This window comes from Phyllostomus discolor, chromosome 14 (assembly GCF_004126475.2).
Source record: "Phyllostomus discolor isolate MPI-MPIP mPhyDis1 chromosome 14, mPhyDis1.pri.v3, whole genome shotgun sequence".
Taxonomy (NCBI): domain Eukaryota; kingdom Metazoa; phylum Chordata; class Mammalia; order Chiroptera; family Phyllostomidae; genus Phyllostomus; species Phyllostomus discolor.
In genome coordinates this window covers 26,887,198-26,956,245 of record NC_040916.2, presented here as the reverse complement: position 1 = coordinate 26,956,245, position 69,048 = coordinate 26,887,198, and the positions used below count along the sequence as shown (strand labels likewise).

General features: G+C 55.3%; 3 protein-coding genes and 2 pseudogenes across 3 annotated transcripts in view; all 5 read right to left on the bottom strand.

Annotated features, from left to right (window-relative positions):
• LOC114489486 (butyrophilin subfamily 3 member A3-like) overlaps positions 1-3,635 on the bottom strand; it is an 8,303-nt gene extending 4,668 nt beyond the window's left edge. Inside the window, exons 1-3 of the mRNA XM_028503452.2 lie at positions 3,452-3,635; positions 2,906-3,247; positions 1,543-1,824 (exon numbers count right to left, since the gene is read on the bottom strand). Of these exons, the coding sequence (XP_028359253.2) occupies positions 1,543-1,824; positions 2,906-3,247; positions 3,452-3,530 (703 nt within the window). The 5' untranslated portion in view covers positions 3,531-3,635. The remainder of the gene's footprint in view (positions 1-1,542; positions 1,825-2,905; positions 3,248-3,451) is intronic.
• Positions 3,636-12,244: 8,609 nt separating this feature from the next.
• On the bottom strand, positions 12,245-20,999 carry LOC114489485 (butyrophilin subfamily 3 member A3-like). Its single transcript, XM_028503451.2, has 9 exons — positions 20,904-20,999; positions 20,344-20,685; positions 18,391-18,675; positions 16,661-16,861; positions 16,530-16,550; positions 16,423-16,449; positions 15,189-15,215; positions 14,752-14,778; positions 12,245-12,978 (listed from the first exon to the last, which is right to left on the bottom strand). The coding sequence occupies exons 1-9, from the start codon at positions 20,980-20,982 to the stop codon at positions 12,245-12,247; spliced, it is 1,743 nt and encodes a 580-aa protein (XP_028359252.2). The 5' UTR covers positions 20,983-20,999.
• Positions 21,000-25,834: 4,835 nt separating this feature from the next.
• Positions 25,835-35,312, bottom strand: LOC114489484 (annotated as a pseudogene).
• Positions 35,313-36,652: 1,340 nt separating this feature from the next.
• Positions 36,653-44,204, bottom strand: LOC114489483 (annotated as a pseudogene).
• Positions 44,205-53,290: 9,086 nt separating this feature from the next.
• LOC114489482 (butyrophilin subfamily 3 member A3-like) lies at positions 53,291-60,403 on the bottom strand. Its single transcript, XM_036015783.1, has 7 exons — positions 60,325-60,403; positions 59,769-60,110; positions 56,444-56,602; positions 56,033-56,332; positions 54,985-55,008; positions 54,549-54,575; positions 53,291-54,066 (listed from the first exon to the last, which is right to left on the bottom strand). The coding sequence occupies exons 1-7, from the start codon at positions 60,401-60,403 to the stop codon at positions 53,351-53,353; spliced, it is 1,647 nt and encodes a 548-aa protein (XP_035871676.1). The 3' UTR covers positions 53,291-53,350.
• Positions 60,404-69,048: the final 8,645 nt, after the last annotated feature.

Below are 69,048 nucleotides of genomic sequence, written 5' to 3'. Positions count from 1 at the left end.
GTCATCTTGGATGTAGGTCCTTGCCTGTCGTGACTTTGAATTCTTCTTTCCAGCCCCTTCCTGCCTGTGAGCTTTCTTTTGAGAAATCATTTGGTAGTCTTATGGGAACTCCTTGGTAGGTAACTGTCTCCTTCTCTCTTGCTGCTTTTAAGATCCTCTCTTTATCTTTAATCTTGGGTAACTTAATGATGATGTGTCTTGGTGTGTTCCTCTTTGGGTTCAACTTCTTTGTGACTCTCTGGGCTGCCTGGAAGTCTATTTCCTTTGCCAGATTGGGGAAGTTCTCCTTCATTATTTGTTCAAATAAGTTTCCAACTTCTTATTTTTGTTCTTCTCCTTCTGGCACCCCTGTGATTCTGATGTTAGAGTGTTTAAAGTTGTCCCAGAGTTTCCTAAGCCTCTCCTCATTTTTTTTGAATTCTTGTTTCTTCATTCTGTTCTGGTTGGATGTTTATTTCTTCCTTTTGTTCCAAATCATTGATTTGAGTTCTGGTTTCCTTCCCATCACTGTTGGTTTCCTAAATTTTCTGCTTCATTTCATTTTGGGTAGCCTTCATGTGTTCCTTCATTTTTCAACTGAGCTCAATCAGTTCTGTGAGCAGCCTGATTACCAGTGTTTTGAACTCTGCATCAGATAGGTTGGCTATCTCCTGGTCACTTAGCTCTTTTTCTGGAGCTTTGATCTGTTCTTTCATTTGGGACATATTTCTTTGTGTCGGTGCACCATTATGTTGTCAGGGGTGGGGCCTTAGGTATTCACCTGGGCAGGGCAACCCTCTTTGTTGTGCGGTGGTGGTGCTGTCTGTGGGGCAGGGATCAGAGAGTGGCAATGTGGCTTGCCTGATCTGCTGCAGCCCCACTTTCCAACGAACTCTCTCCTGTGAAACTGGGATTTTCTCCCCAGTGGCACCTCCCCAGCGCAGTTTACAGCTAGCTTTGCGTCTTTAATTTCCCGATCAGGCAGCCCCACCTTGCCTGCGGAGCCCCAACCTTGCTGCAGGTCCTCTCTGCTTGGCTGTCCATCTCCGCCCTCCCACCCATCTGGGTGAATGTTCTTTAACTCCTTGGGTGTCGGATTTCTGTGCAGCTTGATTTTCTAGCACCTCTGGTTGTTTATGGTTTTTAGATTGTTTTTTTATCCTTCTTTTGGTTGTGCTAGGAAGCGAAGACTTTTACCTACGACTCCATATTGGACAGAACTATGATAATTCTTGTTTTTGCATATTTTCTAATGGGTTGTTTTATACATTAAAATTTGATATATTTTTACATATTTTAAAATATTTACATACTACATGTTTTCTCCCCTTTTACCATGTCCTTGCTGATCTTGACCATTTGTCCCTATTTCCCATTGTCCGTCACAGCTAGTGGCACACAAGAAGTGCTCAGGTGTCTGTGACACAAACAGCTTCATGAGGAAGGAGCAGCAGGACCCTGCTCTGTCCCTTCTGTTCCCTGCACAGACCCAGGTCAGCAGCAGACAACCACACCTTCCCCCAGGGGCACCCAGGAGCCCAGGGCAGTGGGCAGGGCACTCACCTTGGATGGAAAGCCTGGCTGACCTCTCCTGGCCCAGCAGGGGGTTTCTGATGACACAGGAGACCCCTTCCCCAGAGCCACCTTCCAGGATCACAGAGGCTGAGGCTGCATAAAGGCCCTGGGGGTCTGCGGCCTCTGTGGCCACCTCAGCAGACAAGCTGTGTCCCCTGGCATCTCTCCACTGGATCTGGGGCTGCGGGTACCAGCCGGCAGACGTGCACTCCACACGGATCCCTCCAGCCTCGTAGCCCTTCATTTCAACGTGGGGGTCAGAGCCCAGTGCTGGGGAGGAACAGTGAGTCTGAATCCTGGGGAGCCCTCTGCACTGGTGGGGGTCTCCACAGCAGGGAGGGGCACACCCACCATGGATGAGCCCAGCAGGGATTCCCCAGGAGTGAGGGTTGGACAGGGAAGACTTTCTTCAAAGGACCTGTGATCTCCAGGGAGGGACAGTGTCTGGCTCAGGAGGCCCTGCAGGGACAAGGCCAGGAACCCCATAGTCCATCCCCTGCCGGGCTCCCCAGGGACCCACCAGGCAGAAGCCCAGGGCAGGGCTGTGTCCTGAGAAGGTGAAGTGCAGCCCTGACACCCGGACACGAGCACTTTCACGGGGCAGCACCTCAGACAAGGTCACTCTGTCACTGGGACGGGTCAGGACACAGTCAAGACCACTCAGCAGTCGGTCTGAGCACAGAGGAAGCAGGAACAGTGTGCAGACCACAGCAGTGACCACCCTCCCCTGTCCTGGCTGGGAGGGACCCATGACACCCTGCACCTTCCTGACAGCATCCAGCCCAGAGCAGAGCCCTGCTTCCACATCCCCCCAAGTCCCCTGACAGCCCAGGGGTCACACCAAGTCCTCCCTGACACCCCCTCTCTTAGACACCCCGGTTTCCTCCCCTGTGCGTTCCCCCTCACTGCTCCAGGGATGGACACACCCTGTTCAACTGCACGTGTGTCCCGGGGCCTTTGGGTGGAGGGTGTGGGCACCACAGGTGTGGTTCCTGCAGCTCAGCCCCCTGGACCCACAGCAGCAGGCACCTGGGGGCCATGGCCACTGTCTGGGACATGCTGCACCCAAACACCCGTGTGCCACCCACTGCGGGGGAAGAGGTCTGCTCCTCCTTCCTGTCCCCGACCTCCACTTCCCTGCTGAGGCCTGTGGGTGGCGTGAGGGACTCTTTACTGGATGCAGGAGGAGCCCTTCCTGGGGGACAACCTGGGTCTGTCTCGGGCCTCAGAGAAGCAGGGAGGGAGGTGGGGGGGCAGGTGCTGGTGAGGAGCAGGGAGAGCTCTCAGGTGGGCCTGGAGCCTCTGCCCCTGACCCCACAGGAAACAGGCACAGATCAAACCTGAGTCTTACCTGCAACCTTCAGCTCCACCTGGGCTTTTGCATAGAAGTCTCCATCTTGGAAATAACACAGGTAGTTTCCTCTGTCAGAGGCTCTGACATCTCGAATCTGCAGAGCAGCCTTCCCCGCAGTGATGCCCTCTCTTAACATCGAAGTTCTCCCTCCATACTCTGCTGCCGGCGTGTCCTCCTGCCCGTGTGCGTACACGTGCACTACCTGCCTGGGGCTGAGTCGCTCCCACATCAGCTCCATGTTCTCAGCGCTCATCTCCGGGGACAGGTGACAGGGCAGCTCAGCGTCTTCACCCACCATGGCCAGGATGGGCTCGGGGGGTCCAACCACAGCAAACTGAGCTGGTCATCAGAAGGGGGGGCTCCGTCAGAGGGAGCTGGGGCCAGAGGGCCAGGGGGTGACCCAGCAGGAAGGGGGAGGGAGAGACTCCTAGACAGGAACTCAGTCCTCACACAGGTGTGGTCTGCAGGGGTGGGGGGAGTCCAGGGTTCTGACTGGGCCCCAAAGGTAAAGGTTCAGATGCACAAACGCAGAGCAGGTCCTACCTGAGCAGGGGCTGAGCAGCTGGACCACGGCGAGGCAGACAGGGAGGGCAGGCAGACGGGGGACCAGGCGCCTCACCATCGTTCCCTGCTGTGCAGACAGAGACTCCAGGAGGGGCTGGGTAGCAGTGACGACCTGGGAGAAAGGGGAGAATTCCACATGGAGACGGTGCCTCCCCAGGGCCGACAGGGGGCGTGCAAACGCAATGGCTGCTGACCCAGAGTCTCCTCTGCAGATGTCCCCTGGGGATTTTCTTCACCTTGGATCCCAACACGGAAATCACCCATAAAGCAGGGAATGGTAATGGACGTACCTTAACCCTCTCCATCAGGAAGTGCGGGGCTCTCCTGTGGGAACGAACTCAGAATTCCTCCACTCACCCACACTTCCCTGCCACAGCCAGCTGCCTGCCCCCAGAATCACCCTCTGAGGAAGGCAGACCCCGCCCCTCTGAGTCCCTGGTCCCACTGCTGCCCCCTGCAGGCCGTGCTCCGCACAGCAGAAAGGACATCTTGACTCCTCACCTTGCCGCTACTCAGCGGGATCATTCCGCTCTGGGAGATTTGCTGACCTTCTACTAGTTATCTGAACGGACTGTGTTGCTTGCACTTTGTCCTCAAAAGGAGAACTTTCAGCACCGGCTTCTCGTGTCTTTCTTGTGTGTGTTTTTTTCTTTCCATTTCCGTTGTTACAAAAACCCCTGCCTGTGTCCAATCGTTCAGACGTTCTTTCAGCTGAGACCCCCATTATCTCGAGCTGGGGGCTCTTGGATGGACCTACTTTCCTCCCACCAGTCCGTCTCTCAGTTATTGGCTGCCGAGCGTCAGGCAGTCAAACCTGGGTTTGGTGTCAGTCTCTCTTCTAGAATCTCCTAGAATACGTTCCCAGAGACCAGCAGGAGAGACTGTGAGGGGCCTTGCCCCTCTCTGACCACAGGAAGTTCCCAGGGACGGGCAGGCCTCCAGCTCCCTGGTTCCCGTTGTTTCCGTCCCACAGGTGTCCCAGTGCAGACCTTACCTTATCCTGGCTCCACGTTCCACCTGCGGGCTCAGCCACTTCTCAGCCTCTCTCCCAAGGGGCCCTGGAGCCCTGGCTTTCACCAGCTCCCCGCAATTCCCCTTCGTTCTTCCAGCTGAAGATCCCAGAGCTCAGGCCCCTGGGACGTTCTCCATTAGAGTTGAGTCTCCGACGTGGAAGGAAGGGTGGGGACAAAGAAAGCTTCCTCTCTGCCAGAAACAGGGCAAAGTCCCTGTGTGAAGACATTCCCTTGATTGGCTTGAAGCCCTATGTCTCATCAGTTGCTGGGCAGAAACCAGAAGGAAAAATTGGCATGAACGTTGACCACGTGTTGGATGGAGCAGTGCAGACCAGCTCCAGCCCTGACTCCCTCCCTCTGGGTCTCTCTGTGTGCTCACCTGCGTGAATCAGTCCTGGGTGTGGGGGTGTGTGAGCAGTATCTCACTGCACACACCTGCTTCATGTCACTTGTGTCACAGTGTGTTTAGCAGAGGCACCAGGACAGAGCAGCAGAGGGCAGTGTGGGAGCAGAGGAGGGTGCAGGAATTACAGGGTCACTGTGGGCGTTTGCTAACGACTTGACAGCAGAGTCCAGTGCAGGAGTGACAGAGAGAGGGCAGGCCCACGCCACCTGTCCTGGCCCCTGTGACACTCAGGTCTCAGATCCATTCCCAAGCAGCACCGTGTTCAGGTTCCCACGGGTGGTGCTGTCAGGGGCCGATGGGCAGGTCCAGGTTTTCCAAGGAAGGTTCATGGGGGTGTTGCTGAGAGGGTCCATCCACCCTCTGCCCCTCATCTGAGCTGCACCTGGGTTTCAGGTGTGCTCACCTCTCTCTGCTGCAGGGTCTGTGTTCTCTGAGGTTGGACAGGAGAGGGTGTGACTGTGTCTGTCAGGGAACTTGGGGGCCAGCAGGGTCTACCTGTGGCCTGGGGCCTCCAGAGACACTGTGTTTAGGTCTGAAGCCCGTGATTTGAGCTCCCAGGGCAGAGTGTGACTGTGGCTGATGGACTGTGATGCATTCCATGGTGTGAATGTGGGTTCTGGGGTGGAGGTGGCTGCTTCCTTGTGCCTCATCTGTTCCCTGCTGCTTCTCAGTGAACAAGGGCAGTTTGGGAGAGACAGGTACTGCACTGTGCCCATCACCATGTTGATGGGAGTGGTTTGGGCCGATGGTTTGGAGGTGAAAGTTGTCGGTTTGTGTTTCTCCGGAGATGTTCACACTCAGGGAAACATTGCAGCCGTCCCTGCAGGGACCAGGGTACACTGACACAGAGAAGCAGCCAATGTCCACCCTAGATGTGAGCCTCCAGTTGAGGATTTCTGGGTAGAAGGTCTTGCATCTCTAGGAGTTTCCCAGGAACTCCAGTCCTGATGCACTTCTCATCCAGACCTGCATGTGGTGCTGGGAGGCAAATGGCAAAGGGGACCGAACATCACACATGAAAAGTCCATTTTCATCAGATAAACCCTGCATTCAGATAATCTCTTCTGCTCTGTGTGTGTGTGTTGGGTATTGTTCGTCCTCAGTAGGATGCCCTCCAGCAATGCTCGTCTCACTTCAGGGCGCCCACAAAGGCTGGCCAGTGCAGGAAGGTGGCAGCACATGCCTCTCAGTCCGAGCTCTGTGTGTTTCCAAAGTGGGCTGCGCCCGAGGCCTTGACTCCAGGACGTCCAGTCCGCGCTGGGAACTCAGTTTCAACCCCAGGGAGTACTGACCTTTGATCCCATCTGCCGGCCAGGCCCTAGTCTATTTCCCAGTTGCACAGTTCAAGGAAAGAGTTAGTGAGAGAGGCAGGTGCCCAAGCCTCTGGTGCGTTCAGACCAGGAAAAAAGAGAGATAAGAGACAGACAGAAATTGTCATCACCATTTCCCCGCAAATACACTTGATCCATTCCGGTACATTGCATCTGAGATCTGTTATTTCCACTGTGGGACAAAGTGCTGTCTCCTCACTTCACTAGACTTCAGGGGAAGTCCGCAGATTGGAAACGCATTTTCCGGCGCAGGGGCGTCTTCTCGCCCCTGGGGCCCTTCAACCACTTGAAGCCTGGAGTTCACCCTGTCTCCGACACCTTCCTTGGGGCGGGGCCGCAGGAGCGCTTCCTCCTGCCCCTCCCTCCCCCACCGTCGTGCTCAGCAAGGCGGGTCAGCTGCTGGGATGCACAGACCAGCCCCAGTGGACTCCGAACTAACCAGTGGCGAGGAGTTACCTTCATTAGAGAAACTAGTAATAATAATGGTGCGAACCTTTACTCTGCACTGGCTGCATGTGACTAGACACGATTCTAATGCTATCATGCCTCAGAGCGCACGCCGAACCTCTCGGGGGATTCTGGGGACATTTCTTTGTCTCAGTCGTGGGTCCGCAGGGCTCTGGGCGCACCTGCTCCGGCGGTCTCGCTTGGGCCTGACTGATGGACTTGGGCTCCAGGCTGCAAGCCGGACCGGTCAGCCCTCCGGGTCTCTCCATTCGGAGGCCGAAAGCTGCAGAACTCCTGCTCTGTCTCTATCCCCTCTTCCCCTCCCCTGCATCCGATCATTGCCCTTCCCCTTCTCCCTCTTCCTCTACCTTCTCAGAGGGGGATCTTGAGGCTCCTGCGCCCCCTAGTGGCCACGGGGCTTCACTGCAGGCCGTGCGCCTGGGAACCGCATTTGGGGTCCCTCCACTGAGATGTCCCGACAGGTTCCCACATCTTTGTTTAATATAACCTCAAATCCTTAAAAAAAAAACCCTGTGATACACAGTAAGAAACGCATTTTATATTGTAACTGCGGACATACACTCATGTTTATACATACTATATTGGCTCATAGTTCCATTTGGTTTTTAAAATAAAATAATACACTGCGCAGTGTGTGCATGTCCCGCCACCAGCGGCGCAGGCCCTGCAGGTGGCGCTGCTCCGGGAGGACCGTCTGTCCGCGGGAACGCGGCGCCCCCAGGCCTGCGGGGCTCTGCTCTGCTTGTCCGAGCGAGAGAACTTCGACACTCAGAAACTTACCTTCATTCTGAAATCTATCTAACAACGCCCTTGCTTCCCTTCACGCTAATGCTGTCAGAGCCCCTTATTGGGCCGGAGGCGGAGCACGGAGTTTCCGGTGCAGACGGACAAGTATCCGGTTAACATCCCCCGCCCCTCCCCCATCGGGGAGGACGTCTCCCTACGAACCACACGCCCGCGAACACACCGAGCAGCGGCCCGCGGCCCCCAGGCCTGGCTGCACCTCGTGCCGCCCACGGGGCGGCTGGAACAGCAGAGCCTCGCGGTCCCGGTTCCCGCGGCTGGAGGCCTGAGCTCCGGTCCCGGTGGGTCAGTTCCAGCCTCTGCCCGGGTTCAGGCGACAGTGGAGGGTGGGGTGGGGTGGGGTGGGGTGCCGGCAGTGTTCAGGGGTTCCAGGCCTGTGGAAGCTTCACGCTGTCTCCGCCTCGTTCTCACGGGGCTTCCCCGAGACACGTGCCTCCCTCCCCTTTCCCGTGGAGACAGAAGCGGGTCAGTCCCGTGTTCTGGCCAAATGCACGGACGACGGAAGCTCCACTTGCGTGTCTGCGGGAAGGCCCTCCGCTGATTTGCCTGCGCGGTGCCGCCGTCTCCTCTGACGGCCTCTCCTCCGAGCTCCTTCATTCCGTGTTTCAACCGCACACGGCGAGGGGCGGGGAAGGACCCCAGTTACTTACTGAGGGCGGCAGGGGTGGGAGCCCGGGCTCTCCACCACACCCTGCGGGGTCAGACCGTGTTACTGGGGAACCATACACAGTTTGGTCACTTAAGAGAAGGTCCGGAGTGGGGGGCGTGGCCGTACTCCGCAGCCCTCCTGCTGGTGCTGTTTTCTCCGCTGGAGACACAGGGAACCCACAAACCACTTGGAGGCAAGTCACAGCTACAGGAAACGGAAATGTCGGCCCCCACAGACAAGGTTTCCCCGGGGCGCGGCCGATCCATCTGAACCAGGCGGAACACAACCTTCCACCTGCTGAGTGAGGGGGCGGGGCCTCGGGGAGCGGACTCCTGGGCACTAGGAGATGCTGACGGTTTAGGAAAGGAGCTGAAATGAATGTCTCCCACTTTCTCTGCACCTTCTCTGATCTGCCCCCTTTTCTGTTCAAGTCACATGGTCTCGGGTGCACTTTCTAGCTGGAAACTTTCCGAATTGCCCAAAACACCTGAGACCCTGTCTCCTCCACCTCCCAGGAAAGCAATTCAGGCCACTCACTTGCCGCCAGATCAGGGGTCCTGAGGCCTCCCAAGGAGACCCCGACCCCCTCGTCAGTGCTGTCTGCTCCCCCCTCTGTACCCCTTGCTCTTGCCCCAAACCCCTCAGGGAGAGGCCCCTCCTGTTGTGAGGCCCTGCAGCCCCCAGTTCCTGGGTGGTTTTCTCTTGAACAAAGGATGTCAGGCTCACTAATAAACAGTTCTAGTTTGTCACTTGCCTTGGCTAGGAGACAAATGGCACAAGCACCTGGAGTCTCTGTGGGAAGGACCCGAATGAATAAAAATCCTCCACAGCCACACTCCAGGCTGAGCCACCATCACTGTTGCCGGGTTACTGCAACCCCCTCTCTGCCCTCCTCCCTACCCACCGCACCCCCCCCCCCCCCCCCCCCCCCCCCCCGGTCAGGCCACGCCAGTGCGACCTCAGCACAGCGCCTCCCCGTGGTCACCTTACTGCTCTGCTCCAGTCCCTGCCATGGCTCCTGTCTCCCTGAGACTCCACCACAGGCCCCCTGTGACCTGCTTCCCCCCGTCTGGTCTGGGCCCCTTCCAGGTCCGCACTCCCTCCTCCCATTCTCCCTGCACTCAGTCCCTTCACCCACACCTGCCTCCCGGGTTCCTCGAAACTGCCAGACGTGCTGCTGCCTCAGGCCCTGGCACCTGCCCCTCCTGCGCCCTGGTGCTCACCCCTCACGTGCCCTGTTGTCCCTTCTCACAGGAGCCTCCCCTCACCTTTCCAGTTCCATCACAGCTCCCCTGCCTCTAGCCTATACACACTCTCCCCGGATTAATTTTTCTACAGCACTTATTACCACCTGATGTAATAATTGAATTATTTTACTCAATTAACTGTTTCATAGATTACTTTCTGCTTCTCTACAATATGAGCCCCTTGATGGTAGGGATGGTCATACATTTTCTTCCCTGATTTATCTCCTGTTTCTAGAACTGAGCCTAGAACATATGTGATCCTTGCTAAGTGTTTGTTGACTGACTTTATGAGTGTATGTAGATAATGACTGTCCCAGGTCCATCCTTGGAAAACCCCACGGGCAGGAGGGGAGGCTTCAGCATCAGCACCCCCAGGTGCAGACAGCCCCCTGCCCCCACCTCTCTCCACGGTGTGTGATTGTCCTGAACACACAACCGTAGCTGCAGCATCAGAACCACAACAGGGAAAATGAGCAGATTTACCCTCAGAGACAAGGCTCCTTCTCCTGGGATGAGAGACTCTGTGATGCCCCCTGTGAGGAGGGGAGAGGCCTCAGCTCAGCTGCAGCCTGAGCTCCTCAGGGCCCAGGACCCTCCCAGACCCGCCCCTCCCCCAGCCCCACTCAGGCTCCCAACTGTCTGCTGAGGGTCCTGTGTCCACGGGCCGGGCCCCCAGAGGGCAGGGAGCTGACCTGGAAGGAAGACCCCAGAGCCCCTCTCCTGGCCCAGCAGGTGTTACTGACGGAGCAGGGCTTGTCCTCACAGAGTTGTCCCTGATGGTCACTGCCATGGTGACCCTGTAGAGGACGTCTGTGTCCTTGGTGTGAGCCTCCTGCAGGGCGGGCATGAGCTCACCATAGGGGTCCCCACACTGCTCGGGGCTCTGGGCACCTCCCTGTGGAGGTGCACTCCTGCCAGACACCCCCATCCTCGTGGCCCTTGATCTCAATGAGGGGCTTGGATCCCAGGCCTGTGACAAACATGACTAAAATGTCTAATCCTAATTCATGTGACAGACAAAGACCCTTAGAGATCTCTGAGCAGTAGCCTGAGCACACTCCGTGGGGTTCCACCGTCTCCCCTGCTCACGGCCCCACTGAGCTCACTGTGCTTCTCAAACTCGGTGCCCACAGCTCAGCAGGACACACCCCCTCACTGGGCCCTCGGGCAGGGGGAGGCCCCCTGCCAGGGCAGAGGGGACCCTAGAGAAACACCTGCTGGTCTGTGGGGGGCCTGAGGTTGAGGGAGAGACATTCTGCAGGAGTCACATTGAGAAAAAGCCACTAAAAGAAGGAAAGGTCACACCTGCCACCATCAGGAGCATGATGGCCTCGTCATAGCATCTGCCTTGTTGGAAATGACAGTAATAGATGCCATTGTCGTGGGCTGTGATGCTGTGAATGACCAGGGCAACCCTGCCTTGTGAATGTGTTCACCCACAAAGGTTGTTCCTACTTGTTACTGCCTCAATTGCACACTGCAATTAGCTCACTAGCAATGGCCCCGAAGCAATCATTTTATGACTGGGACCCTGTCCCCATGTTGTTCTGGTCACCTGACTTGTTCCCTCACATCTGTCCCTGCGAGAACGACCCCAGGTGTTCCCAGCCTGGAGGGTCTCAGCCCTTCTGACAGCAGCAAGAGGAGCCACCTGGGTCCCGTCACTGCAGGGAACTCAGCTCTGCCATCAGCCAGAGTCAGCAACGCAGACTGGGCCCTGGGTCCTCAAAACAAACAGACAAACAAACAAACAAACACCCTAGCCTGCAGATACCTTGAATACAGCCTGGTGAAATCCACGCTGGAAATCTGACCCAAGAATTGTGAGATAATAGATTTGTGTCATATTAAGTCATGAAATTTATGATTATTACAGCAAAAATAGAAATTTAGTACACTAAAGATTTTGGGGAAAGTTGCAAGGACGTAGCCTGTGAACCTGGTGAGTTACCGTGGGGACTTAGAATCTAGAAGAAGCTCCGTTGAAGAGTGCAGATGAGTGACAACTTTATTTACACATGTGACACGACACCCACATGCAGGGGGAGGGGACACATGGTGAACAGTCACAGTGACGATGATGATGATGAGGAAGAGGCGCCTTTCCCCAGAACCCACAGGTGACAGGAACCTCGGGAACCTCAGTGGGTGGTCAGCGGTGAGTGTCCCTGTCCTGGACATGGGTCCCACCGTGTGATGGAACTTCCACTGACGCCCGTCTGCCCCCTCCCCCCACCGTCCTGCTCACAGAGGACCCTCAGGTGGGAGGTGGGGGGGGTGGGTGTGCTCTGAGCCCACAGGTCACAGGCTGGTTCAGAAAGTGGCCGCTGGTCCCTTCTCAGCCTGTGTGATGGGGTCACTGTGAGTTCATCCTCTGGACCACGGCGTCCTGCAGAGCCAGTCAGTGAAGGGTGGGCCATGGCTCTGACAGTTGACCTTGGAGGATCCAAGTGGGTGTGGCCTTCATAGTGACCTGCAGTGACCTTTACCCTTGGTGCCCTGGGAGGGGCCCTCGGGGCTGCCCATGACCCTGCCCAACAGGACACTCAGCTGCAAAGGGACAGACGAGAGGGAGGGGGAGGGGCAGAACATCTCCCAGCAGCACTTAACTCTGTGTGAATTATGTACACCAGTGAACTGCCGCTGCCTCAGTTTCTGCACTTTCTAAATGAGGCTGCCTCATGGGGTGGTTGTGAGGATGAGTGAGATTCACGTGAAGCAGGTAGCACAGCACTCGTACATGGAAAGTTACCTGTAAATATCAGCTCTGGTTGTTCGAAGCCCCTGACTCACCTTTGGAAAGTTAACCCACTGTCTGCACCCTGGTCTCCTTGTCTCTCGTGGAAAAACTGAGTTAGAGAAGTCCGTCACTCAGTGTTTTTAGTGTTTTCCTGCTGAGACGTTTGCTGTCCAGGAGGCCCTCAGCTCCAGGCGGGGCAGCGAGAAGCAGAGATGTTTCTTCAGCCTGAGGGTCCCCATTCCCAGCAGCTGAGCCCGGGGCCACTGGGGTCTCCAGAGAGGGGTCAGGCCCTGGGTCAGGCACAAGGGACCTCCCCACTGCTTCCTGCACTGGGCAAATGGTCAAGGGAGTGGGATCCAAGGTCCAAGTATCAAAAACAGGCCTCAGAGGCCCAGAGAAGCGGGTGGGCGGGAAGGTGAAGATGTGAGACCCGCCGTGGGCATTGTAGAACGAGACCTCCCCCAGCTCACAGTCCAGGAACACCCCCACCTTCTCAGGGGGGCTGGCAACTGTCAGTCTGGAGCGGGTGTCCATGAGAGCCTCATAGTACTTCCCAGAATACCGCCCTATAACCCAGAATCCATTCTCAGGGTTAATTTTAACCCAGTGTTTCCTCTCCACGTCCTCCCTGCACACCCCAACACACCACTGTGCCCTGTCCCCCACCTCCACCTCCCAGAAGTGTCTCCCTGACGTGAAGCTCTCACAGCCCAGCACACAACAATTTTCCCAAAATCTCTCAGGGTTGTCTGGCAGGTTCTGCCGAGTGCTTGTCCACCACAGGCTCCTCTGGTCCCTAGAAACTCGGAGGTTGGGATGTGCTGTGTCCAGAGCCAGAATGACATCCGCTGCAGGGGGTGCAACATTGGGTATGGTCAGCCATGGGTCCCACCTCTGAACCTCTGCCCAGAGATGGAGCCCACAGCCTGGGCTTCCCAGCCTGCCCTGGACGTGACCCTCAGCTGTGCCAAGAGCACCCCCGGGCTTTTGTGATCACTGAGGAAAGGGAGAGTGAGCATGGTGGCTGTTAACATTTTTCCTATCTTTTCCCTCACAATGTCCTCTGTGGCATGGTCACAGGGGTTAGACGTCAGCCCTGGCCCTGCCCCCTGAGCTGGGGGACGTCCTTTCCTGCACAGTCTCTCTTTCCACAGACACCAGCTATGGACCATCTTGACTCTCAATTTCATATCTATACTATGGGGTTGCAAATACTAATCTCTGGGGAGGAATAGGACAAATGGGTGGTATACTGAGCCCCAGGCCGGGCACAGAGGAAGTGCCTGGTGTGACAACAGACACCGTGTCCCTCCTGTGCTCGGGGCCAGGCTGGGGCTCCATGTGCTCTGGGGTCCCTCCCCACCTGCCCCACCCCCTCTGGCCCAGGAGTCAGTCCTCCATGGACAGCACCCCTGGGCCCCTGGGCTCTGGTTACTGTGCGGTTTGGCCAAGGGGAGGCACAGGCTGGACACGGGAGGAGGGAGGCGGGGGGGCACAGCAGTGACCTCCACGTCCCCCAGGGAGATGTTCCACCCCAGCACCTCCCCCAGGAGCCCTCCTGAGCCCCAGCTGCCCCCTCTAGGCCACAGGGAGTCCTCCCTGTCCCTCTGCCCTCAGCCCAGGGGGGTCACAGCTCCCACTGCTGGGAGCCCTGGGGCCCCAAAATTCCTTGTTGGTTTCCCTATGTCACCCCACCTGTCACTGTGAACACACCCAACCCCATCTCTGTGTCAGGGATTTCCTTCACCTCTTCCTGCTGTGACCTTTGACCCACCTCACTGTCCTCAGCCAGCACACCAAAACCTCCAGGTGATGATCATCTGTGTCCCTTAAACACGGCCATGAGCACTTTTGTCACCAACAGCCAGAGTGACAGGGACACCGAGGTCAACTCCACACTGGGGACCGTGTGGATGATAAAGGGTCACCTGTCACAGGACCACCGGGAGGTGTGGCTGGTGCTGCCGCATTCTCTGTCCCTGTTCCTGTCAGTCATCAGTGCCCGAGTCACAGTGTGAGAAAGTGCTGTGAGGGGTGTGTTGTCAGGGAATGATCTGTGCAGGTTGTGGGGTCCTCCGTCCTCTCTGACCCTGCACCCCTGGGAGGGAATCACCCTACAATACAGTCTGTTCCAGTCTGAGGAGTTGTCCATATTGCTTTTAGTCCTTAAGACACCTTCTCCTCACTGTGGTCATTACCGTCAGACAAACACCCCCTTCAAACAGGCCGTCTGGTTCCTGTGGGTGCTCTGACGACACACAGTCACCACCTCACTCGGTCCTTGTCCCAGCCCTCACAGAGCAGCAGTGACTGTGGGACACGGCAGAACTCGGGGACACACAGGGGCAGGAGGGGAGGAGCTTGGTCAGGTCCCCCCTCCCCCTCCCTGCAGCCCCTCCCTGCAGCCCCCCACTCCTGCCTCTTCCTCCCACAGAGACCTGTGAGCCCCAGGGCACCTGCCGTCCCTGGGCCCTGGGCTCTGGGATCTCCGCATAGGTGGGCACACCTTTGAGACCACAATCTTGGGTCACCCACCAGAACTGTTCCAGTCAAGAGCTGGAGAGGAAAGAGGGAGCAGGGGCCCTCGGGGTTGTCCTGGGGACACAGAGGGACCCACTCACCAGGCTGGAAGAGGGCCGTCTTCCACTCTGGAAGGAAGGAGACACAGACAAAGAAAGGTCATTCTTTCTGTCCCCCCCCCCCCCACTGTCCTCACTGAGCCTCTTCTCTCTCCTCTCCTCCGTCCCCTCCAATGTCCACTCCCCTCATCTGCAGCTCTGCGGACCAGGCTGAACCCTCTCCCAGTACTGGGCTTCCCTCCGTCACACTGGGGCCGTGGGGACTCGACCAGGCTGTGCCGGGTGTGGGTGTGGGTGTCAGCAGGGTGAGGGGACACTGGGTCTGGAAGGTCCTCTCTGAGTGACCAGACAGGAGGGGGTGGTGCAGACACAGAGAATAAGCTTCTGAGCTGGATGGGATGGCTCCTCCCTCAGCAGGAAAGGCTGCACATGCTTCCCACACAGGAGCCGGGAAACCAGAGAGCCTCAGGCTCACTCACCTGCATAGGCCTGAGACCGCTCCTCACCTGCAATGGAGACAGACAGTCACCTGAAGTGTCATTTCTGAGTCGTTTCCTTTCTCTCCGTTGTGCCCCCCTGTGATCTTCCTGTGTGCCCCCCACCCTCCCCACCTCCTCCTCTGCCTGTTCCCTCCCTGGCGCCCCCTCCTCTTTCCATCAGCTGCAGCTCAGGACCCCCAGGCGCCCTGCACGGGCTGTCCCAGGGTTACCGCACAGCTGTCCTGTCCGTGTCTGTGCAGCAGTCACCTCTCATCCCTGCTTTAGCTTCTGAAGTTTCAGTGACCTTCTGACAACCACGGTTGGGGATAGTGAATAAAAGTTGCAGAAACAAACAATTCACGAGTTTTAAATTGCACATCAGTCTGAGCAGCGTGATGAGGTCCCCTGCTGTCTGCTCCGACCTGCCTGCCCCCGAGTCCAGCATGTCCACCCTGGGGCTCCCTCCCCTCTCTTACTCTCTGAGGAGCGTCTCTGTGACAGACGGACGGTCCCAGTATCACAGCACTGTGTTCAGCGAGCCTTATTTTACCCAGTAATGACCCCAACGTGCAAGAACAGTGATGCTGTGATGCTGCTGTGCCAAGGAGAAGCCTTTCTTTACGTGAAAAGGAAAAGCCTCGTGTATTCAGGGTTTGGTACCATCTGTGGTCAGACAGCCCCTGGGGGACCTGGACCACGACCCTGTCATATAAGCGATGACCAGGTTCTCCAGGACCTGGGTGTGTCTGTGCACACACTGCCCTGTGTACACACGTGTGTGTATCTGTGTGCTGGGGTTCATTCACCTCAATCTGTATTATTTCATCCCTACCTCAGGAAACAGCGGGGCAACCTAAGGAGAAAATTTCAGATACTATTTTTTCAGCAGTGACGGTAAGTCTGTGACAACTGACATGGCCACTCCTCTTTTTAAGACACTTTTCGCCCCTTCTGCCTTTTTTGTCAGTGGGCTTCAGAGTTTGTGAACCAAGCAGGGCGGGAAGGACTCACACTGAGTCACCGCCCCTTCCCCATCCCCCACTCCTTTCCGAGGTTCCCGGGGTGTGACGCGCGAGCGCCCCCTGGTGGAGGGACCGCAGTCCCCTCCCCACTGAGAAGACCATTGCCTGGTCCCCCAATTACAGTCCCCCTTTCTTCTCCTGGGAGGTTAGCGGGGAAGAAAGGGGCTGACTTATCTAAGCAGAGAGGCAGAGATGCGGGTCCAGGTACTCACGTGGTAGGTACAGGGTCTTTAGGCACCCTGCAGGGAACAACGTGAGGGGTCAGTGACACGGGTAATGCAGGGACCCCAGGATGTGTGGGCCGGGGATCGTCACTTACTGAGTTCGTCCTGTAGCTTCTCTGGAAATAAGCAGAAAAAGAAACTCCTTTAAAGGGGATGGAATAGAGGACCTGCGAGGTGGCTGGGGACTGTGGTGGGGAGGTGTTGACCACCTGCAGAGGGGCCTCACCTTTGGCACTTCGCTCCCGCTGCTCCTGGGCCTGAGCTGCTTCTTTCTCTGCTCGCTCCCTCTCCTTCTCCTGGGACAGGGCCTGGTTCTCCTTCTGCTGCCGCCACAGGAAGTACCACGTCCCTGCCAGGAGCCCCAGCAGAGCCGGCAGGGTCACGCCCAGGGCCACCACCCAGGGCTGCGCGTTCCAGAAGAAGGGGCCTGCGGAGGGTGAGCCTGAGCTGATGACCACCCTGGGTCTCAGAGTATCTGGGGACTGAAAACAATCGTTCTCTCCCCGAAGTGCCCAGAACTTTCACTGGCAAGTAACACTGCTGTCTTGCAGTAACTGCCTCTCACGTAGGAATATTTTTAATATAAAAGAACATATACAGGCCTGGCTGGTGTTGCTCTGTGATTGAGCGCAGGCTGAGAACCAAAGTGTCACAGGTTCAATTCCCAGTCAGGGCACAATTCTGGGTTGCAGGCCACGGCCCTCAGCAACCCCACATCGATGTTTCTCTCTCTCTCTCTTTCTCCCTCCCTTCCTTCTCTAAAAATAAATAAATAAAATCTTAAAAAAAGAGAACATGTACAAAGTCATTGAAATCTCTCCACTGCTCCTCCCTCTGCCATTTATTATCTTCTTCTGAGTCACTTAATCTGGGGATTAAAAACATGTACTTTGGGGCTAGAGGGTCTGGGTTCCAGTTCTGAGTCTTCCACCTGACTAGCTCTGTGACCTTGAACTAATGGCTTAACCATCTGTTCCTGGTGTCCTGATGGGTAAGAGGATTAAATTAGTGTTTATACAGTGCTTGACGCATAGTGAGTGCCATGCAAGTATTGGTTAAATCTTAAAAACATAAAAATATTTTTATTTTATCTTCTTTAAGGTGAAAACAGCACTGAATATTAGCGGGTCCACAGGTGGTTCCCTCTGCTCCCCTGGGTCTGGGCGACCTTCCCGCCTCAGCACAGGGGGCAGGTCTGTGTCTGCTCTCACAGGGCAGCGCCCCCTGCACACACGGCCCCTCGGGGGCACTTGCACCGTCTCTGACTCTTTGTTAAAATGATTGATGGTGCAGGAAATAACCTTTGTTTGACATGGATCATTTCACACAAATACAAAGTGATCTGTCAGATAATTCCCAAAAGTAGGATCTCGGATAACTGAATGACTACTCTGGATGAGGTGTCTCTACTGTCCCCAGTGAATTGTGCTCACTGACACCAAAAATGCACCAAACAATAGCCAGAAACCTGTAAGAGAGACTGTCCCCCACCAATTCCGCCCTCAGAATGTCTTACCAATCACCTCGTTTTTTCCTCTGTTGCCAGCCTCACAGGTGGAAATCACCTCCCTAGTCAGGGAGATCTGACACCTTTTCCTGAGTCATTTCCTGTTCTGTGAACGGATAATTCCTGTTCTCTGCTCATTGAAATACTTAGTTGTTTTATATTTTAAGAAGATTGGCCCTTTTTCTAAGATTTGTGTTGTGCATATTTTTCCCCTTTTCTCACGTCTTTGCTGATCTTGACCATTTGTCCCCAGTCCCCATCCCCTGGCACCGAGTGTGGCCACAGGAAATGCTCAGAAGGTGTCTGTGACACAAACAGCTTCATGGGGAAGGAGCAGCAGGTCCCTGCTCTGTCCCTTCTGTTCCCTGCACAGACCCAGGTCAGCAGCAGACAACCACACCTTCCCCCAGGGGCACCCAGGAGCCCAGAGCAGTGGGCAGGGCACTCACCTGCAATGGAAACCATGGATGATGACCTCTCCTGGCCCAGCAGGGGGTTTCTGATGACACAGGAGACCCCCTCCCCAGAGCCAGCTTCCAGGATCACAGAGGCTGAGGCTGCATAAAGGCCCTGGGGGTCTGCAGCCGCTGTGGCCACCTCAGCAGACAAGCTGTGTCCCCTGGCGTCTCTCCACTGGATCTGGGGCTGCGGGTACCAGCCGGCAGACGTGCACTCCACACGGATCCCTCCAGCCTCGTAGCCCTTCATTTCAACGTGGGGACCAGAGCCCAGCGCTGGGGAGGAACAGTGAGCCTGAATCCTGGGGAGCCCTCTGCACTGGTGGGGGTCTCCACAGCAGGGAGGGGCACACCCACCCTGGATGAGCCCAGCAGGGATTCCCCAGGAGCTGTCCCCAGAGTGTGCTGTGCAGGAGAGACTGACCCACCGTGTGACCACGGCCTGACCACCGCTGGACCCTCTTGCTGGATCCAGGGGGATCTGGGCCAGAACAGATGTTGTTTCCTCTAAATCCCCTTTAGAGACTGCTGGGCCCTCCCCTCCCCCGTGGCCCAGACATGCTGGTTCCTGGAACAGCCCCTCACCCCACCCTGGGCAAGCATGGAAGTGGTTCCCCCTTATCTGAAACAGGTCCCACCCCAGTGCCCCCGTCCATTCCCCCGTCCTGTGCCAGCCTCTGCCCTGCCATGTGGGGGAAGGATCTGTGCACTGTCTTGCTGCCACCCAAGCTGTGCTCTGTGTGCTTGTCCCCGTGGGAAACTCTGATGTAATTAATGCTGCAGGTGTCAGCCTCCTTTTGGAGTCCCTCCACCAAGGAAGTTTCTGTCACGTGACTGTGGAGAGGGGAACCTTCTCCACAGAGGAGCGCTGACCCAGGCCAGGAACTGTGGGGTTTTTCCTACTGACACTGAATCCCTAAACACAAGGGGAGCAGGGAGGGAAGCCCCTTACAGACCAGAGAGGACAGAGTCCTGTGGGGAGGACTCTCTTCAAAGGACCTGTGATCTACAGGGAGGGACAGTGTCTGGCTCAGGAGGCCCTGCAGGGACAAAACCAGGACCCCCCACAGTCCATCCCCTGCCGGGCTCCCCAGGGACCCACCAGGCAGGAGCCCAGGGTGGGGCTGTGTCCTGAGAAGGTGAAGGTGAAGGTGAAGGTGAAGTGAGGTGCTGCACTTTCACGGGGCAGCACCTCAGACAAGGTCACTCTGTCACTGGGACGGGTCAGGACAAGGTCAAGACCACTCAGCAGTCGGTCTGAGCACAGAGGAAGCAGGAACAGTGTGCAGACCTCAGCAGTGACCACCCTCCCCTGTCCTGGCTGGGAGTGACCCATGACACCCCTGCACCTTCCTGACAGCACCCAGCCCAGAGCAGAGCCCTGCTTCCACATCCCCCCAAGTCCCCTGACAGCCCAGGGGTCACACCGAGTCCCCCCTGACACCCCCTCTCTGAGACACCCCGGTTAACTCACATGTGTGTCCCCCCTCACTGCTCTAGGGATGGACACACCCTGTTCAACTGCACGTGTGTCCTGGGGCCTTTGGTTGGAGGGTGTGGGCACCACAGGTGCTGCCCCTGCAGCTCAGCCCCCTGGACCCACAGCAGCGGGCACCTGGGGGCCCACAGCCACTGTCCTGGACACACTGAACCCAAACACCTGTGTGCCACCTACTGCGGGGGCGTGTCCTCCTCCTTCCTGTCCCCGACCTCCACTTCCCTGCTGAGGCCTGGAGGGCGGCGTGAGGGAATCTTTACTGGATGCAGGAGGAGCCCTTCCTGGGGGACGACCTGGGTCTGTCACGGGCCTCAGAAGAGCAGGGAGGGAGGTGGGGGGGCCCTGGGAGACCCTTGGTGGTGAGGAGCCCTCAGTGCTCCCTGGTGGGCATGGACCCTCTGCCCTTGACTCCAGGGAAACAAGCATAGATCAAACCTGAGACTCACCTGCAACCTTCAGCTGCACCAGGGCATTTTCCAAGAAGTCTCCATCTTGGAAATAACACAGGTAGGTTCCACTGTCAGAGGCTCTGAGGTCCCGAATCCGGAGAGCAGCCTTCCCCACAGTGATGTCCTCTCTTAAAATCCAAGTTCTCCCTCGAAACTCTGCTGCCGGCGTGTCCTCCTGCCCGTGTGCGTATGTGTGCACTACCTGCCTGGGGCTGGGTCGCTCCCACCTCAGCTCCATGGTCTCAGCGCTCATCTCCGGGGACAGGTGACAGGGCAGCTCAGCGTCTTCACCCACCATGGCCAGGATGGGCTCGGGGGGTCCAACCACAGCAAACTGAGCTGGTCATCAGAAGGGGGGGCTCCGTCAGAGGGAGCTGGGGCCCGAGGGCCAGGGGGCGACCCAAGAGGGAGGGCGAGGTGAGAGACACCTAGACAGGAACTCAGTCCTCACACAGGTGGGTCTGGACGGTCCTGCAGGGGTGGGGGGCGGGGAGTCCAGGGTTCTGACTGGGCCCCAAGGGAAAGGTTCAGATGCACAAACACAGAGCAGGTCCTACCTGAGCAGGGGCTGAGCAGCTGGACCACGGCGAGGCAGACAGGGAGGGCCGGCAGACAGGGGACCAGGCGCCTCACCATCGTCCCTGCTGTGCAGAGAGAGACACCAGCAGGGGCTGGGTAGCAGTGACGACCTGGGAGAAGGCGGAGAATTCCACTGGAGACTCGGCCTCCTTGGGGCTGACCCTGGGTGCAACTGGGATCCCTACTGACAGGAGAACCTCCTCTGGAAATATCCTCTGGAGAGTCTCTTCACCTTGGATCCCAACATGGAAATCACCCAGGAAACATGGCACAGTAATGCAAGCACCTTCACCCTCACCAGCAGAGAGTCCTTGGGTCTCCTTTCAGAAAGGTGATCAGAATCCCTCCACTCGCCCACACTTCCCTGCCCCCGACAGCTGCCCACCCCCAGCATCACCCTCTGAGGAAGACAGGCCCCACTGCTCTGAGTCCCTGTTCCCACTGCTGCCCCCTGCAGGCCATGCCCCGCACAGCAGCCAGGATGTCCTGACCCCTCCCCTCCCTGCTGCTCAGCCCCTCCCAGGGGCCCCCATTCCATCCAGAGCAGAAGCTGAGTCCTTCGCACCCTGTGCTTTTACAATTACCTGAATGTTTTAAATTAAAAGTTTTCACAGTGTGGGATGTATTTCCACTTATTTCTGGAGATATTTATTGTTTTTTAATCCTGATCATATACAAGTTTAAAATAACCCAAATAATATTAATAGTAATAACAATAATAAAATAAAAATTTATGTTATAACAGAAATCATATACTTTGCTTCACATGAATGTAAATATTACTGAATGTGATATATATATATATACACACACACACACACAGTCACACACACTGGCTTAAGAATGTTTTCATTTGCAAAAATTAATCTCAAAGAAGACAAATCAGGCATTATCACAAAGGCTTATATTTAAGTGTGTTCACCACGGTAAAATCTGCAATAGCAAAGTGTAGATACAATTTAAATAGCCAAACTACAACTAATTTTGTTACAAATACATAGAAAACCTTTTTATAAAAAACATGATTCCTAAACCAACAACCCACACAATCTCAGTGGTGCAAAGCTGAAGGCTGTTCCTGTGGACCAGGAAGGAGAAACAGGTGCCCACAGTGACCACTGCCATTCAGTACAGGGTTGGGAGTCCTGGCCACACTGATCGGACAGGACAGAAAAATAAAAATCATATAAATCAGAGAGGAAAAAGTAAAATTCTCACCATTTTCAGATGACATGATATAAAATAGAGTAAAGCCTGAAGACTCCACCCCCCAAAAAAAAGAACCTATTAGAACTACTATGAATTGAGTAACATTCAGGATATAAAAGCAGAAACCTGCTGCATTTCTACACAGCAACATTGAATATTCAGAATCAGATATTCTTTAAATCCCATTTTCAATATCACCCAAAAGGACAAAGTCCCTAGGGCTAAATGTAAGTAAAGAGTGATGTACCTGCACAGTGACGACTGTAGGACAGTGAGGACAGAAACCGAGGAAGACACAAATGAGTGGGGACATGCAGTGTGCTGGTGTTGGGAAGGGTTCATATTGTCCCAATGTCCGCACTGCCTAAGGCAACACACAGACTCAGTGCAATCCCTACTACAGTACCAACCACCTACTTCTCAGAAGCACAGCAACTAACCCTAAAAAGCATGTGGAAACACAGAAAACTCTGAACAGCCAGAGAAACCCTGAGACAGAAGGAAGTCGGTGGTGCCATGCTCCCTCACATGACAGGACATCACACGTCTGCACTGAAGACACAGCAGGACCTGGCAGGACAGCAGTCACCAAAGTCAAAGGGACAGACCAGAGAGCCAGCAACGAGTCCTCGTTTCTGTGGACAATCGGTCTGAGGTGAAGAGAATCTCTCCAAAATGCTGTTGTCAGACTTGGACGGATACGTGCAAAAGGGTGTGACTGCATCCCTTTCCTAAACCAAGTACAAAGAAGAACACAGAATAAAATTAAAGATTTAAATGTAAAATCTGAAACCATAAAACTGGATGAAAACATGGGCAATTAATTCTCTAACATCACTGTTCACAATATCATTTTGGGCATGTCCCCTTGGGCAAGGACAAAAAGTGAAAAAATAAATGAGTGAGACCATCTCAAAGTAACAAGTGTTTGCCCAGCACAGGAAACCATCAACAAAATGTAAACACCATGCAATAAATGAAGAAGATATTTGCCAATAATACAATTTAAAAAGTGTTTAGCCCTGAATGATGTCGCTCAGTGTGTTGAGTGCCAACCTGTGAACCCAAATGTTGCCAGTTCGATTCCCAGGGAGGGCACAGGCCTGGGGTGCAGGCCAGGTCCCTGGTAGGGAGCATGTGAGAGGCAACCAACCAATGTTTCTCTTGTAGTTCAATGTCTCTCTCCCTCTCTTTCCCCCTCTCTAAAAATAAATAAATAAATAAATAAAATCTTCTAAAAAAGATTCCATTTATTTATTTTTAAAGAGGGAAGGTAAGGAGAAAGAGAGAGAGAAAGAGAAACATCAATATGGGGTTGCTGGGGGCCGTGGCCTGCAACCTAGGCACCAACCCTGACTGGGAATCGAACCTGCGATGCCTGGTTCGCAGCTCATGCTCAATCCACTGAGCTATGCCAGCCAGGGTAATAAATGGAATCTTAAACTAAACAAATAAATAAAATAAAAAGCAGATAGTAATAGTACTCACTTTTTAAACCATGTTTAATATTCAGAATTTATAAAGAACTCATACAACTAAACACCAAAAAAACAAACAATCTGATTTAGAAGATGAGCTGTGGACCAGAATGGACATTTCTCCAAAAAGGAGGTACAGACACACGGCCTGGACCCCCTCTGTGGGCAGACACTGTGGAGTCATGCATTCCTCAACCGTTGTGTGTGTGGATGCTGCAGATTGTTCTATGTCACAAGTATTGCTTTAACAATCTTCTTTACACAGACATCTTTTTATATCCTCACACAAGGCCATTTTTCTCCATTACTTTCAGAGGGAGCAGAAAGATGAAGGAGAGAGAAGGAGATAAATAGATGAAGAGAGTGGGCGGGAGAGAGAAACATGGACATGAAGGAGAAACATCAGTTGGCTGCCTCTCCTAGGCTGTGTAATCTGGGGATGGAACCCAACACCCAGGTTTCTGCCCTGACCAGGAATCGAACCCCCAGCCTTTTGGTGTGTGGGATGATGCTCCAACCAACTAACCCACACTGGCCAGGGTTTTACAATTAATCTTTAAGACACACACCTGGTAACCCACCCCACTGTTCTTTCCACATTATTTCTGTAAATGATGACCTGCTAACTTATATGTGACTCAGATAAACAGCCGGTTTGCTGAAGAATTCCAGACACTGACTTCAGAAGGAGCTCAGTCCACCCTCAGACATTCAGCTCTGGGAGGTTTGCTGACCTGACCAGGAACCTGAACAGACTGTGTTGCTTGCACATTGTCCCCTCGACACAGAACTCTCAGCACCCTCCTTTCCGTGTCTTTGTTGTGTTTTTGTTTCCTTCCTTCTCTCTCCTTACAAAATCCCCTGTCTGTGTCCATTGTTCAGATTTGTCAGGACAGACCCCTGTCTTCTCCAGCTGTGGGTCCTTGAATGGACCTACTTTCCTCCCACCAGGCCTTGTCTCTCAATTACTGGCTTTTGAGCAGCAGGCAGGTGAACCTGGGTTTGGTGTCCACGTCTGTTCTAGAATCTCCTAGAACACGTCCCCAGAGACGAGCAGGAGAGACTGTGAGGGGCCTTGCTCCTCTCTGACCACAGGAAGTTCCCAGGGACGGGCAGCTGTCCAGCTCCCTGGTTCCTGTTGTCTCCCTCCCATAGGTGTCCCAGTGCAGACCTTACCTGCCCTGCTCCACGCTCCCCTGTGCCCTCACCTGCAGGCTCACAGCCCCACACTCCTTCTCTGGGTGCAGGACACCCTGCAGGCTCCCCTGGCTTCTCAGCTTCTCTCCTAAAGGGGCTGGCACCCTGGCTTTCACCAACTGCCCCCAATTAACCTTGACACTCCCAGATGAAAATCACAGAGCAAAGGTACTCCAGAGCTCTTTATTATAGGTGAGTCTCTGACATGGATGAAAGGGTGGGGAAGGAGAAAGGGTGTCCACCAAGGGAAACAGGGCAAAAGTCTCTCTTTGAAAACACTTGTTCTCTGATTGGTTCAGAGCCTGGGTCTCATCAGTTGCTGGGCAGAAACCAGCGGGCAAGGTTGGCATGAACAGGGACCCCAAGTTGGATGGGGCAGTGCAGACCAGCTCCAGCCCTGACTCCCTCCCTCTGGGTCTCTCTGTGTGCTCACCTGCGTGAATCAGTCCTGGGTGTGGGGGGGTATGAGCAGTATCTCACTGCACACACCTGCTTCGTGTCACTTGTGTCACAGTGTGTTTAGCAGAGGAACCAGGACAAAGCAGCAGAGGGCAGAGTGTGACTGTGGCTGATGGACTGTGATGCATTCCATCGTGTGAATGTAGGGTCTGGGGTGGAGGTGGCTGCTCCCTGTGCCCCATCTGTTCCCTGCTGCTTCTCAGTGAACAGACCTTGTTTCTGGGGGGAAGGTACTTCGTGTGTCCATCCCTGTCAATGACGGGAGTATCTAGGGCACAGGAGACAAACACAAGGCCGGACGACCAAAACCGACCCTCTGCTTCATTTGATCCAGCCCAGCAAATAGTTTCTACCCGGCATCAGTGCCGAGCTCCTTGCCCCTAATAAGGAGCAGTTACATTTATACGGTCCTAAAATTACATTCTGCCCTTTGAAGGCAACTGTGAAGCTGATGTTATCTCCAGTGAAAATGAGTTTGACAAACCTGAATTCTAGGGACTAATTTTGAGCTGATGGTTTGCAGGTTGAAGTTGTTGGTTGTGTTTCTCAAGAGACCCACACTCCCCCTACTTCTTCCTTCCTGTTGGGTGGACACCATCTCTGGAGCTGGAGCTCAGCAGCCATCCTGTCACCAAGAGGCCACCTGGGGATGGAAGCCACACACGGAGAGGGCAGAGAATGGAGACAGGTGGAGGCTGGGGTGTGGACGCCTCTCTGAGCTCTCAGACCAGCTCGGGACCGCCGCCCTCTGGGGTCATCTCACATGAGAGGAACATGGACCGTGTTTAGTTGAAGCCCCTGGCACCTGTGGTTTCTGTTATCAGCTGCAGAACACGGTTCTTCCCGCCCCACCCCCTCTGTCAGCAGTTTGTCAGGAAAACTACAAACACAGAGCACAGCTGAGAGAATGTTTCAATGAACACTGAATATACCTACTGCTTGTTTTTTACTAGTTTCTCTTTTTCCTTTTATAAACTGCACTATAATTTTAAAAATTGAATTCATTGGGGTGATATTGATTTACAAACTCAGCTTTGAAGTGTAGAACCCAATAAAACTTCATCTGCTCACTGCTTTGTGCACCTGTTGTTGCAAGGAAAGTCCCTTTCTGTCCCCATTTTTTGTCCCTTTGCCCACCTCCACCCACCCCTCCCCCCTGGCTGTCACCACACAGGTGTGTGTGTGTGTGTGTGTGTGTGTGTGTGTTTCTGGCTCATTCCTTCACCTTCTTCCACTCAGCCCCCCAGCCCTCCCTTCTGACGGCTGTCAGTCTGTCCTGTGCATCCAGGCCTCTGCACACCTGCTGTTGAGAGTCCACAGTGCACGTTTATAACTCACGCTTACTTCATAGTCATCCATCCTTCTGCTGATGTCCCTATGCTTAGTTATCTGCAGCCTTTTAAAGTAAGCTGGGAGCGTCAGCACACCTTCCCCTGGGAGCGTCCACACACACCTGTCACACAGAACTCAGTCTGAAATGCGTGAGGCACTAAAGCTGTGTTTAAAATGTGGATGTAGGAGTAATTTTCAGTTGTAATTTCAAAATACTCAGTGGGTATCCCTCACTTCTAAATGTGTAGTCTCCCTCCTTTTATGGACAGTCTGACCCAGGTCCCTGGCCCCTCCTGCTAAGGTCAAGGCCACCTCCAGTGTTCTGTCAGCAGGATGCTCCCCACAGCCTGACACAGGACAGGCTCCAAGTCAGGCCCCTTCCCTTGGTCCCCTGGCATCTGATGACAGAGGATCTGGCTTCACCGCTGATGCCACAGCAGGGGACTGTCGTTCCTGGGGACCTGTAGGATGTGGGCCTCCATGAATCCCCTGAAGAATGGCAGTGTACCCTGAGAAAAAAAGACAACCACTAACAAGGGGTCTTGGTGGCTACCTGGGCTCACACACATCGAAGAACAGAGCCTGGCGGCCATTTCTGCTCAGGGTCCCTCCCACAAACTGGACGTCAAGGAGAGGCCTGCACTGGGCTGCGGGCCCCTCACTGACTCTTCCCACACGTGATTCTTCCCGCGGAGCCCGCCCTTCTGCGGACCTCCCGGAATCCCACTTCAAGCAATAGGACCCCGGCTTCCAATTCCAGTCACAGGAGTGCAGCCCCGGCCAATCACAGCGGCTCAAACAGGACAGTGGCCTTCGGACCAATCAAATTGTAGATCTGGAGTCCTTGTTTGCTTGACAGCGGACCAATGAGGGACTAGGAATGGAATTTCTGTCCAGGTAACCAGCTCCCCTCTGTGTCGGAGACGCAGGTTCTCTTCCCACCTGGGACTGAACCCGGAGCAGAGGGGGCACATCTCTCCCGGGGCAGAGCAGGGGCGCAGAGCTGACTGGGGGCAGCTGTCCAGTCACTCAGTGGTCTGGTCCCTGGGTCTCCTGTCTCCAGGACAGTCCCGCAGCCCCGTTCCCACGTCGCTGCTCCGTCCCAGTGGAGCTGATTTGCAGGGAGCAGATCCCTTCCCTGCCCCCCAGTCCGGGGGTCACTGTTGCTGTTGAATCGGCCGGGACCGTGGGCGCCGGCAGGGAGCTGCGGACAGGCCGGCGGTTGGCCCAGAGGGTAAATCCAGCGGGAGCCGGGCCCTGCGGCGCAGAGCACCGGGGCTGCACGAGAACTCTCCCTGCCCGTGGTCTGGCGGGGGCGACAGGCGCGTCCCTCCCAGCCAACCCCACGGGGGACTGGGCGTGGCTTTCCTGCCCAGGTCAGGCTGCAGCCACAGAGTGGGGGGGGGGAGCCCCTTCTCTGAGGGCCCCCTGCTGTCTCACCCACAGATTCATCCACCGAAAGCTTTGCTGCTACAAGTCGTATCAGCAAGAGGGACGCGCCCGAGCTTCGTCGGGAGCACCCCGGTTTCTCTGACACAGAGAAGTCACCTCGTTCCCAACCTGGATGGGAGCTTCTGGGCAGATGGTTTCTCACCTCTTTAGAGTTTCCCGGGATCCAGGGCCCCAGGTGCAGTTCTCTCCCAGACCTGTGGGCGGCGCTGGGAGGGAAATGTGTGTGACGTGGGCCAACAAACAGAGACATATCCAGTTTTCACCTGGGCATTGCAGATAATCTGTTCTGCACCGTGTGTGACGGGCGTGGGGGGTGAGGAGTGTGGATGGGGCGGTTATTGGGAGCCAAGGTCAATGCCCTCCAGAGATGTTCGTCTCAAATGCAGGGAGGGCAGTGTCTCACTGAGTCAGGGCACCGGTAAAGGCTGGTCCCGGGCCTGAGATAAGGAGCAGGTGCCTTCCGATCCGAGTCTGTGTGTTTCATAATTACACTGCCCCTGAGGCCAATTTGTGGAAAGTGTCCCCAGTTTCAGATGCCCAGGGCCTGCTGAATGTTTGACACTATCTGCCCACAAGTCCTGTACCTGTTTCACATTTGCACACTTGAAGAAATGGAGTTAGAGACACAGGCAGCTGCCCAAGCCTCTGGTTAAATAAAGAGAAAGATGTAAAGACACACGGAAATTTCCATAGTTGTGTATCCTAAAACTCACCTGATCCACTCCGTTACATTGCATCTGACGTCTGTTATTTCCACTGTGGGATAAGACGCTGTCTCCTCACTGCACTAGACTTCAGGGAAAGCCCGCAGTTGGAAACGTATTTGCCGGCGCAGGGCCGTCTTCTCACCCCTTCGGCCCTTCCTCCAAGTCAAGCCCCAGAGTTCACCCTGTCTCCGACACCCTCCCTGGGGAGGATCAGCGGGAGCCCTTCCTCCTCCGGGTCCCGCCCCCCCCCCCCCCCCCCCGTCGTGCTCAGCAAGGCGAGTCAGCTGCCGGGATCCACAGACCAGCCTGAATCGATGCCCGGATAATCAGTGGCGAGGAGTTACCGTCATTAGAGGAAGAATAACTGGACTAATCCTTGCTCTCCACTGGGCGCATGTGTATCAGACAAGTTGCTGATGCAATCGCGTCGTAAAGCAAACACCGAAATCTCAGGGGATTCTACGTACGTTTCTTTTTCTCTGTCGTGGGTCTGCAGCGCACGTGGTGCAGCTGGGTCGGCGGGCTCGCTGGGGCCTGGCTGATGGGGGGCTGCAGGTGGGTCCCGTCAGCTCCGTGGGTGTCTCCATTCCGGGGCCGGAGCTACAGGACACGTGCGCCATCTCTCTCCCCAGTTCTCGCCCCCTCTCCATCCGATCAGTGTCCCCCAGCTCCTCCTCCCCACCCAAGTTCCTCCAACTTCTCAGACGAGGATCTTGAGGCTCCTGCGCCCCCTAGTGGTCGCGGCGCTTCACTGCAGTCCGGGCGCCTGGGAACTGCCTGCGAGCTCCGTCCAGCGGGGAGTCCCGCCAGGTTCCCACCAGTTTGTGTAATATAAATGCAGATCGTTTTTTAAAACTGCGATACACGGTGAGAAACACAGTTTATATTGGAACTGAGGAGACACACTCAGATGTATATATATACACACACACGCTTTATGGTCTCATAGTTCAGCTCGAGTTCCTCACATAAACGTCGCTCACTGCGCAGTGTGTGCGTGTCCCCCACCAGCGGCGCAGGCCCTGCAGGTGGCGCTGCTCCGGGAGGACCGTCTGTCCGCGGGAACGCGGCGCCCCAGGCCCGCGGGGCTCTGCTCTGCTTGTCCAAGGGACCGACTTTGAAACTCAAAAATTGAACTTCAAATTCTAGGTTTGGACATGGGTTTTTAAAAATAATTCTGAAAGCTAAAACCCCACATATTTCTCTTCATATCAATGCTGTCTCCCTCCCGTTTCCCGTGGAGACAGAAGCGGGTCAGTCCCGTGTTCTGGCCAAATGCACGGACGACGGAAGCTCCACTTGCGTGTCTGCGGGAAGGCCCTCTGCTGGTTTGCCTGCGCGGTGACGCCATCTCCTCTGACGGCCTCTCCTCCGAGCTCTTTCATTCCGTGTTTCAACCGCACACGGAGAGGGGCGGAGAAGGACCCCCGTTACTTAATGAGGGCCGCAGGGTGGGAGCCCGGGCTCTCCACCACACCCTGCGGGGTCAGACCGTGTTATTGGGGGAAACAACTGTCCAGGCCACACGCCCTGCAGACAGAGTAACTGCTGCGGAGTCAGAGAGGCCAGGGCCGCTGCAGCCACAGCAGAGGGTGCTGGTAGTGGGGGGGTGGGGGGGATGGGAGGTTGGGAACAAAGGCTCCTGTGGCCCTGGGCGGCTGCTCCAGGTTCCTCCTGGCTGAGCTGTGCTGTCACTTGTGTAGAAAGGGGCTTATCTGTCACTTGGAGGCAGACTCCCCTCCATGGACCGCGGGGGTGAGCCCCTCTCTCCCTCAAACTGCTGAGCACCGTCTCTGGCAGACGCAAGTTAAATCACTGCCACCAACTGGTTTCACAAACTGCCCCTGGAGAAGAGGCTGCTCTCCCTGGGGGAGCTCTGACTCGGGTCAGAGGAAGACCAGGGCTGGAGGTGAGGGCTTCCAGGGAAGCAACAGACAGGACACACAGGGACAGTCCCTGGACGTGGGTTGATAATGAGAAGGGACAGACAGTGACAAAATAAGAAAGAAGGAAATTCTCACACAGTAAATTCCCCTAAGCAGAAATTGAAACCAGAATTATCTATTTATCTGGACTTTGAATTTTAAGATGCCTCTCCCTCTGTTTTACTCTCAAGACTCTGGTGCTGCAAGTGAAGAAGGTTCTGGAACAAATCAGTGACCTCAGTGACCTCACAGGGTGATCTGACCACAGACCCCTCACTGGGCAGGTCAGGGTGGGAGTGAGGCCCCAGGCCGATACGTCCTTGGTAAGAGGTTTTCTTCACCTTCAGCAAACTCTGTCCACTGCCCTCGGGCCCCTGGATTAACCTGCGTTTGAGGGGCAGAGGTCACCCTGTTCCTCAGCCCCTGGGAGAGTGGCCGCCCTCCAAGGAGCTCGGGGTCTTGGTCCCTCTCCTTCCTCCCTCCTTCCTTGCACCCTCATGTCCCCTCAGTGCACACACGACAGAAGCTGCCCACCTGTCATTCCCCAGAGCGGTCAGGTCCTCCCCCCAACGACGGCAGTCGGCCTCAGATTAACTCTCATGAAAACTCTCTGCAGGATTCCACGTTCTCACGTCAACAGACATGAGCATCCAGGCTTCTGTTAAGCCAACGTAACAAACTGAACAATGGCACTAGCATTAATTTTGCTTTCCAAAGAAGTTATTTTTCACAAATAGTGTTATTTACATTAGCATGTGATCAGTTAATCTCTATATTTAAATACACATATAAGTAAATATGTCTTCAAAGCTTTTTCAGTCCAGCATAGTAAATACTGTCAGATGTAAGTGAAATGAGCAAAACCTCTTCAGGGTGCTCAGTAATTCTCAAGTTTTTAATGCATCCTGAGAACAAGAAGCTGCAAACTGCTGGCCTCTCCACTGACCCTGACCTTGAATGAATGTGGTTCACACTCACCTGCTCAGCCAGGACCTTAAACCTGGGGCCATCCTCACTGACCCAGAGGATTTACTGCAGGGACACCTGAGCCAGGTCAGATCCAGGATGGCCTTGTCCATTATCCTTCTGTCCTTGTCTGTCATCTGTCTGAACCTGGAAATTTGCTGTGATGGCTGGAACTCTAGGGGATGGTGGGGATGGACCTTCAGGTGCTGGACCCCTGGCTGTCATGGGGGGGCCACCACCCCAACAGCCTGGGCCCTCCCAGCTCTCGGTCCCCATTCTTCCACCTCTGACCCCCAGTGGTGGCTCCTCACACCTCAGGTCCTGGTGCATCCTGCTGTCCTCACCTGAGTCCACAATGTCTGGTGTCACCTCAGGTCCCATGCTGACAGGTCGCCCTGATGTCAGAGCAGCAGCCTGTCAGCCTGTCACTGTCCCACATTGTCCTTGGTTGGGAGCCACGTGGAAGCACTGGCTCCCCTGAGACTGGTCCCTGCCCCGAGGGGACAAGCTCACCAGCTGCTAGAACAACAGCCTGAGCGGGGGATGGGCTGGGACAGGAGAGGGGTCCCAGGCCTGTGGGACAGGTTTTCTGGTGTTCCCAGAGGGAGAGGCCGAGTCCTCTGGGTGCTGTGCTGTGTGAGCAGGGACAGCCAGGGCTTCTCTCCTGGGCTCTGAGACCAGGGTGCTGGCCTTGGTGGCTGTGGTGGGTCCCTGCTCCATGGAGAACCAGCCCACCCTCAGGCACAGTGAGCCCCTGGGCCCCCGTGAATGCTGGGCAGAGGAAGGGGGGGCTGTTATCAGACCCCAGCCTGAGGAAGGACCTCAGGGGCCCAGAGAATAGTGAATGGGGGCACGTGAAGATGAGTGATCTGTCCCTCCTGTCACAAAAGGAGACGTCTCCAGATCGTAGTCCAGGAGGATGGCCACCCAGCGAAGTCGCTCCTTCAGGGGAAGGGTCTTCTCTGGAGAGGACAGGACCCCGCACTGGTGTCCAAACAGCTCCAGGACCCAGACGCCATTGTGAGGGACCAGCAGGGCCTCCCCTTCCCTCTGCACAGGGTCTGCACAGACCCCATGGCCACAGAGTCACCTTCTCCACACCCACCTCCCAGTCATGTCTCCCTGAGGGAAGCTGTCCCTCTCCAAGACACACGGGCCTGCAGTGGAATCTCTCGGGGTTGTCGGGCTGGCTCTGCCTGGAGGGGCCCAGCCCCACCCTCCTCTGGTCCTGGGACAGGAAGAGCTCGGGGTGGGCGGTGTCTGGGTCCAGGAGCACGTCAGCTGCACAGGAAGTTCAGGGTGAGGCCTGCGTGCTCAGGGGGTACCAGGAAGCAGGGAGACATCCTTACAGAGTGGTAGCCTCCATGAAGGCCCCGTGATCCCAGACCCTCGGCAGCTCACAGAGGAGAGCCCTGAGGCTGCATGTCCACCTGCTGAGTGAGGGGGCGGGGCCTCAGGGAGAGCACACCTGGGCACTGAGTGAGCAGAGAGCTTAGCAAAGGGGCTGAAGTTAGTGTCTCCTACTTTCTCTCCACGTCCTGAGATGTGCCCCCTTTTCTATCACAAACAGATGGTCTCTGGGACTCTGTTTGGTTGCAGACGTCCCAAACTGGCTTCATACACCGGGGACCCTGTCCCCTCCACCTCCCAGTGAAGCACCTCGGGCCACTCACCTGCCCCCAGAACTCGGGACCTGCTGCCTCACAAGGAGATCCCGACCTCCTCGTCAGTGACGTCTGCTCCTCCTCTGTGCCCCTTGTTCTTGCCCCAAACCCCTCAGGGAGAGGATCTCCTGCAGGTGAGGACCTACAGCCCCCCAGTTCATGGGTGGTTTTCTTTTGAACAGAGGATGTCAAACTCATTAACAAATACTTTCATTTTTGTCACTTGACAGGGAGACAGAAGAGCAGAAGCACCTGCAGTCCCCGTGGGAAGGACCAGGTGAATAAAAACCAACAACTGTCACCAGCCCCGCTGAGCGGCCTTCACTGTGGCCTGGTTAGTGCAACCACCTCCCTCATCTTCTTCCAACATCCGTGCAGTCTGTCCTCACACAGCTCCCTCCTCCAGGTCACCTTGCTGCTCTGCTCCTGTCCCTGCAGCGGCTCCTGTCTCACTGAGACTCCACCACAGGCTCCCTGTGACCTGCTTTGCCCCGTCTGGTCTGGGCCCCTTCCAGGTCCGCACTCCCTCCTCCCATTCTCCCTGCACTCAGTCCCTCCACCGACATCTGCCCCCCGGGTTCCCCAAAACTGCGAGACATGCTGCTGCCTCAGGCCCCAGGCACCTGCCCCTCCTGCTCCCTGGTGCTCACCCCTCACGTGCCCTGTTGTCCCTTCTCACAGGAGACTTCCCTCACCTTTCCGGTTCCATCACCGGTCCCCTGCCTCTAGCCTCCACACACTCTCCCCAGATTAATTTTTCTACAGCAGTGATCACCACCTGATATAATAGTTGAATTATTTTACTCAATGAGTTAAGTGTTTTATAGGTTACTTTCTGCTTCTGTACAATATGAGCCCCTTGATGGTAGGGATGTTTATGCATTTTCTTCCCTGATTTATCTCCTGTTTCTAGAACTGAGCCTAGAACATATGTGATCCTTGCTAAGTGTTTGTTGAGTGACTTTATGAGTGTCTATAGATACTGACTGTCCCAGGTCAGTGTTTGAAATCCCCAGGGGCAGGAGGGGAGGCTTCAGCATCAGCACCACCAGGTGCAGACAGCCCCCTGCCCCCACCGCTCTCCATGGTGTGTGATTGTCCTGAACACACAACCGTAGCTGCAGCATCAGAACCACAACAGGGAAAATGAGCAGATTTACCCTCAGAGACGAGGCTCCTCCTCCTGGGATGGGAGACCCTGTGATGCCCCCTGTGAGGGGGGGGAGAGGCCTCAGCTCAGCTGCAGCCTGAGCTCCTCAGGGCCCAGGACCCTCCCAGCCCCGCCCCTCCTCCAGCCCCACTCAGGCTCCCAACTGTCTGCTGAGGGTCCTGCATTCACTGGCTGGGCCCCCAGAGGGCAGGGAGCTGACCTGGAAGGAAGACCCCAGAGCCCCTCTCCTGGCCCAGCAGGTGTTGTTGACGGAGCAGAGCTGCTCCTCACAGATCTCTCCCTGATGGTCACAGCCATGGTGACCCTGCGGAGGCCGTCTGTGTCCTCTGTATAAGCCTCCTCCAGGGCGGGCATGAGCTCACCATAAGGGTCCCCCCACACTGCTCGGGGCTCTGGGAACCACCCTGTGGAGGTGCACTCCAGCCAGACACCCCATCCTCATGGCCCATCATCTCAATGAGGGGCTTGGATCCCAGGCCTGTGACAAACATGTCTAAAATGTCTAATCCTAATTCATGTGACAGACAAAGACCCTTAGAGATCTCTGAGCAGTAGCCTGAGCACGCTCTGTGGGGTTCCACCGTCTCCCCTGCTCACGGCCCCACTGAGCTCACTGTGCTTCTCAAGACCGGATGCCCACAGCTCAGCAGGACACGCCCCCTCACTGGGCCCTCGGGCAGGAGGAGGCCCCCTGCCAGGGCAGAGGGGTCCTAGACAAACACCTGCTGGTCTGTGGGGGCCTGAGGCTCAGAGAGAAACTTTCTCCAGGAGTCACAGTGCAAAAGAGCCACCAAATGAAATGCCACACCTGCCACCACCAGGTGCATGATGACCTACTGTAGCACCTGCCTTGTGGAAATGACAGTGGTGGATGCCATTGTCCTGGGCTGTGACATTGTGAATGACCAGGACCACCCTCCCCTTGCTCACAAACGTTGTTTGTCCTTGTTACTGCCTCAACCGGACGCTGCGCTTACCCCCTGCAATGGCCCCAAAGCAATCGTTCTAGGACTGGGACTCTGTCCTCATGTCCTTCCTCTCACCTGACTTGTTCCCCCACATCTGTCCCTGTGAGAACGACCCCAGACGTGCCCAGCCTTGGGGGTCTCAGCTCCTCTGACAGCAGCAAGAGGGGCCTCTGGGTCCCGACACTGCAGGAAGCGCAGCTCTGCCAGCAGCCAGAGTCAGGAAGACACACTGGTCCCTGGGTCCTCAGCGAGCACCCAGTCGGTGACTCCTGGACTTGAGGTCAGTGACAGCCCTGCTGGACCTCTGACCTACAGAGTCCAAGGGTAGTAAATGGGTGCTGTGTCAGGCCAGGAAATGCGTGGGTATGTATCACAGCAGCAACACAAAACCAATATAATTGGGATTTTGTGAAAATGTTGCAAGGAGCTAAACCATGAATCTGTGGTGAGTTGTCTCTGAGAGCTTAATCTAGAAGTGCATTGAACAGTGAAGATTACTGACAATTTTTTTAAAAAAGATTTTATTTATTTATTTTCAGAGAGGGGAAGGGAGGGAGAAAGAGAGGGAGAGAACATCAATGTGGGATTGCTTCTCAGTGGGGGTTGCGCCCCTTACTGGAGACCTGGCCAACAACCCAGGCACATGCCCTGACTGGGAATTGAACCTGTGACCCTTTGGTTCACAAGTTGGCACTCAATGCACTGAGCTACACCAGCTACGGTGATTACTGACATATGCATTTAACAAATGACACATGACAACCATATGCTAGTGGAGGGGACACACGGTGAACAATCACAGTGGTGATGACATGACCTTTACCCTTGGTGCCCTGGGAAGGGACCCTCAGGGCTCTGTGGCCCTGCCCAGCAGGGACACTCAGCTGCTGCAGAGGGACAGACGAGAGGCAGAGGGAGGGGCAGAGGCCACATGTCTCTCAGGTGCACTGAAGTCTGCAGGTATTGCGTGTTAGTGAACTTGGCCCCATCTCAGTTTTCACCCTTTCAAAATGCGGCTGCCTCCCAGGGTTGTTGCGAGGGTCAGCGAGGTTCCCACGAAACCTCTGGCACGACTCCAGGACATGGTACGTCACCTGTGAGTGTCAGCTGCTGCTGTTCGAGGGCAGCTCCGTCGCCGGTGGCCCCTGACCTCACCGCCTGCCCCTTGTCTCTGCTTGTGTGTAGGAACTGAGGGAGTGTCAGGGAAGTCCGTCACTCAGCGTGGTTTCAGTGAGTGTTTTCCTGCTGAGAGGTTTGCTGTCCAGGAGGCCCTCAGCTCCAGGTGGGGCAGCGAGAAGCACAGAAGTTTCTTCAGCCTGAGGGTCCCCATTTCCACCAGCTGAGCCAGGGGACATGTGGGTCTCCAGGGAAGGGTCAGGTCCTGGGTCAAGCACAAGGGATCCCCCCACTGCTTTCTGAGCTGGGCAAATGGTCAAGGGAGTGGGCTCCTTTTTCCAAATCCCCAAAACAGGCCTCAGAGGCCCAGAGAAGCGGGTGTGCGGGAAGGTGAAGATGTGAGACCCGTCGAGGGCATTGTAGAATGAGACCTCCCCCAGCTCACAGTCCAGGAACACCCCCACCCTCTCAGGGGGGCTCACATTGGTCAGTGGGGTCTTTGGGTTGGTGAGAGCCCGGTAGTCACTTCCAGGATTCAGCTCCACGGTCCAGAATCCATTCTCGGGGGCCATTTTATTGCCACCTTTCCTCCTCTCATTCTCCCTGCACACCCCAATACGCCACGGTGCCCTGGCCCCCACCCCCACCTCCCAGAAGTGTCTCCCTGACGTGAAGCTCTCACAGCCCAGCACACACTCATTCCTGCGAAATCTGTTGGGGTTTTCTGGCAGGTTCTGCCATGTTTCCGCCCACTGCAGGCTCCTCTTGTCCTCAGAAACATGGAGGTAGGGGTGCACCGTGTCTGGATCCAGAAACACATCCGCTGCAGGGGTTCAGAGGGCGTGGGGTCAGCCATGGTTCCTGGACCTCCGAGCCTCAGCCTTCAAGACCAGGCTCTGGGCTGGAGGCCAAACTCCAGCGAGTGGGGGCCCCGACCTGCCCTGAAGGGGACCATCAGCAAAGCCAAGGAACCACAGCGGTCGTGCCCTCACTGAGCAGCCTCCTACTGTCCCTCCTAGTCCCTTCCTGCAGGACCTGGGTCAGCCTGAGCCTGGTCAGGTCCCCCCTCCCCCTCCCTGCATCCCCTTCCTCCAGCCCTGCCCCACCTGCCTCTTCCTCCCACAGAGACCTGTGGACCCCAGGACAGCTGCTGTCCCTGGTCCCTGGGCTCTGGGCAGCAGGTGGGCACACGTTTGAGACCACGACCTCAGGTCACCTCCCTCAGGAAAGAGTTGGAGAGGAAAGAGGGAGAAGGGGCTCTTGGGGGTTGTCCTGGGGACACAGAGGGACCCACTCACCAGGCTGGAAGAGGGCCGTCTTCCACTCTGGAAGGAAGGAGACACAGACAAGGAAAGGTCACTCTTTCTGTCCCCCCACCCACTGTCCTCACTGAACCTCTTCTCCCTCCTCTCCTCAGTCCCCTCCAACGTCCACTCCCCTCATCTGCAGCTCTGCGGGCCAGGCTGAACCCTCTCCCAGTGCTGGGCTTCCCTCCATCACGCTGGGGCCGTGGGGACACGACCAGGCTGTGCCGGGTGTGGGCGTGTGTGTCAGCAGGGTGAGGGAACACTGCGTCTGGAAGGTCCTCTCTGAGTGACCAGACAGGAGGGGGTGGTGCAGACACAGAGAATGAGCCTCTGAGCCTGATGGGATGGCTCCTCCCCCAGCAGGAAAGGCTGCACGTGCTTCCCACACAGGAGCCGGGAAACCAGAGAGCCTCAGGCTCACTCACCTGCATAGACCTGAGACCGCTCCTCACCTGCAAGGGAGACAGACAGTCACCTGAACGGTCCTTTCTGAGTCGGTTCCTTTCTCTCCCTGGTGCCCCCCGTCATCTTCCTGTGCGCCCCCCACCCTGCCCACCTCCCCCTCTGCCTGTTCCCTCCCTGCCTCCCTGGCTCCCCCTCCTCTTTCCATCAGCTGCAGCTCAGGACCCCCAGGCACCCTGCACGGGCTGTCCCAGGGTCACCGCACAGCTGTCCTGTCCGTGTCTGTGCAGCCGTCACCTCTCATCCCCGCTTTAGCTTCTGAAGTTTCAGTGACCTTCTGTCAACCACGGTTGGGGGCAGTGAATAAAAGTTGCAGAAACAAACGATGCATAAGTTTTAAATTGCACATCAGTCTGAGCAGCATGGTGAGGTCCCCTGCTGTCTGCTCCGACCTGCCGCCTCAGGAATCCCCCTGAGTCCAGCACGTCCACCCTGGGGTCCTCCCCCTTAGTCACTGAGGAGCATCTCTGTGTCAGACGGACGGTCCCAGTGTCACAGCGCTGGTGATCAGTCACCCGTATTTTACCTATTAATGACCCCAACGTGCAAGGACAGTGATGCTGTGATGCTGCTGTGCCAAGGAGAAGCCTTCCTTTACGTGAAAAGGAAAAGCCTGGTGTATTCAGGGTTTGGGACTATCTGTGGTCAGACGTCCCCTGGAGCACCTGGACCGTGACCTTGTCATATAAGAGATGACCAGGTTCTCCAGTACCTGGGTGTGTCTGTGCACACGCTGCCCCGTGTGCACACACGTGTACCTGTGTGCTGGGATTCATTCCCCTCAATCTGCATTATTTCCTGCCTACTCCGGAAACAGGGAGCAACCTAATGGGAAAATTTCAGATACTATTTTTTCAGCAGTGACGGGAAGTCTGTGACAACTGACACGGCCACTCCTGTTTTTAAGACACTTTTCGCTCCTTCTGCCTTTCTTTCGGCGGGCTACAGAGTTTGTGAACCAAGCAGGGAGGAAAGGACTCACACACTGAGTCACATCCCCGCCCACTCTCCTTTTGGGGTTCCGTGGTGTCCTGCGCCAGCGCCCCCTGGTGGAGGGAGGCACAGACGGTTCCCTCTGAGGCAGACCACTGCCTGGTGCCCCCATGAGCGTCCTCATTTCTTCCCCTGGGACGTTAGCAGGGAGGGAAGGGGCTGAGCTATCTGGGCAGAGAGGCTGAGATGCGGGTTCGGGTACTCACGTGGTCGGTACAGGAACTTTACTGCCCTGCAGGGAACAAGGTGAGGGGTCAGTGACATGTAACGCAGGGACCCTAGGACGTGTGGGCCGGGGATCGCCACTTACTGAGTTTGTCCCGCGGCTTCTCTGGAAATAAGCAGGAAAAGAAAGTCCTTTAAAGGGGATCGAATAGAAGACCCAGTTGGTGCGTGCGGGGTGGGGCCAGGAGGTAGTGACCACCTTGCCTCTGGGCCTCACCTTTGGCACCTCGCTCCCGCTGCTCCTGGGCCTGAGCTGCTTCTTTCTCCTCCTGAGCTGGTGCTTTCTCCGCCTGAGCAGCTTCTTTCTCCCACTGAGCTGCTTCTTTCTCCGCCTGAGCAGCTTCTTTCTCCAACTGAGCTGCTTCTTTCTCCAACTGAGCTGCTTCTTTCTCAGCCTCAGCCTTTTCTTTCTCCGCCTGAGCAGCTCTTTTCTCCACCTGAGCTTTTTCTTTCTCCTCCTGAGCTGCTTCTTTCTCCCACTGAGCTGCTTCTTTCTCCTCCTGAGCTGCTTCTTTCTCCCTCTTAGCTGCTGCTTTCTCCAACTGAGCTGCTTCTTTCTCCGCCTGAGCTGCTTCTTTCTCTGCTCGCTCCCTCTCCTTCTCCTTAGACAGGGCCTGGATCTTCTTGTGCTGTCTCCACAGGAGGTGCCACAAACCCGCCAGGAGCCCCAGCACAGCCGGCAGGGTCACGCCCAGGGTCACGATCAGGGCCACCACCCAGGGCTGCGCGTCCTGGAAGAAGGGGCCTGCAAAGAATTGCTCTCAGCCGATCGCCACCTTGGGTCTCAGAGTATCTGGGGACTGAAAACAATCGTTCTCCCCCCAAAGTGCCCAGAACTTTCACTGGAACATAACACCGTTGTCTTGGAGTAACTGCCTCTCACAAGGGAATATTTTGAATGTAAAAGAACGTATACAAAGTCACTGAAATCTCTGCACTGCTCGTCCCTCTGCCCTTTATTATCTCCTTCTGAGTCACTTTAATCTGGGGATTAACAACATGAACTTTGGGACTGGAGGACCTGGGTTCCAATTCTGGGTCTTCCACCTGACGAGCTCTGTGACCTTGAACTAATGACTTAACCACCTGTTCCTGGTGTCCTGATTGGTAAGAGATTAAGTGAATGTTTATACAGTGCCTGACACATAGTGAGTGCCATGCAAGTGTTTGTTAAATCTTAAAAACATTAATATAGTTTTATTTTCTCTTGTTCACACCGCAGACAGCACTCCACACCAGCGGGTCCACAGGTGGTTCCCTCTGCTCCCCCGGGTCTGGGCGACCTTCCCGCCTCAGCACAGGGGGCAGGTCTGTGTCTGCTCTCACAGGGCAGCGCCCCCTGCACACACGGCCCCTCGGGGGCACTTGCACCGTCTCTGACTCTTTGTTAAAATGGTTAATGATACAGGAAATAACCTTTTCCATGGGTCATTTCACACAAATGCAGGCTGATCTGCCAGATTCCAGAAGCTGGAGTTTGGACCAATGATTAAGTATGTTGAATAATAAATGCTTTATTACCCCTAAAGAAGATGTGAAAATATATTCCCAAAATATACCCAATAATAGCAACAGACATCTGAGAGTGACTGTCTCCCCACAATCCTGCCATCAGGGGCCTTGTTTTCTGTTTTGTAGCTGGTCTCACAGTGAGATTCCGCATCGTTTCCACAGTCATTTCCTTTTCTGAACTGATCATTCCTGTTCTTTCATTGTTGTTCTACTGGGTTGTTTTATAGATTAAGGAGATCAGCCCCTTTCCTAAGATTTGCATGGTACATATTTTCCCCTTTTCTCATGTCTTTGCTGATCTTGACCATTTGTCCCCAGTTCCCATCCCCTGGCACCGTGTGTGGCCGCAGGAAGAGCTCAGAAGGTGTCTGTGAGATAAACAGCTTCATGGGGAAGGAGCAGCAGGTCCCTGCTCTGTCCCTTCTGTCCCCTGCACAGACCCAGGTCAGCAGCAGACAACCACACCTTCCCAGGGGCCACCCGGGAGCCCAGGGCAGTGGGCAGGGCACTCACCTGCAATGGAAACCATGGCTGATGACCTCTCCTGGCCCAGCAGGGGGTTTCTGATGACACAGGAGACCCCCTCCCCAGAGCCACCTCCCAGGATCACAGAGGCTGAGGCTGCATAGAGGCCCTGGGGGTCTGCAGCCCCTGTGGCCACCTCAGCAGACAAGCTGTGTCCCCTGGCGTCTCTCCACTGGATCTGGGGCTGCGGGTACCAGCCGGCAGACGTGCACTCCACACGGATCCCTCCAGCCCCCTAGCCCTTCATTTCAACGTGGGGGTCAGAGCCCAGCGCTGGGGAGGAACAGTGAGTCTGAATCCTGGGGAGCCCTCTGCACTGGAGGGGGTCTCCACAGCAGGGAGGGGCACACCCACCCTGGATGAGCCCAGCAGGGATTCACAGGAGCTGTTCCCAGAGTGTGCTGTGCAGGAGAGACTGACCCACGGTGTGACCCCTGCCTGACCGTCACTGGACCCTCCTGCTGGATCCAGGGGGATCTGGGCCAGAGCAGAGGTTGATTCCCCTAAATCCCCTTAGAGACTGCTGGGCCCTCCCCCTCCCCCATGGCCCTGACATGCTGGTTCCTGGAACAGCCCCTCACCCCACCCTGGGCAAGCAGGTAAAGTGATCCCCCTTATCTGAAGCAGGTCCCACCCCAGTGCCCCTATCTTCCCGCCTGTCCTGTGTGAGCCTCTGCCCTGCCCTGTGTGTGTGGGAAAGATAGGCGCTTGTCTTGCTGCCGCCCAAGCTCTGCATTGCGTGTAGGTCCCCTCAGTAAGGTCTTGCCGTAATTAATGCTACTGTTGTCAGCCTCTTTTTGGGTCTCCCAACCAGGGAAGTTTCTGGGATGTGGTTGTGAAAAGGAGACAACTTCTTCAAAGAACAGAGCTGACCCAGGCCCTGGGGCAGTAGAGCTGTTACTGCCTGTTCCTAGCCCTCAGCACCCAAGGGGGCGGGGGGAGCAGCCTGTGCGAGACCTGAAAGAGCAGAGTCCCTCGGGGAGGGGTTCCCTAAGGGGAGCTGTGGTCACCAGGGAGGGACAGAGTCTGGCTGACGAGGCCCTGCAGGGACAAAGCCAGGACCCCCACCTCCCATCACCTGCTGGGCTCCCAATGCACCATCCAAGGCCAAGGCCACATGGAAAGAATGCAGTGCAGCCCTGACACGAGGACACGAGCACTTTCATGGGGCAGCACCTCAGACAAGGTCACTCTGTCACTGGGAGGGGTCAGGACACAGTCAAGACCACTCAGCAGTGGGTCTGAGCACAGAGGAAGCAGGAACAGTGTGCAGACCTCAGCAGTGACCACCCTCCCTGTCCTGGCTGGGAGTGACCCATGACACCCTGCACCTTCCTGACAGCACCCAGCCCAGAGCAGAGCCCTGCTCCCACATCCCCCAAGTCCCCTGACAGCCCAGGGGTCAAACCAGATCCTCTCTGACACCCCCTGTCTGAGACACCCCGGTTTCCTCCCCTGTGTGTCCCCCCTCACTGCTGCAGGGATGGACACACCCTGTTCAACTGCACGTGTGTCCCGGGGCCTTTGGTTGGAGGGTGTGGGCACCACAGGTGCTGCCCCTGCAGCTCAGCCCTCTGGACCCACAGCAGTGGGTACCTGGGGGCCCACGGCCACTGTCTGGGACACACTGAACCCAAACACCTGTGTGCCACCCACTGCGGGGGAGGGTGTCCTCCTCCTTCCCGGCCCTGACCTCCACTTCCCTGCTGAGACCTGGTGGGCGGCGTGAGGGACTCTTTACTGGATGCAGGAGGAGCCCTTCCTGGGGGACAACCTGGGTCCGTCTCGGGCGTCAGAGAAGCAGGGAGGGAGGTGGGGGGGCAGGTGCTGGTGAGGAGCAGGGAGAACTCTCAGGTGGGCCTCGAGTCTGTGTCCCTTTCCCCACAGAAATGAGCCAAGAACAAACCTGAGACTCACCTCCAACCTTTAGCTCCACCAGGGCATTTTCAATGACATCTCCATGTTGGAAATAACACAGGTAGGTTCCTCTGTCAGAGGCTCTGAGGTCCTGAATCTGGAGAACAGACTTCCCCACAGTGATGCCCTCTTTTAAAATCGAAGTTCTCCCTCGAAACTCTGCTGCCGGCGTGTCCTCCTGCCCGTGTGCATACGTGTGCACTACCTGCTTGGAGCTGAATTGCACCCACTTCAACTGCATATTCTCAGCGCTCATGTTCGGGCACAGGTTGCAGGGCAGCTCAGCCACTTCACCCACCATGGCCAGGATGGGCGCACGGGGTCCAACCACAGCAAACTGAGCTGGTCATCAAAAGGGGGGGCTCCGTCAGAGGGAGCTGGGGCCAGAGGACCAGGGGGCGACCCAGCAGGGAGGGCGAGGAGAGAGACACCTAGACAGGAACTCAGTCCTCACACAGGTGGGTCTGGACGGTCCTGCAGGGGTGGGGGGCTCCAGGGTTCTGACTGGGCCCCAAGGGAAAGGTTCAGATGCACAAACGCAGAGCAGGTCCTACCTGAGCAGGGGCTGAGCAGCTGGACCACGGCGAGGCAGACAGGGAGGGCAGGCAGACGGGGGACCAGGCGCCTCACCATCGTTCCCTGCTGTGCAGAGAGAGACTCCAGGAGGGGCTGGGTAGCAGTGACGACCTGGGAGAAGGTGGGGAATTTCACATGGAGACGCGGCCTCCCCAGGGCCGGCAGAGGGCACAACCAGGATCCCTGCTGACCCAAAAACCTCCTCTGCAAATGTCTCCTGGGGAGTCTCTTCACCTTGGATCCCAACACGGAAATCACCCAGGAAACATGGAACGGTAGTGCACATACCGTAACCGTCTCCACCGGGGAGTGCGGGGCTCTCCTGTGTGAACGTGCTCACAATCCCTCCACTCGCCCACACTTCCCTGCCACAGCCAGGTGCCCGCCCCAGCAGCACCCTCTGAGGAAGGCAGGCCCCTCCCCTCTTAGTCCCCGATCTCTCTGCTGCCCCCTGTAGGCCGTGCTCTGCACAGCAGCCAACTCTTCCTGACCCCTCCCCTCCCTCCTGCTCAGCCCCTCCCAGGGGCCCCCATTCCATCCAGAGCAGAAGCTGAAGTCCTTGGCACCCTATGATTTTTAAATTAACTGTATGTTTTTTAATTAAAAATTTTCCAAGTGTAGTATGTATTTTCACATATTTTGAAGAATATGTATGGTTTTTCTATTTCTGATTATAGACAAATTTAAAATGAAAAAATACATAAATAGGTAATACATGAATAATTTATAACAGTGATCACATATGTTACTTAATATGAATGTAAATCCTTCTGGATATGTTCGGTCACATAATGTACCAAGTGCCTTAAAAATGTTTCATCCTTTTACCACACATTCGACATGCAGGAATTACTCTCAAAACACACATAAAAAATGAGGCATTAACACAAAGGTTTATGTTTAAGGCTGTTCAACATAGAGAAATCTACAATAGCAAGATACAGACACAGTTTAAATGCCTACATTGCATTCAGTTTTGTTATGAACAAAAAGAAAAACTTTTTAAAAAACATGATTACTTAGCCAACAACCAACATAATGCTCAGTGGTGAAAAGCTGAAAGCTTTTCTGGTGGGATCAGGAACAGGAAAGCCATGCCCACCGTGGCCACTTCCACTGAGGACGGTACTGGGGGTGTAGCCCCCAGTGAGACTGGACAAAGAAACGAAAGGCATACAAACCAGACAGGAGGAAGTTAGACCTTCACTACATGCAGATCACATGAGACAATGTACAGACAAGCCCGAGGACTCCACCAAAAAGATAAACTACTAGAACTACTAAGTGAACTCAATAACGTTGCAGGAAAATCAGAAACTTGTTGCATTTCCAACAGCAACACTGAATAATCAGAAGGAAAAAAGTTATCCATCCTGTGACAGGACATAGCTGAGCAGTAGCTATTCTTAGGTAGGAGCTGACCAGCAGCCGTTTCTAGGCAACAGCCGTTATCTCAAGGTCGTACCCTAACCCCGCATTTGGCTTCTGTAACTTTGCTTCCCCACGTAGGCAGGAAGCCCGGGGCTATTTAAACCCCGGGAAAACAAAGCTCATTGCTCATATTTTGGGATGGATTTCCCTCTGAGCCCGAGCGCGTAATAACGGATCGTGCTCCGCAATCTCTCCCGCGTGTGAGTGATTTCCCGCAACATTTTGGTTCCGTGAACGGGAAACACTCACTCGAGCAGGCATTTTGCCTCCGGTGAAGGCGGCCGGGGGGGGGGGAGGGTGGCATGCGGGTCGGCGGGGGAGCTCTGCTGCAAGGGAAGGAGCACGTGCCCCGGTTGTTTCAGGCTTCCCGGGTGGAGACTCCCGTGCTGCGTCCCCGACCGCTCTAAGACCCGGGCGGAGGGGGAGAGACGAACCACGAACTGTTTGAGGCTCCAATTGGAATTGGTAAGTGCCCCTGGGGACCGGACCTAAGACCAGAGAGAGAGGCTGATCACCTTTCAACCAGAAAAATTCAGGAGTCTGGGCCAAGGCTCAAAGCATCGGACTCCTGCTCAGGGGAGGAAAAGTTGTAAACTCTGTGTGACTCAGAGTGTGAGTGTGAATGTATCTGTGACTCCACGAGCCGGCCAGGCTTACAGAGTCTGATGGGCCCTCTCCTGCGGTGGGCGTGCAAAAGATCCCCTTTTCCTTTGTTTGTCTGCGCCCATCGGGAGAATTCATCATGGGGGGGTGGGTGTCTGCCACAGTACTATATTGCATGTATGTTGGAGATCGGACAGCAAGCCATGTGGGTGCGCCACCATTTTGGGTAAAATTGAGGAGAGCCACGTGAGTGCCCCACTGTGGAGGGTGGAGCGTGGGTGGTTGTCGTCATCTAGGATGATGGGTCACGTGAGAGCACCTCCACCTTGGAACTGGGCAAGGTGCCAGGCCAAGGGCTCTGTTCAGATTATAGGTTGTGTGCTGCCGCTGTGCGGGCACTGCATCAGTCTGGTTCTCTGTGTAACTGGTTCTGATGGGGATGGCTCTGGTTCTGAAGGACATTAACTGAGGTTCAAGGGTAACATCTGTCCTGTAGGGTGTTTGCAGGGTCTGAGCTTCAGGAAACTGCAGGATGTCCCTGCAAATCTAGGGAATTTTAGTGGAAGGTACCTGCAGTGCCAGGGACTTTCGGCTGCCAGAAGCTGAGTTTAAGTACAATCCTTCCCAGAGTGGGAAAGGAACCAGGATTAAAAGAGAATGATGGTTAAATCTGAATGAGTAAAATTATATATAAAGAATGTAAAGTTTTAAGCCTGGAGTAAAGGAAACCTCAACCATGTGTTCTCTGGTTTTGTGGGAAAAGAGCAAATTTCTAACATTGGTGTTGTTTCTGATCAGAAACCCTCTGTACTTGAAAACCTATTTAAGGTCACCTGTAAGACCTAGGAAAGGTCACCTGTAACTGGTCGGGGAGAGTGCCTTTGCCACTCGGGACCCAGGAAGGGTCATTTGGGGGTGATGAGTGCTTCAGGCAGAGGCAAAGCAGCATGTCTCTGCCAAAAGACTGGGCCTGAAGGAGCATGTCTCTGTGAGGCACTGATGGACGCATTGTTGCAAGAAAATGCCCCTACCTGTGTATTGTTCTGGAACTCTGTGTTTTAGGAAGGAATTACGTGGTGTTAGTTAGTAATAGAAGGTATAAGGCATTGAGATACAACCTTGGTGGATATCAGAAGCTGTATAAAAGAAAGAATAGAGGGTTTGTAAGTGTTGCAAAATGTCTGGAAGTGAAGGTTTTGAGAAGCCTGGTGGATATCAGAAGGAAAAAGATTTTCCTTCATGCTTTGTATTTTTCTCCCTACCTGATCCCTCCAGAGTTTGGCATTCTGAAGGAGTGAGTGAAGACATAAGGTTTCTTTGCATAAAACCAATAAGACCAGTCGTTAATAGTGGTTTTGTTAACCAAGACTTTGACTGGAATATCATGCCTGAAGGAGGCATGTATGGGTTCTGGTCGTCACCGGAAAGCCCTGAGGAACTGGGATTGACTTGTGAAGCTAGTGCAAGCCCACAAGAAAAGCCTGGTACTTTGGTTGGTTGTGCAGTTCATGGCAGTCTTTCCAGGGAAGGAACGAAGGTTGCTTTCCTGAAAGATGGCCAAAAAGGAACCTGTGGGCACAATGGAAGCCTCAAGGATCTGAGTGAAACAACTGGTACAGGCAAAGCCAGATGGCGGATGTGTGGCTCTGCTTCTGTGCCTTGAGGGGTGGACTGAGAAGTCAATCTAAAGGTCCCCTGTGTTAGTGCCAGCAAGGTAGACTCAAGGATCATAAGTGATCCAGGCTGCTCTTGGTGTGTTTATGCAAAGGAACAGTCAAAATGAAAAGCAGAACTCAAAATGGTCCCTTTAAAAACAGTGAGGGTGATCTTAAGGAGAAAAATTGTGGTTCAATGAAAATCACAGTGCTCAGTATTAAATATCAAAATGACGCAGCTAACTGTCTTGAAAGCGTCTTTTGTTTGAAAGTTAAACTGGTTTTATAATATCATCAAAGATGTACAATTTACAGGTACGGAGGACCTGTCAAATTGCCATTGCTGAGTGTCATTGCAGGAAAGAGCTCGCAACTGAATGTCTTCCCAAAAGACAGTCTCACAGGCACAGAGACTGGTTTGGGGACTATTGTGTGAATTAACCTGGGTGTTCCTCCTCCTGTTTTCATAGGACGTATGCCTATGACCTCATTACCTGAGTGGTTGGTTGCAATACAGGCCTCACTTAAGGAGCCCATCTTCATCATTGCCCCCTGGAGCTCAATGGTTTGGCTGAACTACGTGGTTGGGTTGGCGAGCAGTTTGGGCGATCTGTGGGCTTCACTTTAAAATTGATTTTCCCTTTTCTGTCTTGATGGCTTGTACAGGAAGGGTTCAGATATCTGGAAGAGGGAAATCCTAATATATTCCCCTGAGCCCGAGTGAAGTATAATGGGCCACAAGAGTTTTGGATAGGTGTAGCATGCCTTGTATACCTTCCTCCAGATAAGCCATTCTTCACTTAAGTTCCTGCCTTTGTCATTTAGTGGTTATGATTTAATTGTGCCTTCCAACTCTTTCTAAATCTGTCACCTCCAGAATATGACCAGGATGCCAATGGTCCAGTAATGCCAGCCCTTGGACACCGAGCCTGTGACTTTCTGGTGACAGCCAACTGACCAGGATTCTGTAAGGTCCTTCCCTTTACAGGATGGACTCCCTCCATGCTGCACACCCCCTCTTCAGGGCACCCCTGACCCACGGGTAGATAAAACAACATCCATTTCCAGCCGGAAGCAACAGAAGAAGATAAGATCTTCGTCCATTGTCCTTTAAAGGAATTTAAAGTGGGTATATATCTGAAATGAGAGATTGTTGCAGGGTGCAGCCAAGAAGGGGAACCCCAAATGGGCATTTGAAATGGGGTCCAGAACTCAAGGCATCCAGGAGATTTTAAGATGTCTTCACCCCTTCCCCCACAGGTGTGAGTTGGGGGAGGGACACACAGAGCAAGAACATGCAGGGCTGTTTTGTACAGCAGCAGCTTTACAGCTAATCCATGGCATGGTCATTTGACATACCTATAGCCTTCAGCTGGTCACTTAGATATGCTGAGTAGCTGTGGCCATGATCTGGTGCAGGGAGATAAAGAAAGATTCCCCCGCCCAAGATGTAACTGGGAGGCAGGTCCCCAAGTTACAGCACCTGCGTGGGAGCTTGGAGAAGATTGGCTCCATAACATGGGGCCACACCTGCCCAGACCCATGATGGCAGCCCGACGGGAGCAGGTACCGGCCAGTCCAGGATCCGTGGGCCATCAACAAAGCAGCCATCACCCTCCACTGGTCATCCCGAATCCATACACACTCCTGAGCCAGCTTCCCCCAACAGCAACGTGGTTCACCTGCCTTGATCTGAAGGATGCCTTCTCCTGCATCCCTGTGGCACCTTCCAGCCAACCCATTTTTGCCTTTGAATAGAAAGATCCGCACACAGCGGTCAAGACTCAGTTGACCTGGACCAGACTGCCCCAGGGGTTTAAGAACTCCCCAACCTTATGTGGGGAAGCCCTAGCAGGAGACCTGAAGCCCCTCGCTAAGGGGGGCCAGACCTGACGATTCTGCAGGACATGGATGACCTCCTCCTGGCGGCCCCTCCCAGGAGCGGTGCCAGCAGGGAACGCACACGCTGTGGAAGCACCTGGCTGGATTAAGGAAGAACACCAGAAGCACATCCTGAACACATGCCTGCTCTTCACGTCGAGCTGCAGAGGGCACGCACTGTGTGTCTGAAGTGCCCCCACTGCCGTCCGCGTGGTCCTCTGTCATGGCCCTTCACGGTGCTCCCTCAGGTTCGCCTGCCCCAGCAGCCTACGAGCTCCCTCGGGGTTCTGGTGCATCACCCAGCCCAACGCTCAGCAACCAGGCTTGCCGGAAGTGCTCACGGTGTGATCAGGGGCGCAGACCGAAAATGGAACCTTAGCTAAATTCCACCAGGAAACTGGACTGCCCTGGACAGACTTGCTGCCGCTAGCATGGCCTAGGTTGCAGGAGTCACCCCTCGGATCCACCACAGCTGGGCCAGGACAGCAGCAGATCCCGAGGACCCGAGGACTAGGCCTGCGACTAGAATACCCACTCTGAGGCTCCGGAGGATGCGAGCCAGTCAAGAAGACACCAGGGAATGCACCATTGTTCCCCAGGGCACCTGACTTTGATTGGCACCTTCAGAGGGTTATTGGGAATTGGACTAGTGACTGTGGCTCCTGCAGAATGGAATCCCACAAAGCGGATCACCCTAGGAATAGTTTCTCTCTGTTTGGTCTCTGCATGTGGGTTTATTGTATGCTGTGGCCCCTGTCCCAGCCCCAGCCTGCAAATGTAATACCCCCGGGCACAGGATTATGCTCAGTGGTAGAGTGGTCTCTTACTATCACCCAGGGTCAGCTTTCAGCTCCTCCACTGACATGCCATCGGGTTGGGTTCAGGCACAGCAGTCCCTCTGCACCTGGGGAGGGAAGGTACACTGGACTGGAGTGACATCCAGGACCACAGGATACCAGGCCTGGAGGTGTCAGGCATATGGGACCCTGCATCCTCCGGACCTTGGTCCAACACCTGGGGCCACAGTGACTCGTGGGGCAGCTGCCAAACTGCTAGCCTCCAGCGGTACCAACGCCAGTATCAGCAGTTGCAACCCTCCCCAGCACCTCAGCCGTATAGCCACGTATATGCTGATGCTAAAGGGGTAAAAGCACCTTACAGCATCAAAGGGGGAACTGTGACAGGACATAGCTGAGCTTCCAGCTTCCAGCAGCTGCACTCCTTCCTCCTCCTCCTCCTGCCTTTGTAACAAGAATATAAGCATGCCCCAGCCTGAGCTTGGAGCCCAGAATTTGGAATTTGCCTCCTCTGGGTCCGCATTCGTGAATAAAACTTCACTTCACAAACCCCGAAGCCGTTTGAGTCGTCTTTTCTGTAACAACCTGGAGCCTTTTAAACTAAGGTGTGACATCAGCACGCCTCTCCCTGGGAACTTGCACACACCTGTCATGAGGAACTCAGTCCTGAAATGCTCCAGGCACCAAAGCTGTGCTTAACATATGGATGTGGGAGTAGTTTTCAGTCCTGTGTTCAAAGTGATCAGTGGATTGTTTTTACATGGGTGTCCCCGGGTTCCAAACGTATGGTCATCCCCAATCTCGTGGACACTCTGACCCAGGTCCCTGGCCCCTCCTCCAAAGGTCACGGCCACCTCCAATGGCTGGTCCCTGACAGCCGGACCCAGGACAAGCACCGACTCAGGCCCCTCCGGCCCCGCCCTGGCATCTGGTGGCGGAGGTTCTCGACTCTCCGCTGAGCTGCTCTGTGGGAAAGAGCGCAGCAAGGCAGGGAGGGGCGGGTCACACGTCTCCCCCGCTGACTCGGCCGTCCTGGGCCTGGTCCCCGAGTTATGCCAGGTGTCCCGACATCCCAAGAAACATCTGCCAGCACAGGAGGGGGGACCGTGACATTCTGTGCATCGTCTCCACTGTCTGGGACGGGAAGCCTTTGAAACCGAGTGTTCTCCCCAAGGTCTAGACGGGGGAAGAGGAGGGGGTCCCCGGGGCCCAGGGAAGAGCCCGTCAGTAACTCTGGTGACTGCGTGGACTTTAACTAACCGCCTCTCTCACGTGTCTGTGTCACTGCAGGGTGACACCCGGGGTCTGGGGCAGGATAAGGGTCCCGGGTCAACAGTCCCCACGCCCGCCCGAGTCTGGGGAGTCACCTCCTGCGGCGGAGCTGCCCCCACCTTTCCCCACCAATCAGCGCACACCCTCCTCTCCTGGCCCCGCCCACCGCAGACACAGCCCGGTTCCCACACGCTGCTCCGTCCCAGTGGAGCCGGTTTGCACGGAGCAGATCCCTTCCCTGCCCCCAGTCAGGGGGTCACTGTTGCTGTTGAATCGGCCGGGCCCGTGGGCGCCGGCAGGGAGCTGCGGACAGGCCCGCGGTTGGCTCAGAGGGTAAATCCAGCGGGAGCCGGGCCCTGCGGCGCAGAGCACCGGGGCTGCACGCGAACTCTCCCTGCCCGTGGTCAGGCGGGGGCGACAGGCGCGTCCCTCCCAGCCAACCCCGCGGGGGACAGGGCGTGACTTTCCAGTCGTTTGCAGTCCTGGGAACAGCAGCCGGAAGAGGGAAATGCCCGTCATGGGTGACAAGGTCTTAGGCCCAGGCCCAGGGCCCCTGGGCAGCCAATGGCTCTGGCTGCGTCCTTTCACGGGTCGGCCAGCAGATGGCCTCGTTGGGTCCAGCACCTGGACCCCCGCAGGATGCTCCCTTCCTGGGTCCCACAGATCCCAGTCCAGCCATCGGGTCCATTTCTTCTAGAAGGATCTCCCTAAAGCACAGTCATAACATTTCCCGCCTGTGCCTGGACCCTCCCTCTGGAGTCCTCCCATTCCCCCTGATGCCGTCGACGCTGCAGGTAGCTCACGAGCAAGGGCCCCACCAGCAGTGACTCCGCTCCTGGGACTCTGTCCCCTTGTGGTTCCCTTCACCTGACTTGTCCCCTCACATCTGTCCCTGGGAGAACGACCCCAGACGTCCCCAGCCTGGAGGGTCTCAGCTCTTCTGGCAGCAGCAAGGAGGGCCACCTGGGTCCTGTCACTGCAGGGAACTCAGCTCTGCCAGCAGCCAGAGTCAGGAAGACACATGGGTCCCTGGGTCCTCCAGCAAGGACCCAGCCTGCTGCACCCTGACTTTAGCTTGGGAAAAGCCATGCTGAATTTTACCTACAAGATTGTAAGAAAATAAATGTGTGTTGTGTTAGGTCATCAAATGTGTGGTTATTTATAACAGCAGCAATACAAAACCAACACAATAAGGATTCTGAGAAAATGTTTTAATGAGTTAAACTGTGAAGCTAGTGAGGTAGCTCTAGGGGCTCAAAGGTGGAGATACTCAGTTGAAGACTGAAGATGAGTGACAACTTTATTTAACACATGTGACCTGACACCCACATGCCAGGGGAGGGGACACATGGTGGACAGTCACAGTGATGATGATGATGATGAGGAAGAGCGGCCTTTCCCCAGGACCCACAGGTGAGAGGAACCTCGGGAACCTCAGTGGTGGTCAGCGGTGGGCGTCCCTGTCCTGGACGTGGGTCCCACCGTGTGATGAACCTTCCATGTCCGTCTGCCCCCTCCCCCACTGTCCTGCTCACAGAGCACCTCCAGGTGGGGGGTGGGAGGGTGGGTCTGCTCTGTGCCCACGAGTCACAGGCTGGTTCAGAAAGTGGCTGCTGGTCCCTTCTCTACGTCCTCAGTCCCTTCCTGCTGAGAGGTTTGCTGTCCAGGAGGCCCTCAGCCCCAGGCGGGGCAGCGAGAAGCAGAGACGTTTCTTCAGCCTGAGGGTCCCCATTCCCACCAGCTGAGCCCGGGGACACTGGGGTCTCCAGGGAAGGGTCAGGCCCTGGGTCAGGCACAAGGGACCCCCCCATTGCTTTCTGCGCTGGGCAAATGGTCAAGGGAGTGGGATCCAAGGTCCAAGTATCAAAAACAGGCCTCAGAGGCCCAGAGAAGCGGGTGTGCGGGAAGGTGAAGATGTGAGACCCGTCGAGGGCATTGTAGAACGAGACCTCCCCCAGCTCCCAGTCCAGGAAAACCCCCACCCTCTCAGGGGGGCTCACGTTGGTCAGTGTGGTCCGGGGATATGTGAGAGCTCGGTAGTCACTCCCAGGATACCGCCCCATGACCCAGAATCCATTCTCTGGGTTAATGTTAACCCGGTGTTTTCTCTCCACGTTCTCCCTGCACACCCCAACATACCACTGTGCCCTGCCCCCCACCTCCACCTCCCAGAAGTGTCTCCCAGATATAAATGTCTCACAGCCCAGCACACAGTGATTCCCACAAAATCTCTCAGGGTTTTCTGACAGGTTCTGCCGTGTGAATGATGGCTGCAGGCTCCTCTTGTCCTCAGAAACATGGAGGTCAGGATACGCCGTGTCTGGGTCCAGAAACACATCCGCTGCAGGGGGTCAGAGGGCGTGGGGTCAGCCATGGTTCCTGGACCTCAGAGCCCCAGCCTTCAAGACCAGGCTCTGGGCTGGAGGCCAAACTCCAGTGAGTGGGGCCCCGACCTGCCCTGAAGGGGACCATCAGCAAAGCCAAGGAACCACAGCGGTCGTGCCCTCACTGAGCAGCCTCCTGCCGTCCCCCCTAGTCTCTTCCTGCAGGACCTGGGGCAGCCTGAGCCTGGTCAGGTCCCCCCTCCCTCTCCCTGCAGCCCCTCCCTCCAGCCCCACCCCTCCTGCCTCTTCCTCCCACAGAGACCTGTGGGCCCCAGGGCACCTGCTGTCCCTGGTCCCTGGGCTCTGGGCAGCAGGTGGGCACACCTTTGAGACCATGACCTCAGGTCACCCCCCAGAACTGTCCCAGTCAACAGTTGGAAGGAAAGAGGGAGCAGGGGCCCTCGGGGGTTGTCCTGGGGACACAGAGGGACCCACTCACCAGGCTGGAAGAGGGCCGTCTTCCACTCTGGAAGGAAGGAGACACAGACAAGGAAAGGTCACTCTTTCTGTCCCCCCCCGCCCACTGTCCTCACTGAGCCTCTTCTCTCTCCTCTCCTCAGTCCCCTCCATCGTCCACTCCCCTCATCTGCAGCTCTGCGGACCAGGCTGGACTCTCTCCCAGTGCTGGGCTTCCCTCCGTCATGCTGGGGCCGTGGGGACACGACCAGGCTGTGCCGGGTGTGGGCGTGGGTGTCAGCAGGGTGAGGGGACACTGGGTCTGGAAGGTCCTCTCTGAGTGACCAGACAGGAGGGGGTGGTGCAGACACAGAGAATGAGCCTCTGAGCTGGATGGGATGGCCCCTCCCCCAGCAGGAAAGGCTGCACGTGCTTCCCACACAGGAGCCGGGAAACCAGAGAGCCTCAGGCTCACTCACCTGCATAGGCCAGAGACTGCTCACCTGCAATGGAGACAGACGGTCACTTGAGCTGTCATGTCTGGGTCGGTTCCTTCCTCTCCCTTGTGCCCCCTGTCATCTTCCTGTGTGCCCCCCACCCTCCCCACCTCTCCCTCTGCCTGTTCCCTCCCCGCTCCCCCTCCTCTTTCCATCAGCTGCAGCTCAGGACCCCCAGGCACCCTGCAGGGGCTGTCCCAGAGTCACCGCACAGCTGTCCTGTCCCTGTCTGTGCAGGAGGCACTGCTTATACAGTTTGTTTTCTAAAGTTTGTTTGCCTTCTATCATCCATAGCCAGAAAATAAAAATTGGAAAATTGCAGAAACAAACAATTCGTACGTTTTAAATTGCACATCAGTCTGAGCAGGGTGAGGAGGTCCCCTGCTGTCTGCTCCGACCTGCCCCCTCAGGAATCCCCCCGAGTCCAGCACGTCCACCCTGGGGGTCCTCCCCACCCTTAGTCACTGAAGAGCATCTCTGTGACACATGGACGGTCCCAGTATCACAGCGCTGTTGTTCAGTTGCCCGTATTTTACTTAATAACGACTCCAACCTTCAAGAACAGTGATGCTGCAATGCAGGTGTGCCAATGAGAAGCCTCCTTTACATGAAAAGGAAAAACCTCATATACTCAGTGCTTGGTGCTACCTGTGATCTTGGACCACATCCCCCTCGGATGAGGGGTGACCACTTTACTCCAGGACCTGGGTGCACCTGGGCATAGGGTCACCCTGGGCACACGTGTGTGCACCTGTGTGCTAGAATCCATCCACCTCAATCTGTATGATTTCCTGACCACTTCCAGAAACAATTGGGCAACTTAATGGGAAAAATTCAGGTACTATTTTTTTAGCAGTGATGACGAATCTGTGACAACTGACACAGCCACTCCTGTTTTTAAGGGACACGTTTCTTACCTTCTGTTTTTCTTCCTGGTTGTCTACAGAGTTGTGAATCAACCAGGGAGGGAAGGACTCACACACAGATCACCTCCCCCTTCTCCTTTTCTTTCGGGGTTGCCGGGATGTGCCCGCATCGAGCGTCCCCTGGTGGAGAAACACCCGCAGCCCCTTCCCCACTGAGACAAACCCCTGCCTGGTCACCCCACCAGCGTCCTCATCCTTCCCCTGGGCGGTTAGGGGGGACGGAAGGGGCTGAAATATCAGAGCAGAGAGGCTGAGATGGGGGTCCGGGGCACTCACGTGGTCCGTACTGGAATCTTCTCCACCCTGCAGGGTACAACAGGAGGAGTCGGTGACGTGTGTCACCAGGGTCCCCAGGATGCGCGGGGCTGGGGATCGGGACTTACTGAGTTCGTCCTGCAGCCTTTCTGAAAATAAGCAGGAAAAAGAAAGTCCTGAGAGCAGGACCCAGGGGAGTTTCCGCGCGCTGGGTGCCGGCTGGGGTGGGGAGGTGGCGCCCTCCTGCGGCGGGGTCTCACCGGTGTTTCTTTGCTCCCTCATCTTCTCCTGCCTCAGAACCTCGGTCTTCCTCTGCTGTCTCCAAAGGAAACTCCCTGCCCCCGCCAGGGTCACCAGCAGAACCAGCAGGGTCACCGCGAAGGCCACCACCCAGGGCTGCGCGCTCCGGAAGAAGGGGCCTGCGAGGGGTGAGCCTCAGCCGCTGAGAGACCATTGTGTTCCCGAAGTGCCCAGACCCCTCACCGTCACACAGTGGTGTCCGGAAAGGTCCGCCTCTCACATGGGAACAGTTCAAATACCAACAAGGCGTACAGAATCGTTGAAATCTCAGTCCACTCCCTCCGCCCCCCACTGACTAGCTTCTGGTTAGAATCTTACTCTGGTGATTAAGAACCTGAACGTTGGGGCTGGAGGGCCAGCCTTCAAATTCAGGATCTTCTGCCTGACTAGCTCTGTGACCTTGAACTAATGACCCAACCATTCCTTCCTGGTGTCCTGTTCACTAGGAGGATTAAATTAATGCTTATCCAGTGCCTGACACACAGTGAGTTCCATGGAAGTGTTTGTTAAATTTTAAAAATATAAATAGATTCTTATGTTTTTTCTTGTTCATACCAAGCATGTCAGTCTATACCGGCTACTCTGCAGGTTCGCTCTGCTCCCCCGGGTCTGGGCGACCTTCCCGCCTCAGCACAGGGGGCAGGTCTGTGTCTGCTCTCACAGGGCAGCGCCCCCTGCACACACGGCCCCTCGAGGGCACTTGCACCGTCTCTGGCTCTTTGTTAAAATGGTTAATGATACAGGAAATAACCTTTTATGTGGGTCATTTCACACAAATGCAGGCTGATCTGCCAGATTTCAGAAGCTGGAGTTTGGACCAATGATTAAGGATGTTGAATAACAAATGCTTTATTACCCCTACAGAAGTAGTGAAAATATATTCCAAATATATACCCGATAATAGCCACAGACATCTGAGAGTGACTGTCTCCCCACAATCCCACGATCAAGGGCCTTGTTTTCTGTTTTGTAGCCGGTCTCACAGTGAGATTCCGCATCCTTTCCAGAGTCATTTCGTTTTCTGAACTGATCATTCCTGTTCTTTCATTGTTGTTCTACTGGGTTGTTTTATAGATTAAGGAGATCAGCCCCTTTCCTAAGATTTGCATGGTACATATTTTCCCCTTTTCTCATGTCTTTGCTGATCTTGACCATTTGTCCCCAGTTCCCATCCCCTGGCACCGTGTGTGGCCGCAGGAAGTGCTCAGAAGGTGTCTGTGACATGAACAGCTTCATGGGGAAGGAGCAGCAGGTCCCTGCTCTGTCCCTTCTGTCCTCTGCACAGACCCAGGTCAGCAGCAGACAACCACACCTTCCCCGAGGGACACCCAGGAGCCCAGGGCAGTGGGCAGGGCACTCACCTGGGATAGAAACCCTGGCTGACTTTTCCTGGCCCAGCAGGGGGTTTCTGATGACACAGGAGACCCCCTCCCCAGAGCTGTCCTCCAGGATCACAGAGGCTGAGGCTGCATAGAGGCCCTGGGGGTCTGCAGCCTCTGTGGCCACCTCAGCAGACAAGCTGTGTCCCCTGGCGTCTCTCCACTGGATCTGGGGCTGCGGGTACCAGCCGGCAGACGTGCACTCCACACGGATCCCTCCAGCCTCGTAGCCCTTCATGTCAACGTGGGGGTCAGAGCCCAGCGCTGGGGAGGGACAGTGAGTCTGAATCCTGGGGAGCCCTCTGCACTGGTGGGGGTCTCCACAGCAGGGAGGGGCACACCCACCCTGGATGAGCCCAGCAGGGATTCCCCAGGAGCTGGTCCCAGAGTGTGCTGTGCAGGAGACACTGACCCACAGTGTGACCCCTGCCTGACCATCACTGGACCCTCGTGCCGGATCCAGGGGGATCTGGGCTGGAAGTAACATTGTTTCCCCTAAATCCCCTCAGAGACTGCTGGACCCTCCCTTCCCCCATGGCCCAGACATTCTGGTTCCTGGAACAGACACTCACTCCACCCTGGGCAAGCATGGAGGTTGTTCCCCCTTATCTGAAGCAGGTCCCACCCCAGTACCCCTTATCCTTCCCGCCTGTCCTGTGTGAGCCTCTGCCCTGCCCTGTGTGTGGGGGGAAGATATGCGCTTGTCTTGCCGCCGCCCAAGCTCTGCATTGCGTGTAGGTCCCCTCAGTAAGGTCTTGCCGTAATTAATGCTACTGTTGTCAGCCTCTTTTTGGGTCTCCCAACCAGGGAAGTTGCTGGGATGTGGTTGTGAAAAGGAGACAACTTCTTCAAAGAACAGAGCTGACCCAGGCCCTGGGGCAGCAGAGCTGTTACTGCCTGTTCCTAGCCCTCAGCACCCAAGGGGCGGGGGGAGCAGCCTGTGCGAGACCTGAAAGAGCAGAGTCCCTCGGGGAGGGGTTCCCTAAGGGGAGCTGTGGTCTCCAGGGAGGGACAGAGTCTGCCTGACGAGGCCCTGCAGGACAAAGCCAGGACCCCCACCTCCCATCACCTGCTGGGCTCCCAATGCACCATCCAAGGCCAAGGCCACATGGAAAGAATGCAGTGCAGCCCTGACACGAGGACACGAGCACTTTCATGGGGCAGCACCTCAGACAAGGTCACTCTGTCACTGGGAGGGGTCAGGACACAGTCAAGACCACTCAGCAGTCGGTCTGAGCACAGAGGAAGCAGGAACAGTGTGCAGACCTCAGCAGTGACCACCCTCCCTGTCCTGGCTGGGAGTGACCCGTGACACCCTGCACCTTCCTGACAGCATCCAGCCAGAGCAGAGCCCTGCTTCCACATCCCCCAAGTCCCCTGACAGCCTAGAGGTCCCACCAGATCCTCCCTGACACCCCCTCTCTGAGACACCCTGGTTTCCTCATGTGTGCATCCCCCCTCCCTGCTCCAGGGATGGACACACCCTGTTCAACTGCACGTGTGTCCTGGGACCTTTGGTTGGAGGGTGTGGGCACCACAGGTGCTGTCCCTGCAGCTCAGCACCCTGGACCCACAGCAGCGGGCACCTGGGGGCCCACAGCCACTGTCTGGGACACACTGAACCCAAACACCTGTGTGCCACCCACTGTGGGGAGGTGTCCTCCTCCTTCCTGTCCCCGACCTCCACTTCCCTGCTGAGACCTGGAGGGCGGCGTGAGGGACTCTTTACTGGATGCAGGAGGAGCCCTTCCTGGGGGACGACCTGGGTCTGTCACGGGCCTCAGAGAAGTAGGGAGGGAGACAGGGGAGCAGGTGCTGGTGGGGAGCTGAGAGTGCTCGCAGGTGGGCCTGAAGCCTCTGCCCCTGACCCCACAGGAAACAAGCACAGATCAAACCTGAGGCTCACCTGCAACCTTCAGCTCCACCTTGGCTTTTTCACTTAAGTCTCCATCTTGGAAATAACACCGGTAGGTTCCTCTGTCAGAGGCTCTGATGTCCCGAATCCAGAGAGCAGCCTTCCCCACAGTGATGTCCTCTCTTGAAATCCAAGTTCTCCCTCGATACTCTGCTGCCGGCGTGTCCTCCTGCCCGTGTGCGTACGTGTGCACGACCTGCCTGGGGCTGGCTCGCTCCCAGATCAGCTCCATGGTCTCAGCGCTCATCTCCGGGGACAGGTGACAGGGCAGCTCAGCGTCTTCACCTTCGATGGCCACGATGGGCTCGGGGGGTCCAACCACAGCAAACTGAGCTGGTCATCAGAAGGGGGGGCTCCCTCAGAGGGAGCTGGGGCCAGAGGACCAGGGGGTGCCCCAGCAGGGAGGGCGAGGGGAGAGACACCTAGACAGGAACTCAGTCCTCACACAGGTGTGTCTGGACGGGCCTTGCAGGGGTGGGGGGAGTCCAGGGTTCTGACTGGGCCCCAAGGGAAAGGTTCAGATGCACGAACGCAGAGCAGGTCCTACCTGAGCAGGGGCTGAGCAGCTGGACCACGGCGAGGCAGACAGGGAGGGCCGGCAGGCGGGGGACCAGGTGCCTCACCATCTTTCCCTGCTGTGCAGACAGACAGAGACACCAGGAGGGGCTGGGTAGCAGTGACGACCTGGGAGAAGGAGGAGAATTCAACGTGGAGGCACTGCCTCCCTAGGGCCGACCCCGGGTGCAACCAGGATCCCTGCTGACTGAGAGCCTCCTCTGCAAATATCTCCTGGGGAGTCTCCTAACCTTGGATCCCAACATGGAAATCACCCATGAAACATGGAACGGTAGTGCACGTACCTTAACCCTCTCCACCAGGGAGTGCCGGGGCCCTCCTGTGTGACGTGCTCAGAAGTCCTTCCACTCACCCACACTTCCCTGCCACAGCCAGGTGTGGGCACCCTCAGCATCACCCTCTGAGGAAGGCAGGCCCCTCAGCTCTTAGTCCCCCATGCCACTGCTGCCCCCTGCAGGCCGTGCTCTTCACAGCAGCCAGGACGTCCTGACCCCTCACCTCCCTCCTGCTCAGCCCCTCCCAGGGGCCCCCATTCCATCCACAGCAGAAGCTGAAGTCCTTGGCACCCTATGATTTTTAAATTAACTGCATGTTTTTAATTAAGAATTTTCCAAGTGCGGTATGTATTTTCGCATATTTTGAAGAATATGTATTGTTTTTTTTAATTTCTGATTATAGACAAATTTAAAATGAAAAATACATAAATGGATAATACATGAATAATTTATAACAGTGATCATATATGTTGCTTAATATAAATGTAAATCCTTCTGGATATGTTTGGTCACATATCTGTACCAAGTGCCTTAAAAATGTTTCATCCTTTTACCACAAATTAAACATGCAGGAATTACTCTCAAAACACACATAAAAAAATGAGGCATTAACACAAAGGTTTATATTTAATGCTGTTCAACATAGAAAAATCTACAACAGAAAAATACAGACACAGTTTAAATGCCTACATTGCATTCAATTTTGTTACAAACATAAATAAAAACTTTTTAAGAAACATGATTACTTAGCCAACAACCAACATAATACTCTGGTGAAAAGCTGAAAGCTTTTCTGGTGGGATCAGGAACAGGAAAGCCATGCCCACTGTGGCCACTTCCACTGAGGACGGTACTCGGGGTGTAGCCCCCAGTCAGACTGGACAAAGAAAGGAAAGGCATACAAACCAGACAGGGGAAAGTTAGACCCTCACTACATGCAGATCACATGACACAATGTACAGAAAAGCCTGAGGACTCCACCAAAAAGATAAACTACTAGAACTACTAAGTGAACTCAATAACGTTGCAGGATACAAAATCAGAAACCTGTTGCATTTCCAACAGCAACACTGAATAATCAGAGGAAAAAAATTATACATCCCATTTACAATTTCATCAAAGAGCATAACACGTCTAGGAATAAATTCAACCAAAGAGTTGAAAAAGCTCCCCCCTGAAAACATGAGAAAAGGAAGAAAGAGACTGAGGAGGATACAAATGAATGAAAGGAAACATTGTGCTCCCAGGGTTGGAAGGATCCATCTGGTAACATTGTAATAGGGAGAGAAGGAGAGAGAGGGAGAGACAGAAACATCTATTGGCTGCCTCTCCTAGGCTCCCCAACCAACACCTAATAGTCGAAGCAACAACCTAAGTTTGTGTCCTGACCAGGATTCAAAGCCACAACCTTCCCCTGTATGGGATGATGCCCCAACCCACTGAGCCACACTAGCCAAGGTTTTACATCTAAATCTTTAAGACACTCACATTACAGGCCACCACGCCATTCCTCTACCATTGTTTCTGTAAGTGATGACCTGCTAACTGTAGGGTTGGTCAAGGGGTTCACTCAGTTTAAAGTAAAAATAAAAGCACATTTTCATTTTTACCAGTAATTGATTGAACAACATATTCACCAAACAAACAAACAAACAAACAAACATTTTGGCCAACACAACACTATGTGACTGCAGATAAACAGCCCGTTTGCTGAAGAATTCCAGACACCAACTTCAGAAGGAGCTCACTCCACCCTCAGACATTCAGCTCTGGGAGGTTTGCTGACCTGACCAGGCACCTGAACAGACTGTGTTGTTTGCACATTGTCCCCTCCATGCAGAACTCTCAACACCCTCCCTTCCGTGTCTTTGTTGTTTATCTTTTTTTCCTTCTCCCTCCTTACAAAACCATGCCTGTGTGCGATTGTTCAGATGGTCTTTGAGCTGAGGCCCCATCATCTGGAGCTGCCAGCCTACTTTCCTCCTGCCATCCATCCCTGTCTCTCAATTACTGGCTTTCCAGTGGCAGGCAGCTAAACCTGGTGTCAACGCCTCTTCTGGAATCTCCTAGAACACGTTCCTGGAGATGAGCAGGAGAGGCTGGGAGGGTCCTTGCCCCTCTCTGACCACAGGAAGTTCCCAGGGACGGGCAGGTGTCCAGTTCCCTGGTTCCCGTTGTCTCCCTCCCACAGGTGTCCCAGTGCAGACCTTACCTGCCCTGCTCCATGCTCCCCCTGTGCCCTCACCTGCAGGCTCACAGCACCACACTCCTTCTCTAGGTGAGGGACCCTCTGCAGGCTCCCCCAGCTCCTCAGCCTTTCTCCCAAGGGGCCCTGGGGCCCTGGCTTTCACCAGCTCCCCGCAATTACCCTTGGCTCTCCAGCGGAAAATCCTAGAGCTCAGGTATTCCACAGCTGTCCCTTAGAGTCGGGTCTCTGACCTGGAAGACAGTGTGGGGAAGAGGAAAGCACGCTCACCCAGAGGAACAGAGCTAAGCCCTTCTCTCCACGCCCTTTGTTCTGACTGGCTCAGAGCCTGGGTCTTATCAGTTGCTGGGCAGAAACCCGTGGGCAAGGTTGGCATGAACAGGGACCCCGAGATGGATGGGGCAGTGCAGACCAGCTCCAGCCCTGACTCCCTCCCTCTGGGTCTCTCTGTGTGCTCACCTGCGTGAATCAGTCCTGGGTGTGTGTGTGAGCAGTATCTCACTGTACACACCTGCTTCATGTCACTTGTATCACAGTGTGTTTAGCAGAGGAACCAGGACAGAGCAGCAGAGGGCAGTGTGGGAGGAGAGGAGGGTGCAGGACTTACAGGGTCACTGTGGTCGTTTGCTAATGTCTTTGACAGCAGAGCCCAGTGCAGGTGTGACAGAGAGACTGCAAGCCCACGCCACCTGTCCTGGCCCCTGTGACACTCAGGTCTCAGATCCACTCCCAGGCAGCACCATGTTCAGGTTCCCACGGGCGGTGCTGTCAGGGACCGATGGGCAGGTTCCAGGTTTTCCAGGGAAGGTTCATGGGGGCGTTGCTGAGAAGGTCCATCCACCCTCTGCCCCTCACCTGAGCTGCACCTGGGTTTCAGGTGTGCCCACTTCTCTATGATGCAGAGTCTGTGTTCTCTGAGGTTGGACAGGAGAGGATGTGAGTGTGTCTGTTAGGGGACTTGGGGACCAGCAGGGTCTACCTGTGGCCTGGGGCCTCCAGAGGCACTGTGTTTAGGTCTCAAGTTCCTGAGTTGAGCCCCCAGGGCAGAGTGTGACTGGCTGATGGACTGTGATGCATCCCATCGTGTGAATGTGGGTTCTGGGGTGGAGTTGGCTGCTCCCTTGTGCCACATCTGTTCCCTGCTGCTTCTCAGTGATCAAATCCTGTTCTGGGGGGAAGGGCAATACAATATCCCACCTGCTTGTTGATGGGAGTAGCTGAGGGACTGAGTTTGAGCCGATGGTTTGTACGTGGATGTTGTGTGTTGTGCTTCTCTAGAGAGTTCCACGCTCCTCCCACTCCTTCCTTCCTCTTGGGTGGACACCGTCTCTGGACCTGGAGCTCAGCAGCCATCTCGTCACCAAGAGGCCACCTGGGGATGGACGCCACACGCTGAGAGGGCAGAGAATGGAGACACGTGGAGGCTGGGGCGTGCATGCCTCTCTGAGCTCTCAGACCAGCTCTGGACCGCCGCCCTCTGGGGTCATCTCACGTGAGAGGAACGTGGACCCGGGTTTAGTTGAAGCCCCTGGCACCTCTGGTCTCTGTTATCAGCAGCAGAACACGGTTCTTCCTGCCCCACCCCCTCTGTCAGCAGTTTGTCAGGAAAACTACAAAGATAGAGCACAGTTGAGGCAATGTTTCAATGAACACTGACCATACCTACTGCTCATTTTTTATTATTTTCTTTTAAAAATAATTTCATATGATTTCAAATTAATTTATTGGGCTGATATTGGTTTCCCAAACCATAAACCCAATGAAACATCATCTGCACACAGCATCATGTACCCGTCACCCTGAGCAAAGTCTCTTTCTGTCCCCATTTCCCCTCCTTTTCCCACCTCTACAGACCCCACACCCCCTTTTCCTCTGCTGTCACTGCACTGTTTCGGTGTCTATGGGTTAAGTAGACAAGGGGGACCACCCCCCAAAAACCGTGGAAGCATCTTCTGGAAGGCAGACCTCTTGTAGTCAGGGCTTTCCCCGCTGGGTGAGTGTTCTAGGAACCCCTGTGGATCGGTGCACCAGCTGTGTTGCTTTGTGGCAGGAAAAGAAACTGCTCTCTGTAACACTTGCAAGTTTTGTCTGGACAAAAGCTGAGTAAAAGTCATTTTTAGGTAAGGAGCCAGCTAGCAAGACGTTGCTATGTAACGATATCTGAAGGTCACTAACCTTGCCCCTGCTTCTGAATGCTTGCTTTCAGCAGCTGGTTCCCCCTCCCTTTCTGCCTGCATAAATGGTATATAAAAAGGATCCCTAACCCAGCCTTTTTGAGCCCAGGATTTGGAATTAACCCCTGAAGCCCCCCCGGGTAATAAGGCTTGTGCTTCGTTATCTCCCCAAGTGTGGGTGGATTTTCCACAACAGTTTGAGAGGCTGCATTAGGCTCAGTGAACTTTTCTGAAGGCTCTTTCAAGGCATTGCACGACGGGTCATTTACGAGCACACCTGCCCACAGCCGAGTGTTCAGCAGTGTGGGACCCAAAGCAGCAAACCCCCTGTGACCCCATCCCTCCACCCATTCACCAATCTCATCCCAAGGGACATTGTTTGTTTCCTTGGTGAAAAAAGTTCTGCATGGAATTGTTTTGACCATGTGGAAGAGGAGAAGGAAAAAGGGCAGAAGCACTAAAAGCATCAAAATCAACCAGTTCAAACCCTGTTTTGAACACAGGACACAATGTCTCCATAGGTCTGTTGCACCACGTGGAGAGTGCTTTGAAGGTGACTGAACTTAGAGAAGTGAGAATAAACACACAGTTTTGTAGAGACACATTCCCAGTTTTTTGTGACCCCCTCGTATGCGTTTTCTGCCTCATGCCTTCACCTTCTCCCACTCAGCCCCCCAACCCCTCCCTTCTGACGGCTGTCAGTCTGTCCTGTGCCTCCAGGCCTCTGCCCGCCCACTGTTAAGGGTCTGCAGTGCACGTTTCACTACACACGATTACTTTGTCATCTACAAGGAACACTTTATAGTACACATTCACTTTCCCTGGATGCCCCTGTGCTTAGGCACTTACCTGCAGCCTTTTAAACTGAGTTATGACATCAGTTCGCCTCCCCCTGGGAACTTGCACACACCTGTCACGAGGAACTCAGTCCTGAAATGCATGGGGCGCCAAAGCTGCGCTTAACATATGGATGTGGGAGTAGTTTTCAGTCGTGTGTTCACAGTGATCAGTGGATGGTTTTCACGTGGGTGTCCCCGGGTTCCAAACGTATGGTCATCCCCAATCTCATGGACACTCTGACCCAGGTCCCTGGCCCCTCCTCCAAACGTCACGCCCACCTCCAATGGCTGGTCCCTGACAGCCCGAGCCAGGACAAGCACCGACTCAGGCCCCTCCGGCCCCGCCCTGGCATCTGGTGGCGGAGGTTCTCGACTCTCCGCTGAGCTGCTCGGTGGGAAAGACAGCGCAGCAAGGCAGGGAGGGGGCGGGTCACACGTCTCCCCCGCTGACTCGGCCGTCCTGGGCCTGGTCCCCGAGTTATGCCAGGTGTCCCGACATCCTAAGAAACACCTGCCAGCCCAGGAGGGGGGACCGTGAAATTCTGTGCATCGTTTCCACTGTCTGGGACGGGAAGCCTTTGAAAGTGAGTGTTCTCCCCAAGGTCTAGATGGGGGAAGAGGAGGGGGTCCCCGGTGCCCAGGGAAGAGCCCGTCAGTAACTCTGGTGACTCCGTGGACTTTAACTAACCGCCACTCTCACGTGTCTGTGTCACTGCGGGGTGACACCCGGGGTCTGGGGCAGGATAAGGGTCCCAGGTTAACAGTCCTCACGCCCGCCCGAGTCTGGGGAGTCACCTCCTCTTGTGGAGCTCCCCCCACCTTTCCCCACCAATCAGTGCACACCCTCCTCACCTGGCCCCGCCCACCGCAGACGTCCCAGCACAAAGGACCTGGTGCTCTTGCTGCCCTCTGGGCCCCAGACAGTCCCACAGCCCCGTTCCCACGTGTCTGCTCCGTCCCAGTGGAGCTGATTTGCACGGAGCAGATCCCTTCCCTGCCCCCCAGTCTGGGGGTCACTGTTGCTGTTGAATCGGCCGGGACCGTGGGCGCCGGCAGGGAGCTGCGGACAGGCCCGCGGTTGGCCCAGAGGGTAAATCCAGCGGGAGCCGGGCCCTGCGGCGCAGAGCACCGGGGCTGCACGCGAACTCTCCCTGCCCGTGGTCAGGCGGGGCGACAGGCGCGTCCCTCCCAGCCAACCCCGCGGGGGACAGGGCGTGACTTTCCTGCCCAGGTCAGGCTGCAGCCACAGAGTGGGGGGGGGGGCCCTTCTCTGAGGTCCCCCTGCTTTCTCACCCACAGTTTCATCCACCGAAAGCTTTGCCGCTAGAAGTCGTATCAGTAAGCGGGACACATGCCAGTCTTGTCTGGAGCACCCCGGTTGCTCTGACACAGAGAAGCCGCCTTGTTCCCAACATGGATGGGAGCTTCTGGGCAGATGGTTTCTCACCTCTTTAGAGTTTCCCGGGATCCAGGGTCCCAGGTGCAGTTCTCTCCCAGGCCTGTGGGTGGCGCTGGGAGGGGAATGTGTGTGACATGGGCCAACAAACAGAGACATATCCAATTTTCACCTGGGCATTGCAGATAATCTGTTCTGCACCGTGTGTGATGGGCGTGGGGGGTGAGGAGTGTGGATGGGGCGGTTATTGGGAGCCAAGGTCAATGCCCTCCAGAGATGTTCGTCTCAAATGCAGGGAGGGCAGTGTCTCACTGAGTCAGGGCACCGGTAAAGGCTGGTCCCGGGCCTGAGATAAGGAGCGCGTGCCTTCCGATCCGAGTCTGTGTGTTTCATAATTACACTGCCCCTGAGGCCAATTTGTGGAAAGTGTCCTCAGTTTCAGATGCCCAGGGCCTGCTGAATGTTTGACGCTATCTGCCCACAAGTCCTGTACCTGTTTCACATTTGCACACTTGAAGAAATGGAGTTAGAGACACAGGCAGCTGCCCAAGCCTCTGGTTAAATAAAGAGAAAGATAGAAAGACACACGGAGAGACATTTCCATCGTTGTGTATCCTAAAACTCACCTGATCCACTCCGTTACATTGCATCTGACGTCTGTTATTTCCACTGTGGGATAAGACGCTGTCTCCTCACTGCACTAGACTTCAGGGAAAGCCCGCAGTTGGAAACGGATTTTCCGGTGCAGGGGCGTCTTCTCACTCCTGGGGCCTGTTGGGAATAAGGAAATTAAGAACTAAATTTCACCTTAGTAAACAAGAACCACATTGTAGCTAAAAAGAAATGATAAAAGAGACAAAGTGCAGTTAAGCAAACATGCTGTGTCGAGCAGATGCTCTCCCCTGGGTAGGCTAGATAAGCAATGCTTTGTAGTTTTAATGAGAAAGTAAGAACCTAGCTAGCTAGAGCCAGGAGATAGATTACTAGGTTAATGAACAAACATCCTGCCTTCCCGCCTTATGCAAGAATGCTTGGTTTGAAATTCCCTCGCGCGGTCTTTGTAAGCGAATTGCTAACTGCCACGTCTGCTTCTGTATATCGCTTGCTTGCCCGCCCCTATATAAGAACGTAGTTGTAAGTGCTCGGCGTGTCTCTCATTTGCAGCTCCTTGTGGGCACTGTGTCGCTGGACACTTTGAGAGTTCGCCCCTGCGCAGGTTAAACTTGGCCAATAAAGTAACATCTTTGACACCCTGAAAGTCTCCGATATTTGTTCTCACGTTTGCTGGATGCTACAGGGCCCTTCCTCCAAGTCAAGCCCCAGAGTTCACCCTGTCTCCGACACCCTCCCTGGGGAGGGTCAGCGCGAGCCCTTCCCCCCCCCGGGCCCCCCCCCCCCCGCCCCCACCGTCGTGCTCAGCAAGGCGAGTCAGCTGCCGGGATCCACAGACCAGCCTGAATCGACCCCCGAATAATCAGTGGCGAGGAGTTACCGTCATTAGAGGAAGAACTACTGGACTAATGCTTACTCTGCGCTGGGCGCATGCGTATTAGACAAGTTGCTGATGCAATCGCGTCATAAAGCAAACACCGAAATCTCAGGGGATTCTACGGACGTTTCTTTTTCTCTGTCGTGGGTCTGCAGCGCACGTGGTGCAGCTGGGTCGGCGGGCTCGCTGGGGCCTGGCTGATGGGGGGCTGCAGGTCGGGTCCCGTCAGCTCCGTAGGTGTCTCCGTTCCAGGGCCGGAGCTACAGGACACGTGCGCCATCTCTCTCCCCAGGTCTTGACCCCTCTCCATCCGATC

What these genes read in the sequence shown, in the direction of transcription:
- LOC114489482 (XM_036015783.1), bottom strand. Translation starts at nt 60,403, where the DNA reads ATGGTGAGGCACCTGGTCCCCCGCCTGCCGGCCCTCCCTGTCTGCCTC. An exon ending in GGTGGAGCTGAAGGTTGCAG is followed by an intron (nt 56,603 to 59,768) that starts GTGAGCCTCAGG and finishes CACCCCTCGCAG; the next exon opens with GCCCCTTCTTCCGGAGCGCG. An exon ending in GCAGTCTCTGGCCTATGCAG is followed by an intron (nt 54,576 to 54,984) that starts GTGAGTGAGCCT and finishes CCTTCCTTCCAG; the next exon opens with AGTGGAAGACGGCCCTCTTC.
- LOC114489485 (XM_028503451.2), bottom strand. Translation starts at nt 20,982, where the DNA reads ATGGTGAGGCGCCTGGTCCCCTGTCTGCCGGCCCTCCCTGTCTGCCTC. An exon ending in GCTGCTCAGCCCCTGCTCAG is followed by an intron (nt 20,686 to 20,903) that starts GTAGGACCTGCT and finishes TCTGATGACCAG; the next exon opens with CTCAGTTTGCTGTGGTTGGA. An exon ending in GGTGCAGCTGAAGGTTGCAG is followed by an intron (nt 18,676 to 20,343) that starts GTGAGTCTCAGG and finishes GTTCCTCCCCAG; the next exon opens with CGCTGGGCTCTGGTCCCCAC.